Source organism: Pygocentrus nattereri, chromosome 13, assembly GCF_015220715.1.
Source record: "Pygocentrus nattereri isolate fPygNat1 chromosome 13, fPygNat1.pri, whole genome shotgun sequence".
Taxonomy (NCBI): domain Eukaryota; kingdom Metazoa; phylum Chordata; class Actinopteri; order Characiformes; family Serrasalmidae; genus Pygocentrus; species Pygocentrus nattereri.
The window spans coordinates 17,615,826-17,687,914 of NC_051223.1; the positions used below are offsets into that span (position 1 = coordinate 17,615,826).

The 72,089-nt window shown below is 38.4% G+C and overlaps 2 protein-coding genes across 2 annotated transcripts; one reads left to right on the forward strand and one right to left on the reverse strand.

Annotated features, from left to right (window-relative positions):
- Nucleotides 1-6,587: 6,587 nt before the first annotated feature.
- On the forward strand, nucleotides 6,588-26,553 carry LOC108424863 (germ cell-specific gene 1-like protein). The gene is made up of 5 exons (XM_017693129.2): nucleotides 6,588-6,894; nucleotides 8,068-8,115; nucleotides 9,415-9,567; nucleotides 24,323-24,434; nucleotides 24,531-26,553. Exons 1-5 carry the CDS (start codon nucleotides 6,588-6,590, stop codon nucleotides 24,829-24,831), a joined length of 921 nt encoding a protein of 306 aa, XP_017548618.1. The 3' UTR covers nucleotides 24,832-26,553.
- A 319-nt stretch (nucleotides 26,554-26,872) lies between these two features.
- Nucleotides 26,873-40,972, reverse strand: hs3st3l (heparan sulfate (glucosamine) 3-O-sulfotransferase 3-like). The gene is made up of 2 exons (XM_017693127.2): nucleotides 40,178-40,972; nucleotides 26,873-28,913 (listed from the first exon to the last, which is right to left on the reverse strand). The coding sequence occupies exons 1-2, from the start codon at nucleotides 40,570-40,572 to the stop codon at nucleotides 28,295-28,297; spliced, it is 1,014 nt and encodes a 337-aa protein (XP_017548616.1). The 5' UTR covers nucleotides 40,573-40,972; the 3' UTR covers nucleotides 26,873-28,294.
- Between the last annotated feature and the right edge of the window lie 31,117 nt (nucleotides 40,973-72,089).

Consider the following 72,089-nt stretch of genomic DNA (forward strand, 5'->3'; position numbering starts at 1 on the left):
TACCTTATAAGGTAACCTGGCTGCAAGGTTGCATATAAAAGTCAAGGTAAGTTCACAAAGGTTTATGCACTGCTGCCTTCCCTGCAATTGACTTTCCAATTTTTTCTCACCTTGATATCCACACAGGCAGAAAAAAGAAAACCATTACAAGAGATCTTGGGATGTCATGAAAGGTTTGGTTTTATTCAGAGTAGAACTGGCTAATAGATATTCAAAGGAGTAAAAAGAAGCTCCCATGCATTCATTACCGACATTAACAACTGAGTCAGATGAAAACATGTGTCCTTGTGTCTAATGAAAGTGTGTGTGCATGTGCGTGTGTGTGTGCGTGTGTGTGTGTGTACACACACTGAATGTGCCTGCACATGTGTATGTGTCTCTACGTGCGTTCGCATGTGAATTACTCTGTTGCTATTAGGAACCCATCAATATCCTTACAAGTTTTCTACCCCTGGGGGTCGTCTGTTACCGATCTGCACAAGCAGACCCAGCAGATGCACTGCTGACATCAGTCTCGAGGGACCTTCAGGAGGCAGAGGCTATTTGAAATTCCTCAACACTCAGGCTCATTGATATTGGCAAACTTGACCCACATGCAAGAGGGAGAAATAAATTAGTGAGCTGAGGTGTCCAATACAACCTCTAAGGCTTAGAGACCTTATAGATGATTTACAGTTTCAGAACATCTTCACTGATTTGGTGCTATGTTGGTCCTGCTTGGAAGTAGGCTATAAGACCAGCAAAGACTCACCAGAATCAACCAAAAAGATTCTAAGAGTACAACTTTCCAGCAGCCTAGCTGCCATTAATCTTGATCAGTTTATATATATTTATTTATTTATTTATTTTGGCCGTGTGCTGCTGTAAACCCACAAAATATGTCTGTACATTCTTTAAGCACAAACAGAAGAAGGTAGTAAACAGTTGAATTTATGGAAAAATGGGACACAACCTAAACATTTCTGCTACAAATGGAAATGTGGACTTCTTTGCCGGCACCCTTAACCACATAAGTCAGGTTGCATGGTTGTCCTATTGTCCTTATTATGGTCAAATATTTTTAACTCCATTTTGGAAGCTGTTTGGAAGCAGTTATTATCATTTTTATTTTGACTTTACCCTGAAATATCTCCTCAAAAAATAACTTGCATTTAGTGGCCGTTTTAAGTGGAAATTAAAGAAATGAAAAGTGGTCTTTGACATTTACACTGTGCTGTATATGGATCAAATCAAACAAATGTTTAGTGAAAGGGGCTGCGTCAGCAAATATCAGCGTGATAAAATTGTTTCATTTACATCTAGAACATGGTACATGTTTGATAAATCTATATATCAAATGCAAATTTGTTTTGAACATATATAAGGTGCATACAGACATTTCTTGTTGTTTACTTTGGGATTCTAACTTGTAACAATCTGCCATGTTGAGGCTTTGCTTTAGCCCAGTTGGCTCTGTGACTAGTTTACAAGCTTCAAAATGCTTCAAGTGCTACGTTATGATCAAAAAAGCTACTTATATGGCACAAAAACACTGGTTGTATCTTGACAAATATCTGTCCACTTGCTGTCAGTGTTTGTGACAATGCTATGAGAATATGACTGAAAATGACCAAAAGCATTTTCTACTTGAACATGTTTAACTGTGTGAAATATAATTGGAACATTTTACCTTTTAAGTTGTGCCCTGCTCTACACAACCTAAGTACAATTCTAATGGTTTTAGGGTGGTTTTAGGCCAATCTAGCCACCTCTGTTAGATAGACACAAAGAAGTAGTATGACATTTGGTCCCAAAAATGGCTTATTAGACTACTACAATGTTCTTGTACACATTGGATGCAGAGCAGTGGTGCTGGTATGTGATTTATGCTGCGCTACTCAGCCCATATTCCTGCAAACTCACGTCCTGGTCCTCACGAAACATCAGGTGATCTAGCAGAAGTAATTCTCCTCTTGGTGGTTCACCATTAATTACTGAAAAGTCATTGCTGTCAACAGGAACAATAATACTTCCTGCATCATACTGAAGATACTGAAGTTAATTGAGTAAATAAGTAGCATACCTTGATGGCCTCCTGGTCCATATGCGAGATTTTATGGGAGGCCTGCAGAACACTAAGAATGCCCTTTATCTGTTATCTGCAAAAAAGGCTATAGCCTTTTCTTCAGCCCAAGAAGTGCATCTTAATACACCAAGACAAGCTATGCAGGTAGTGCTGATGGTGAGGCAAATGGTGCTGCACTCAAGGATTGGACTGTAACCCCGTGACATCGCTGAGATGTGAAGCTGCCCTTTGTGATGGGTCTTTACACCTGTGGACGCCCGTGTGAGGCAGCAGTCATGCACATGATTCCAATCTAAGTACCACCACTGTTCAGATATTGGCAGAGGAAATGTTCTGCTGGTTTTGTGCTCCCACAGAATTACACAGTGAGAAGGGTAAGAAATTTTGGGGTTTTGCTGAGATCTGTCAGGGTTTGGGAAGCAAGAAGGCCCCTGAAACCATAGAGTGACGGCCAGGTTGAGTGATTTAATCAGACCCTTGCTACCCAGCTTGCTATTCTTGCCAACTTACACCAGCATGTGTGATTGGGTGTAGTGCCTGCTCCTGTATAGCGTTCCAAAAGTCTACAGTATTCTCCTCATGTTCTAATATTTGGTTCACCTTAGATTAAATGCTAAGTTAAAAGACACATTCATAAATGTTTTTTAAATGTGTTTAACAAAGCCTGTCTAACAGAAGGTGGAATTAAGTACCACAGTTCAGAAGCATAATACCTGAAAGATGCCTCTCCACATTTCCCATATTTTATGTAAGGTGTTTGCAGAGAGCCAGTATCTGAAGATCTAAGATCACATGTTTAAAAAAAATAAACATGAAGTGTTATGCAAAGTACAATGATTTTAAAAAAAAGTTTGATTCCACATGTTGAGGGGAAATTAAATGAACTACTCTGAAAGCTACCCAAGAAGTATAATTCTTTCAAAAGCACAATGCGCAAACTTGAAAAAAAAAACCCAAAAACATTCCAAGCTGATCTACTAAGGAGGAAGACTGCATCTTCCAAATGAGCAGAATAGCACATGTTGCATATTTAGTATGTTTACCTATGTTTACCTGAAAATGTAATTTAGGGTGGGGAATTTCAATTTGTGAGTGAAATGCAATTTTTTGTGCAGTTAATTCAGGTGACAGTGAAAAATTCAAGCATGATGACATAACTGATGACATCTTGCATAAGACATGATTTTTCAGGGGCAAAAATGCATCATTATTTTATTTATCCTCTATTCCTTTTTTCATTGGTGGCAAAAGCTCATTGACCATACAGTGTCATCTCTTCTCTTGGCATGACAACAACCAAGCTAGCAGAGCAGCTGAGTTTCAGAAAATAGAACTTTTTGTTGGACTTTGGTGTTACTAGGGGCAGCTGACACCTTGGCAGGTGGCCATGTAGTATCCCCAGCACACAGACTTGGTGCAGTTCTGTGTGGTCATACTTGGCAGCACAGGACAGTCAAGCATGATTCCATGATTGGGCTGCCACTTGTGTCCCACTACAATTACATGTATAAACATGTATGTAAAGTAAAACATTAATACAGCCTATGTACAGCACCTAGAAAACAGCATTTTTGCTGTAAAATACCTCAAAAATCTTATTTTTTCAGTAATATGCAGTTTTACTTAAACTCTCACACTTGAAATCCTTCTTCATCAGTCACCTGTTATAGGTTATGAAAAACAACCATTACCACATTTTAGTTGTGACTCTTTATTACATGGAGGGCACAGCAGACAATGCGTAATGTTTTTATGAACCCTCAAACATTATGAGCTCCAAATGGCTACTTACTCCATGCATAGTGCACTATTGGCAATATATACCGTAGATAAAGCGTAGGTACCAAGAAGCTGCATACTGTGCCACACCCTATGCCTTAGCCTGTAGTCACTTCACCAGGAATGTAACCATATGTCATGACAATGCAGAAGACAACATGTGATTGGTCCACCTGGCAACATTGCATTTCCTCTTACGCACTGTCAGCTTCTCCTTCTTGCAAACATGGATCAATTTGAGGAGACATTAACCAATAATAATTGTATATCTTATTATATGCTCTGCTGTCACAAGTACAGATGCTAAACATTAAACAAGAGCAAAGTCAACTGGTTGGTGTTAGAGTTACAGAAAGCCAGAATCAAAATTTCTTCTGTAGTGTTTTAAGTTGTAGCCTGCTAGGCTGACGCAGTGCCTCCCACCATAGTACAGACTCAGTTGCGGGTTAGCTTATGATTAAAAAAAACCTGTTTAGAGGATAAAGACTCATGCCTGAGAGGATAAATGTAAATGTCTAGTGTTGAAGTGACAGAAAGATGGAAAATAGAGTACAGACACACCAACACACAGATATAAATGCTAGCAACAGCCTATAGACTACTTGTGTCTATAGACTCCACGTTTACTCAACACAGAAGCATAAATTGGCCTTTAGTGATAATGTCATGAAAGGACGTTTGGGGTGGTCCACCTGAAGAGATTGGCTGTGTGACCCATCCACTAATCAGTAATGATTTACACCTGTATTTACACCTGTAGATGGCTTAACAGCAACCAGCACCAAGATACACTGAAAGAACCAAACATACAAAGTTTCTCAGTTGAAAATCGAATTTTATAATCTAATAATAGATCCGAATAAGGAGGGAGACGAAAGTGTGACTGCAGTTCCTAAACAGAGGCACAGGGAGCTGAAACTGCGGGGGTGAAGTCAGAGCCGGTTTATGAGGAGCCTAGGCTCCTTTGTCAAAAACAGGACTGCAAAACAACAAAGGGCACTGGAGAGCAAGTCCTAAATGAATGGAGGTGAATGGAGCTAAACGGCTAAAATTGAAAAGTTAAAATAGTTTCTAATCACTTGCCAGAACTATCCTTTAATTTTAGAAAGCAGAAGAACATATTTCAGCAAAGAAACCTAACCTGAACGTTTCCTTTTTTTCTACAGCAAACAGGGCAGCAGGACGCTAGCACTACTGCTACTGAGTGCTGACAGGTTGGCAAGCGGAGCAGCTCATTGGCTGTTGGATTTAAACTCTGTTTAATACTGTTCTATGTTCATGAAATGAATGTATTCTCTTACATTACTTTGTTTAAGCATTTATAAACTATGACTTTAATCAAATGCTCCATCTTAACCCATTCATTTTGAACTCGCTCGAGTTTAAGCAACCAGTAAGACATTACAGAGCAGTTCTTCAGTGGTCAGGACCCCCATGGACCCTCACAGAGCAGGTACTATCATTCTCAGCACTGCAGTAACACTGATGTGGTGGTGTGTTTGTGTGTGTTGTGCTGGAATGAGTGGATCAGACACAGCAGCGCTTCTATTAGGTGCACCTGCGTTGTCGATTCCCCCTGTACATGCAAAGCCAGAGACGACATCTCTTGCTGTACAGTACAAGATGATCATCCTCTAGTCTAGTGGTCACAGGACATTGTTGGCTGCATATTTTTGGTTGGTGGACTATTCTCAGTCCAGCAGTGACACTAAGATGTTTAAAAACTCAAGCAGCACTGCTGTGTCTGATCCACTCAGACCAGCGCAACACACACTAACACACCACCACCACGTCAGTGTCACCGCAGTGCTGAGAACGATCCACCACCCAAATAGTACCTGCTCTCCATGGGGCTCCAGATCACTAAAGAACAGGGTAAAAGGGGGCTATCAAAGCATCAGAGAAACAGATGGACTACAGTCTGTAACTGTAGGACTACAAAGTGCACCTATACAGTAAGTGGAGCTGATAAAATGGACTATGAGCGTAGAAACAAGGACATAATGTTATGCCTGATCGGTGTATCTTGCTGAAATGTTTAAATTTGAGAAGTTTTATTTCAACAGTTGCACAAAATTGTTTTGTATTCAGTTATGTTTGTTCATTTTTGTTAGGAAAAACCTGGAATGATCGACTTTCCATTCAGTCTTAATTTTTGTTGGATATCACGCCTTTGGGTGTGTAAGTTTGATTGCTGGTTACACGTTTTGGGGATCTTTTTGTACATTTGCAGCTTTTCAGTGGTGTGTTTCTTTCAGGCTCATCATCAAACGCAGGGTCTTGTTCACACTGTCAGTTGGTCCTGTTTGGTGTGTCAGGCGGAGATTCACAAACATTCTGACAGTCGCGCTTTGAAAGCAGCTAAAAAGTAGCCACAACTTCTTCTGGAAAAGGAGCCAAATTGTAAAATTTTGGGGAACTTATTTTTCATCCCAACCCAGGCCATAAACTGCCGGACACCGGCCTCCCTCAGAGCAGCAAGCCGTGTCTCTTCATCAGCCAATCAAACTTGCGCATTCTGAGGGCGCGCAGAGTGAAATGGGCGGGGAGCAGTAAAGCGCGAGGAACCTCTCTCTCTCTCTCTCTCTCTCTCTCTCTCTCTCTCTCTCTCTCTCACTCTCTCTCTCTCTCTGTCAGGACCTTGAAGCCATTTCGCCGAGTTACAACCTGAAGGAAAACCATCCGAGTCCGACTCACATAAACACTCCTCGTGTCTGGATAGGGGTTGCCCGTCTCTCGCGCTATGACGGGTCTGGACCGGCGGCGCCGCGCGTCTCTGGCTCTCGCGCTGAACCTGGCTGCGATGCTGCTGGCCGTTTCCGCGCTCGCCACGAGCCACTGGTGCGAGGGCACGCGCAAGGTGGCTAAGCCTTTCTGCACGGGGCACGTCCCGTTCAGACAGACGCACTGCATCCGCTACAACAGCACGACCGGCAGCAACGACAGCCGCCTGGTGCAGTACGTGTGGGCGACCGGCGAGGACAAGTTCGTCCTGAGGAGATTTCACAGCGGTATATGGGTCTCCTGCGAGCAGAACATCGACCTGATAGGTGAAAACCTTCTCACTTTTAACCGCGTATTTTTGTCCCTTCCTCTTCAGCCACTCCGAATGAAGACCGGTCCGCGTTTTAGCAGCTCTGTTAAAACTCCTGAAAGAAACAGAGCAGTAAAGAGTGACTCAGCCTGAGGCAAATGTTCTGGAAATGATCTTCAAAGTTAGAGAGTAAAGTCGTTTTCAAGACAGACTGAACAGCCGCTCCATCTGAGTCCTTCATCTTTGTGAACATTAATCTGTGCTAATTAGATATGAGGATTTAGACTGGCTGATAAGCTAATGCTATCAGACAGTGCAGTGCTAAAAAGATGGTTCTTCAAGGGTTCTTTAGTAAAGGGGAGTTCTCTTAAGGACTGTGAGCTCTATATAGAGCCTTATTCATGCTTAAGTGCTTCTTTGCATGATGAAATGGTTCTTCAGGTTGATGGAGAGTGTGGAGAGGGTTCCTCTGTTATTGCAAGCTTGACATTGTAACAGTAGCAGAGCCCTTTGTGGTGCTGTGTAGTACCCTTTTCAAAAAGGTTCTTTACAGGGTAAAAATGTGCATACACAACACACTGTCCATCAATTTGAAAAAATCAACAAACAGCAAAGAACTGTTTAAGCATGATAAAGGTTCTGTATAGAACCTTTGACTATAAGTAGAGTCATTGCTTTTACGAAAGAACCCTTGAAGAGTCATCTTTCAGTGTGAGCTTAACGCACCAGATGCCCCTTCAAACCCACTGACCGACATAATGCTTTAATGAGTCGAGCACGTATGACTAGTCACGCTGCTATTGTGAAATATTAAAAATATAGGACTTTTCCTGTGAAATACGGCCTTTTCTTTCCCCACATTTTCCCACACTGACATTTTAAAGGTGAAATTGTAATTTTGTGGACTGGAATGTAGGACAGTGTATGGGTGTCAGAACTGAGTAAAGGATCAGGATTTACTGAGCTGTAAACATGCTTTCACTCTTTATTATATAGGCCTGTGTTTTGCTTTTGACATTGGACTGTACCTCATAGCTCACAGCCACTTTATATTAGTCCTCATTTATATTAAATCAGCGTGTTCTTTCTCCATCACAGTTAAACCACCAGTTTAACACACAGTTCTGGATGTAGGCTGCAGTGTTTTTATGTTGGAGCATTCATTTTACTGTTCCGTCTCTGTCACCAGGCGAGAAATGTAGAAGTTTTATAAACGTCGCACCACCTCATGAGAGAGGTAAGTTCATTTCTTTTCTCTGGTTTCTGCGGGAGGGGGGGGGGGTCGGCGGGGGAGGGATCATAATCAGTTGTCTTATGTGACTGCAAGCAATGGCTTCGATGACTTCGCTGTCGTTATCTTACTCTCATCATGACTTTTGAGGGACGTGAATTCGATCACATTTGAGGCTCAATGTGAGTCAGTCACCTGCTGTCTGCTTACTCTGTATTGATCATCGGGCATTTTTTTGCTTAATGACTAACATAACCCTCTTGGGAGTCATTTTCACTCTGTTAGAGTAATTGGTTCAAGTATCCTTCAGTCAGCAACACGTACCTCTTGTGACAGCCGTTTTATGAAGGTGAGGAGATTGCAATGCTCTAGACTAATTCATTCACTTTTCTTTATGTTCTGTGTTCAAAAAAAGACTGTGCTCTCTTCATATGATCACGTCTCAAATGTAGTCGACGTGAAATAAACTTATTAGACATTATAACCTCTATAATGTTGTCATCTTTGCTGATATATGGGATGTTAAATAATGATTAATAAATGGTGAATCTTAATATATTTTTAAATACCCCCCCCCAAAAAGTCGTTCAATTTCAGCTGTTTTGAATTGTTGAAAAAATCTTATCTGATTTCTTCTGAATGATGCTCTTAGAAGATATATACAAAAATGATTAGACATCCTCTGGGAGTCCATCAAACATGTAAGTGCACACATGCTTTAAACGCTTTCAACACTGAAACTCTCCCTGAAATCGCAGCGTTCAGTGACCTTCATGTGTGAATGCTTGAAAGGCTGGTGATGAATGGTGTGGTGGGAGTGTGAGGCTGAACTGACCGCTGTAGTTTCAGGGTTTTCTTCAGTGTCAGTGTGTCTATCAGGACTCATTGCAGGCCAAGCTAATCAGTGATGAGATCAGTTTTGCTGCTGCCTCTGAGTTCATCTTGATAAAAACCTCCGACCTCTGATACCTGTCTGCTCCCATGGATTTCTCTGAGGTCTATCTGCACGACCTCTCTCTCTCTCTCTGACACACTCTCTCTCTCTCTCTTGCTCTCATTCACTTTCTGTATCTCTCTTGTTTTCTCTCTCTTACTCTTTCACTCTCTTTTTGGTTTTCGGTTTTCTCACACTTTCATATCTCTCGGCCCTTTCTTACTCTCTTTTGTCTTCTGTCTTTTCTCTCATTCTCTTTCTCTTCCTCTTTCTTTCTGTGTCTCTACTGCTCTTTCCCTCTCTCTCTTTCTCTGTTTTCTGTTCGCTCTCTCTGCCCTTCCCTCTCTGTCTTTTCCCTCTCTTTTCTTCAGGGGTCTTGTGGCTGTGTATTGTGGCTGAGTGTCTGTATATTCTTCTTCTGTCCACTGGGGGAATCCTCATGTCCATCGAGGTCTGCCATTTTGGGAATGTCATTGACGGCCTCAAACTGAACGCCTTTGCTGCCATATTTACCGTCTTGTCAGGTAACTGCTTCATTTGTTGAACCGAGTTAACACACTCACCCCTAACTGAAAGCTTGGCCTCCGATTTTATGGCCAGATTTGGAACTGCAAATTGGAAAACATGGAGCTCATCATGATTCAGTCCCATGAAATGTCATATTTTGCATATCTCTTTGATCACCCAGCAGTCTATAGTGATAATGAAGGATTGGGGCATAAACAGAGTTGAGCTGCAGTGGCAGAGCACAGTTCAGATATTCTTCAGGAGGACTGGCCTGGCTGCCTGGCTAAAACTGTCACTGGCACTGTTCTCAAAGGATGGCGGTGTTTGTAGTGTCAGGAGAGTGACAGTGTTAGATGTTTGTGATGCTGCAGTCTGGCTTTTCCTGAGAGCTAGCTGCCCCAGCCACGCCACTGCGGAAAGCAGCCGGCGCTGTACACACAGAATTGAGGCTTCGTGGTCCAGATCCTGTGTAAGCCTCATGGTATCAAATCCTCTGGAATTTCATCCGGGCTATTTTTGACCTCTTGATTTATTTAAGGGCTTTGGGCAACACATGGACAGAAAATTAATACTACCTTAAGCCAACATGTGTGTAGGGTATTTGACGTAACCCGGGCCACTGAGATCCATATGTAGAAAAAGACTTGTGAGGGAGGGGGTTTTGTTAAAATCCTTCAACATAGGAAGGGATTAATTCAGTTCCATTGGAGCGCCAACTACTTGAACTGTGAAGCTTCACAGTTGCTGTAGTTTACTCTGTTGTATGCTCTGTGTTAGGTTTTACATTATCATGTAGGGCTGTTACTATTGATTATTTTAGTAATCCAGTAATCTAGCTGTTATTTGGACCATGTAAGGTGCAATTAGAAAAAAATGTCATAATAAAAATAGACTCAAGTGAACAGTAGCAAACTATAAATAGTGTTTTAAAGATTCCAATAATCTTTATGAAATAAAATAAAAAAGAGGATCATTTAAAGGTCTCATATCAAATACAACAGTCAAAAACAGTTCCAGTGTGTATATATAGTGTGTGAACTTTGATGAAATTCCCAAAAATAATGCCATTGACTCCCTGATCTATTTTGTGCATATTTGGAAACTAAGCTGCAAAAACAAACTGTTTTAAAAATATTTTTGTGTTGTCATGAAAACCAACACATTTTTATTTACATATACACACACCCATTCAGCAGTTTAGCCCCGTCCATTTATATCATAGTATATAAGTTCAGAAACATTTTAATCTGGACTGCTTTTTCAGCCAGGCATGAAATAGCCGGCCAAAAGAGTTAATTTACATCCAGTGCAGTGCAATAAACAGAGACCACCCCTTATTTATTTTATTTCCCACCAAACAGTCATTAAAGGCACAGTATATGATTTTAGTCCAATACACTTTTTGTCAAATTTAACAAATATCTCTTCATGGGCCAGTTCTGTGTGCACGCTGGAAAAAGGTGTCTCAGACTGAACCACAGCCAGCCATTCAGCAACAGGGGGCATATGTGCCCACACACAGGACAGGGGAAAAAGAGGTAGTAGAATGAAACTGCTGCACCATTTAAGATGGAACAGAGAATTCGAACAAGAAGCTTCTTGTCTTTAAGAGTTCAGCGTCTGAGCTTTTCAGTGTCTTTAAGAGTTGAAAGACATTGAAAGGGATTAGAAGGTTGTTCTTTTCCTGCTTAACAGGTGGATAACATCAACTGAATTTTGCTGTTTCAGAGAACCTGTAAGTCAGTACTGTTTTGTCTTGTTTGCTAATGTTTGTGGTAGCTAATCCCAACTGGTTAGCTTTGCAGTAGCAATTGTTGCAACAGTTTGCTAACCATAGTTACTGTACGTGTGTCATTGATCAGTCAACGTTATAATATGGCATTTGTCTGTACAATGTTTGCGATGATCTAAATAAACAAACTTGCTAGTCAAGTGTTGTTCGCTTTGGCAATGTGCTTGGTGGTAGCAGAGCTTCTGAAGGAGCACTATAGAGATGGATGTGTTTGTTTTGCTTTTTGTTTTTGAGTTCAATGTCAAAAGTCATGAACTGAGCATTTAAATAAGAGTGATTATTTTTTCAGGAGATGTGTCTGAGAAGATTCAATGTAAGAAATCTGCTTGCATCACAAAGAAAAATAACTGAAGAACAGGACTTTACAAAACTAAAAAAATGATACACTTATATAGAGAAAATTGGACTCCTAACAGCCATGCAAGACCAGGTAGACCAACAAAACTGTCAGGAACAGTAATTAAAGATTTCATCCTTGAGAAATGTTAGAAAATGAAGCTCCAGTCTAGTGTCAGGTCTGAAAAAAGTCTACAGGTGTTTCTGTCTATCCTTCCACTGTGAGAAGATAACGCAATGTGATGAGTTTGAAAAGATTTGTAGCTATTAAGAAGCCATTCTGAGAAAAGAAAAAAGGAAAAAAAGAAGAAATTTTGCCAATCAAACAAGGAAGCTGCTCTTTGGAGGTGTGGAAAATTATCCCTGCAGATTTCTCTGAAAAACATGTTGCTTTGAAAAAGGATGGCCACATGAAAAAATGTTAATATTATATTTAGTGTTTAAGACTACTAATTTTTCTGTTAAATATATCTCTTCTGCTGTTTTTTTCTGATGCTGTAAAATGAATGAATTGTGCTTAATAGATGTTTTGACAGATTTTTTCCCCTTTTCTTGATTTTAGTATTTTATACTTATTGAAACCTTATTTTCTGTTCATTTTGCTCTTGTGTTCTTGTTCTGCTGTCTGGTGTCGATCAGTGGAGGATGGGTTCCCCTTTTGAGTCTTGGTTCTTCTCAAGGTTTCTTCCTCTTAGGGAGTTTTCCCTTGGCACTGTTGCTATTGACGAAGCACATAGGGCTTTGAACCCTAATTTTTCTGTATAGCTGCTTTGTGGCAACGGTTGTAAAAAGCACTATATCAATAAACTGTGGCTTGACTTGATAAAATAAACAAATAAAGGGCGGTCTCTGACTTTTGCACAGAGGCATAGTTAGAAAAAACAGCCTGTTTAAAATGTTTTATCAAGAAAGTACATTTTGTATCAATTCATTTTTATTCATAACAGCTATTACTGTATTTGAGAATTATTGCTGCAATGTTTCTTATTTGCTGCTTTATTCACTGTTGAATATTGCTAAAGAAGACAATTAGTTTTTAGTACCAGCTGCACATATTTTTTATGACACGTTTATAATATAATAATAAATGGCCATCATAGGATGGGCTTAATCTGTTCTGTTTTTAAAGTGACTTGCATGCACTTTGACCATAGTCTGTATTGTTTTTCTGTTGTTCAGTAACAGTGCAAAGTACACACTGTAGTACACATTAAGGAAGACCTTTGAAAAACACTGTTATGTCTGCCATCCCTTTTTTGATTATTGCAGCACTACTACTTATTTGGACTGAATGAAGCTTAGGGAAAGCAGAATTTAACTGAATGTGGTCTGTTTTTGTGTGGTTCAAGGATTTTGCTGGCATCCAAAGTAATCGGATTGGTGGGAGCCTTTTTGTTCTTCTTTTTTTATTTATTTATCTTTTTGTGATGAAGTCCACACAGAGATTTTACACCATGGTGGGATGACAGATATGTATGTTATTCAGTGAGCCTTTCTGAGCTGAAAAATAGGAGAGAGGGAGAGAGCAAGAAAGAGCATGGCACAGACAAAATAAAAGAGGGAGATAATACCCTATATGCTATAGTGGACAGAATAGTAACACGTGGATTAGTACTTTCTTATAGGTGTACTTCTATAGTTGTATTATTTCCCAAAAAACGTATTCCACGTAATGCTTTTTAGGTTATAGTGCTTATTTATAAACACATTGCACCACATCCATTGCTTTGCTAACACACAAGTCATTTAGAGAATGAACACCAATTGATCTAATATGAAGGACTTTGCATGTACCAGATAATCTCCTGTCACACTTTCAACTTGGCTATTTCTGGCGCTGCGTGACTCTGATTGTCCTGACTCAAGGTCTGAGTAGCTGGCATTGTTGATTAAGTCTGCAGTACCATCTGGACTCAAAATTTGCCTTCTCTAAAACTTTCACGCACTGACCCCATTAAGCAATGCCCCTGAACTGCACCAATGTGCTACCTACGCTAGCCAAAGCTGACAATCTTCATTAATTACAATCTTCCATCAGCTCCCAAGTGCTCTGCCACTGGGGTTCTCACTGAATAATGAAGGAACAGATTGGTGACATTGAGATGGACTGTTAAGTATTAACAGTACTCAGATGTTTAGTCAGAGTAAGTGGACATTTAGAGTAGTTAAGTGTGCAGTTGGATAGATGAAAAAGAGCTGTCTTGTTAAAAGACTGTTCTGGAGGAAGTGGGGTATTTAATGCATTCTACTGACGGAAAATTCAGTATGTACGATGTCCTCTGCTGAAAGACTAGTGTGCCCCTCTTTTCCTGTTATGGTGTAACATTGCCCCCTCATGGCAATACACAGTAATGTCAGCTTGGAATCACAAGAGTGCAGTAGTGCAGTGCTACAGCACATCTTAGCTGCCAGATATCTTATCTTATATTACATCAGTATTGCATCAAATTATGTATTACATTACATCAGGCCTGTCACATTTATTGCATATGGCACATATGTTTGAAGTTATTTGGGCTAATCACAAATTATTTAATCTGACCATAATTACTTTCCACTGTTAGCTTTCTCTATATATTTATGGTGCAACAAAAATAATTTGAATTGGGTGCGCTTCATACACTGGTTTAGGGCAAATACATATGAATAAAAGAAAGCAGAAAATATATTTACTGAGACATGTCCCAGGTCTTAACAACAACAACAAAAAAAATCTAACTGCTGATTTGGTGCTATGGAATATATAGAGAGTGGTGGTAAGTAAGATTTGTTTATGAGGCGTTTGTTAAGAGCACCATTAGAAGGCATCTTTGAGCAATGTCTGTTTATTAAATATTTGTTAAGAACACCTGTAGAAGGCAGCAGTGAGTAATGTTTGTTTATAGGATGTTTCTAAAGAACACCTTTAGAAGGCAGCAGTGAGTAATGTTTGTTTATAGGATGTTTCTAAAGAACACCTTTAGAAGGCAGCAGTGAGTAATGTTTGTTTATTAGATGTTTCTAAAGAAAGCCTTAGAAGGCAGTAGTTAGAAATGTTTGTTTGTTAGATGTTTCTAAAGAACACCTTTAGAAGGCAGTAGTGAGTAATGTTTGTTTATTAGATGTTTCTAAAGAAAGCCTGTAGAAGGCAGCAGTGAGTAATGTTTGTTTATTAGATGTTTCTAAAGAAAGCCTGTAGAAGGCAGTAGTGAGTAATGTTTGTTTATTAGATATTTCTAAAGAAAGCCTGTAGAAGGCAGTAGTGAGTAATGATTGTTTATTGGATGTTTCTAAAGAACACATTTAGAAGGCAGTAGTGAGTAATGTTTGTTTATTAGATGTTTTTAAAGAACATCTGTAAAAGGCAGCAGTGAGTATTGTTTGTTTATTAGATGTTTCTAAAGAAAGCCTGTAAAAGGCAGCAGTGAGTAATGATTGTTTATTAGATGTTTCTAAAGAAAGCCTGTAGAAGGCAGCAATGAGTAATGTTTGTTTATTAGATGTCTCTACAGAACACCTGTAGAAGGCAGCAGTGAGTAATGTTTGTTTATTAGATGTTTCTAAAGAAAGCCTGTAGAAGGCAGCAATGAGTAATGTTTGTTTATTAGATGTTTCTAAAGAAAGCCTGTAGAAGGCAGCAGTGAGTAATGTTTGTTTATTAGATGTTTCTAAAGAACACCTGTAGAAGGCAGCAGTGAGTAATGTTTGTTTATTAGATGTTTCTAATGAACCCCTGTAGAAGGCAGCAGTGAGTAATGTTTGTTTATTAGATGTTTCTAAAGAAAGCCTGTAGAAGGCAGCAATGAGTAATGTTTGTTTATTAGATGTTTCTAAAGAAAGCCTGTAGAAGGCAGCAGTGAGTAATGTTTGTTTATTAGATGTTTCTAAAGAACACCTGTAGAAGGCAGCAGTGAGTAATGTTTGTTTATTGGATGTTTCTTAAGAACACATTTAGAAGGCGGCAGTGAGTAATGATTGTTTATTAGATGTTTCTAAAGAACACCTTTAGAAGGCAGTAGTGAGTAATGTTTGTTTATTGGATGTTTCTAAAGAACACATTTAGAAGGCAGTAGTGAGTAATGTTTGTTTATTAGATGTTTTTAAAGAACACATGTAAAAGGCAGCAGTGAGTAATGTTTGTTTATTAGATGTTTCTAAAGAAAGCCTATAAAAGGCAGCAGTGAGTAATGTTTGGTTATTAGATGTTTCTAAAGAAAGCCTGTAAAAGGCAGCAGTGAGTAATGTTTGTTTATTAGATGTTTCTAAAGAAAGCCTGTAAAAGGCAGCAGTGAGTAATGTTTGTTTATTAGATGTTTCTAAAGAAAGCCTGTAGAAGGCAGTAGTGAGTAATGATTCTTTATTGGATGTTTCTAAAGAACACATTTAGAAGGCAGTAGTGAGTAATGTTTGTTTATTAGATGTTTTTAAAGAACACCTGTAAAAGGCAGCAGTGAGTAATGTTTGTTTATTAGATGTTTCTAAAGAAAGCCTGTAAAAGGCAGCAGTGAGTAATGTTTGTTTATTAGATGTTTCTAAAGAAAGCCTGTAAAAGGCAGCAGTGAGTAATGTTTGTTTATTAGATGTTTCTAAAGAAAGCCTGTAGAAGGCAGCAATGAGTAATGTTTGTTTATTAGATGTCTCTACAGAACACGTGTAGAAGGCAGCAGTGAGTAATGATTGTTTAGTAGATGTTTCTAAAGAACACATTTAGAAGGCAGCAGTGAGTAATGTTTATTTATTGGATGTTTCTAAAGAAAGCCTGTAGAAGGCAGCACTGAGTAATGTTTGTTTATTAGATGTTTCTAAAGAAAGCCTTAGAAGGCAGTAGTGAGTAATGTTTGTTTATTAGATGTTTTTAAAGAACACCTGTAAAAGGCAGCAGTGAGTAATGTTTGTTTATTAGATGTTTCTAAAGAAAGCCTGTAAAAGGCAGCAGTGAGTAATGTTTGTTTATTAGATGTTTCTAAAGAAAGCCTGTAAAAGGCAGCAGTGAGTAATGTTTGTTTATTAGATGTTTCTAAAGAAAGCCTGTAGAAGGCAGCAATGAGTAATGTTTGTTTATTAGATGTCTCTACAGAACACGTGTAGAAGGCAGCAGTGAGTAATGATTGTTTAGTAGATGTTTCTAAAGAAAGCCTGTAGAAGGCAGCAATGAGTAATGTTTGTTTATTAGATGTTTCTAAAGAAAGCCTGTAGAAGGCAGCAATGAGTAATGTTTGTTTATTAGATGTTTCTAAAGAAAGCCTGTAGAAGGCAGCAGTGAGTAATGTTTGTTTATTAGATGTTTCTAAAGAACACCTGTAGAAGGCAGCAGTGAGTAATGTTTGTTTATTGGATGTTTCTTAAGAACACATTTAGAAGGCAGTAGTGAGTAATGTTTGTTTATTAGATGTTTTTAAAGAACACATGTAAAAGGCAGCAGTGAGTAATGTTTGTTTATTAGATGTTTCTAAAGAAAGCCTATAAAAGGCAGCAGTGAGTAATGTTTGGTTATTAGATGTTTCTAAAGAAAGCCTGTAAAAGGCAGCAGTGAGTAATGTTTGTTTATTAGATGTTTCTAAAGAAAGCCTGTAAAAGGCAGCAGTGAGTAATGTTTGTTTATTAGATGTTTCTAAAGAAAGCCTGTAGAAGGCAGTAGTGAGTAATGATTCTTTATTGGATGTTTCTAAAGAACACATTTAGAAGGCAGTAGTGAGTAATGTTTGTTTATTAGATGTTTTTAAAGAACACCTGTAAAAGGCAGCAGTGAGTAATGTTTGTTTATTAGATGTTTCTAAAGAAAGCCTGTAAAAGGCAGCAGTGAGTAATGTTTGTTTATTAGATGTTTCTAAAGAAAGCCTGTAAAAGGCAGCAGTGAGTAATGTTTGTTTATTAGATGTTTCTAAAGAAAGCCTGTAGAAGGCAGCAATGAGTAATGTTTGTTTATTAGATGTCTCTACAGAACACGTGTAGAAGGCAGCAGTGAGTAATGATTGTTTAGTAGATGTTTCTAAAGAACACATTTAGAAGGCAGCAGTGAGTAATGTTTATTTATTGGATGTTTCTAAAGAAAGCCTGTAGAAGGCAGCAATGAGTAATGTTTGTTTATTAGATGTTTCTAAAGAAAGCCTTAGAAGGCAGTAGTGAGTAATGTTTGTTTATTAGATGTTTTTAAAGAACACCTGTAAAAGGCAGCAGTGAGTAATGTTTGTTTATTAGATGTTTCTAAAGAAAGCCTGTAAAAGGCAGCAGTGAGTAATGTTTGTTTATTAGATGTTTCTAAAGAAAGCCTGTAAAAGGCAGCAGTGAGTAATGTTTGTTTATTAGATGTTTCTAAAGAAAGCCTGTAGAAGGCAGCAATGAGTAATGTTTGTTTATTAGATGTCTCTACAGAACACGTGTAGAAGGCAGCAGTGAGTAATGATTGTTTAGTAGATGTTTCTAAAGAAAGCCTGTAGAAGGCAGCAGTGAGTAATGTTTGTTTATTAGATGTTTCTAAAGAAAGCCTGTAGAAGGCAGCAATGAGTAATGTTTGTTTATTAGATGTTTCTAAAGAAAGCCTGTAGAAGGCAGCAGTGAGTAATGTTTGTTTATTAGATGTTTCTAAAGAACACCTGTAGAAGGCAGCAGTGAGTAATGTTTGTTTATTGGATGTTTCTTAAGAACACATTTAGAAGGCGGCAGTGAGTAATGATTGTTTATTAGATGTTTCTAAAGAACACCTTTAGAAGGCAGTAGTGAGTAATGTTTGTTTATTGGATGTTTCTAAAGAACACATTTAGAAGGCAGTAGTGAGTAATGTTTGTTTATTAGATGTTTTTAAAGAACACATGTAAAAGGCAGCAGTGAGTAATGTTTGTTTATTAGATGTTTCTAAAGAAAGCCTATAAAAGGCAGCAGTGAGTAATGTTTGTTTATTAGATGTTTCTAAAGAAAGCCTGTAAAAGGCAGCAGTGAGTAATGTTTGTTTATTAGATGTTTCTAAAGAAAGCCTGTAAAAGGCAGCAGTGAGTAATGTTTGTTTATTAGATGTTTCTAAAGAAAGCCTGTAGAAGGCAGTAGTGAGTAATGATTCTTTATTGGATGTTTCTAAAGAACACATTTAGAAGGCAGTAGTGAGTAATGTTTGTTTATTAGATGTTTTTAAAGAACACCTGTAAAAGGCAGCAGTGAGTAATGTTTGTTTATTAGATGTTTCTAAAGAAAGCCTGTAAAAGGCAGCAGTGAGTAATGTTTGTTTATTAGATGTTTCTAAAGAAAGCCTGTAAAAGGCAGCAGTGAGTAATGTTTGTTTATTAGATGTTTCTAAAGAAAGCCTGTAGAAGGCAGCAGTGAGTAATGTTTGTTTATTAGATGTCTCTACAGAACACGTGTAGAAGGCAGCAGTGAGTAATGATTGTTTAGTAGATGTTTCTAAAGAACACATTTAGAAGGCAGCAGTGAGTAATGTTTATTTATTGGATGTTTCTAAAGAAAGCCTGTAGAAGGCAGCAATGAGTAATGTTTGTTTATTAGATGTTTCTAAAGAAAGCCTTAGAAGGCAGTAGTGAGTAATGTTTGTTTATTAGATGTTTTTAAAGAACACCTGTAAAAGGCAGCAGTGAGTAATGTTTGTTTATTAGATGTTTCTAAAGAAAGCCTGTAAAAGGCAGCAGTGAGTAATGTTTGTTTATTAGATGTTTCTAAAGAAAGCCTGTAAAAGGCAGCAGTGAGTAATGTTTGTTTATTAGATGTTTCTAAAGAAAGCCTGTAGAAGGCAGCAATGAGTAATGTTTGTTTATTAGATGTCTCTACAGAACACGTGTAGAAGGCAGCAGTGAGTAATGATTGTTTAGTAGATGTTTCTAAAGAACACATTTAGAAGGCAGCAGTGAGTAATGTTTATTTATTGGATGTTTCTAAAGAAAGCCTGTAGAAGGCAGCAATGAGTAATGTTTGTTTATTAGATGTTTCTAAAGAAAGCCTTAGAAGGCAGTAGTGAGTAATGTTTGTTTATTAGATGTTTCTAAAGAACACCTGTAGAAGGCAGTAGTGAGTAATGTTTGTTTATTGGATGTTTCTAAAGAAAGCCTGTTAAAGGCAGCAGTGAGTAATTTTTGTTTATTAGATGTTTCTAAAGAAAGCCTGTAAAAGGCAGCAGTGAGTAATGTTTGTTTATTAGATGTTTCTAAAGAAAGCCTGTAGAAGGCAGCAATGAGTAATGTTTGTTTATTAGATGTCTCTACAGAACACCTGTAGAAGGCAGCAGTGAGTAATGATTGTTTATTAGATGTTTCTAAAGAACACATTTAGAAGGCAGTAGTGAGTAATGTTTGTTTATTAGATGTTTCTAAAGAAAGCCTGTAAAAGGCAGCAGTGAGTAATGTTTGTTTATTAGATGTTTCTAAAGAAAGCCTGTAGAAGGCAGCAATGAGTAATGTTTGTTTATTAGATGTTTCTAAAGAAAGCCTGTAGAAGGCAGCAGTGAGTAATATTTATTAGATGTCTCTACAGAACACCTGTAGAAGGCAGCAGTGAGTAATGATTGTTTATTAGATGTTTCTAAATAACACATTTAGAAGGCAGCAGTGAGTAATGTTTGTTTATTGGATGTTTCTAAAGAAAGCCTGTAGAAGGCAGCAGTGAGTAATGTTTGTTTATTAGATGTTTCTCAAGAAAGCCTGTAGAAGGCAGTAGTGAGTAATGTTTGTTTATTAGATGTTTCTAAAGAACACCTGTAGAAGGCAGCAGTGAGTAATGATTGTTTATTAGATGTTTCTAAAGAAAGTCTGTAGAAGGCAGCAATGAGTAATGTTTGTTTATTAGATGTTTCTAAAGAAAGCCTGTAGAAGGCAGCAGTGAGTAATGTTTATTAGATGTCTCTACAGAACACCTGTAGAAGGCAGCAGTGAGTAATGATTGTTTATTAGATGTTTCTAAATAACACATTTAGAAGGCAGCAGTGAGTAATGTTTGTTTATTGGATGTTTCTAAAGAAAGCCTGTAGAAGGCAGCAGTGAGTAATGTTTGTTTATTAGATGTCTCTACAGAACACCTGTAGAAGGCAGCAGTGAGTAATGTTTGTTTATTAGATGTTTCTGAAGAAAGCCTGTAAAAGGCAGTAGTGAGTAATGTTTGTTTATTAGATGTTTCTGAAGAAAGCCTGTAGAAGGCAGTAGTGAATAATGTTTGTTTATTAGACGTTTCTGAAGAACACATTTAGAAGGCAGCAGTGAGTAATGATTGTTTATTAGATGTTTCAGCAGAACACCTGTAGAAGGCAGCAGTGAGTAATGTTTGTTTATTAAATGTTTCTGAAGAAAGCCTGTAAAAGGCAGTAGTGAGTAATGATTGTTTATTAGATGTTTTTGAAGAAAGCCTGTAGAAGGCAGTAGTGAGTAATGTTTGTTTATTAGATGTTTCTGAAGAAAGCCTGTAGAAGGCAGTAGTGAGTAATGATTGTTTATTAGATGTTTCTGAAGAAAGCCTGTAAAAGGCAGTAGTGAGTAATGATTGTTTATTAGATGTTTCTGAAGAAAGCCTGTAAAAGGCAGTAGTGAGTAATGATTGTTTATTAGATGTGTCTGAAGAAAGCCTGTAAAAGGCAGTAGTGAGTAATGATTGTTTATTAGATGTTTCTGAAGAAAGCCTGTAAAAGGCAGTAGTGAGTAATGATTGTTTATTAGATGTTTCTGAAGAAAGCCTGTGGAAGGCAGCAGTGAGTAATGTTTGTTTATTAGATGTTTCTGAAGAAAGCCTGTAGAAGGCAGTAGTGAGTAATGTTTGTTTATTAGATGTTTCTGAAGAAAGCCTGTAGAAGGCAGTAGTGAGTAATGTTTGTTTATTAGATGTTTCTGAAGAAAGCCTGTAGAAGGCAGCAGTGAGTAATGTTTGTTTATTAGATGTTTCTGAAGAAAGCCTGTAGAAGGCAGTAGTGAGTATTGATTGTTTATTAGATGTTTCTGAAGAAAGCCTGTAGAAGGCAGTAGTGAGTAATGTTTGTTTATTAGATGTTTCTGAAGAAAGCCTGTAGAAGGCAGTAGTGAGTAATGTTTGTTTATTAGATGTTTCTGAAGAAAGCCTGTAGAAGGCAGCAGTGAGTAATGTTTGTTTATTAGATGTTTCTGAAGAAAGCCTGTAGAAGGCAGTAGTGAGTAATGATTGTTTATTAGATGTTTCTGAAGAAAGCCTGTAAAAGGCAGTAGTGAGTAATGATTGTTTATTAGGTGTTTCTGAAGAAAGCCTGTAGAAGGCAGCAGTGAGTAATGTTTGTTTATTAGATGTTTCTCAAGAAAGCCTGTAGAAGGCAGTAGTGAGTAATGATTGTTTATTAGGTGTTTCTGAAGAAAGCCTGTAAAAGGCAGTAGTGAGTAATGATTGTTTATTAGGTGTTTCTGAAGAAAGCCTGTAAAAGGCAGTAGTGAGTAATGATTGTTTATTAGATGTTTCTGAAGAACACCTGTAGAAGGCAGTAGTGAGTAATGATTGTTTATTAGGTGTTTCTGAAGAAAGCCTGTAAAAGGCAGTAGTGAGTAATGATTGTTTATTAGATGTTTCTGAAAAAAGCCTGTAAAAGGCAGTAGTGAGTAATGATTGTTTATTAGATGTTTCTGAAGAACACCTGTAGAAGGCAGTAGTGAGTAATGATTGTTTATTAGATGTTTCTGAAGAAAGCCTGTAAAAGGCAGTAGTGAGTAATGATTGTTTATTAGGTGTTTCTGAAGAAAGCCTGTAAAAGGCAGTAGTGAGTAATGATTGTTTATTAGATGTTTCTGAAGAAAGCCTGTAAAAGGCAGTAGTGAGTAATGATTGTTTATTAGGTGTTTCTGAAGAAAGCCTGTAAAAGGCAGTAGTGAGTAATGATTGTTTATTAGATGTTTCTGAAGAAAGCCTGTAAAAGGCAGCAGTGAGTAATGTTTGTTTATTAGATGTTTCTGAAGAAAGCCTGTAGAAGGCAGTAGTGAGTAATGATTGTTTATTAGATGTTTCTGAAGAAAGCCTGTAAAAGGCAGTAGTGAGTAATGATTGTTTATTAGGTGTTTCTGAAGAAAGCCTGTAGAAGGCAGCAGTGAGTAATGTTTGTTTATTAGATGTTTCTCTAGAAAGCCTGTAGAAGGCAGTAGTGAGTAATGATTGTTTATTAGGTGTTTCTGAAGAAAGCCTGTAAAAGGCAGTAGTGAGTAATGATTGTTTATTAGGTGTTTCTGAAGAAAGCCTGTAAAAGGCAGTAGTGAGTAATGATTGTTTATTAGATGTTTCTGAAGAACACCTGTAGAAGGCAGTAGTGAGTAATGATTGTTTATTAGGTGTTTCTGAAGAAAGCCTGTAAAAGGCAGTAGTGAGTAATGATTGTTTATTAGATGTTTCTGAAAAAAGCCTGTAAAAGGCAGTAGTGAGTAATGATTGTTTATTAGATGTTTCTGAAGAACACCTGTAGAAGGCAGTAGTGAGTAATGATTGTTTATTAGATGTTTCTGAAGAAAGCCTGTAAAAGGCAGTAGTGAGTAATGATTGTTTATTAGGTGTTTCTGAAGAAAGCCTGTAAAAGGCAGTAGTGAGTAATGATTGTTTATTAGATGTTTCTGAAGAAAGCCTGTAAAAGGCAGTAGTGAGTAATGATTGTTTATTAGGTGTTTCTGAAGAAAGCCTGTAAAAGGCAGTAGTGAGTAATGATTGTTTATTAGATGTTTCTGAAGAAAGCCTGTAAAAGGCAGTAGTGAGTAATGATTGTTTATTAGATGTGTCTGAAGAAAGCCTGTAAAAGGCAGTAGTGAGTAATGATTGTTTATTAGGTGTTTCTGAAGAAAGCCTGTAAAAGGCAGTAGTGAGTAATGATTGTTTATTAGATGTTTCTGAAGAAAGCCTGTAAAAGGCAGTAGTGAGTAATGATTGTTTATTAGGTGTTTCTGAAGAAAGCCTGTAGAAGGCGGCAGTGAGTAATGATTTTTAATTAGATGTTTCTAAAGAACACCTTAGTAGTAGTAATGGTAGTAAAGTTTGTTTATTACGTGTTTATTACATCTGGCTACTTTAGTCGTGCACTTCAGTAGCTGCATGAAATTATATTTTAAATTGTTTATAAATTAATGGGCAGCTAAAATCACGTTATGTATTATTGCGTATTGTAGGGCATTATCTTGCATTGTATACATGTGATTAAAGCCATGATTTATCTGAAAATCCAATTTATGTTATTTACAACCATTTATCTCAATTTACGTCAATCAGCCAAGACGTGTTCCCACAAATCATTTTGAGTTGTAAACTTGATAGAATTGTTTTTGACACTATGTGGCGTACTCTTATCAATAAAAATGGACAGAGGGGGTTTGCATAGTTAAAATTGCTAGTTGAAGTCATCCATAAGCCTGAATAGTGTCTGTGCCTTTAATTATTTTTCATAGATTATAATATGTCAGATAGTGTCAGAAATCATATAAACAAGTCTATTTTAAATAAATAAACAACTCAATGTGGTTTGAGCCAGGTTTGAGTGTTGGTTTAAGCATGCAGTTTGCATGACATTAATGGGCGGTAATGAGCTTCCATTACTTGTTTGTGCCAGTGTGAAACTAAAGAAGCAAGAAAACTTTGCACTTTGCAACATTTAGGCTAATCATTTGAACAGTTTCCATACAACTATACCTGCATTTACATTTATGTCTGACATTTGGCCACCAAAATAATTTTTTTTTGTACTATTGCAGGCCTTCTTGGGATGGTGGCGCACATGATGTATACAACAGCATTCCAACTTACTGTAAGCATGGGCCCTGAGGACTGGAAACCCCAGAGCTGGGACTACAGCTGGTCTTACATGTAAGCTTCTCATGCCCTTCTTTTAACTCAGCAATGTCTACTTAACTCTTCATAAACAATCAGTGGCAGTCAATTTGCTGGCCTTTTTCCCTGCAGCTTGGCCTGGGGTTCTTTCACTGCCTGCATGGCATCCTCAGTGACCACTATCAACAGGTACACCAAGACCATCCTGGAGTTCAAGCACAAGCGGAGGAACATCGAGAAGAATCTGAAGATTAAGCAGAAGCTGCTGGACCTGGACTCCCCAGACCAAGTGTGGGACATGTACATCAGCTCAGTCCCCAGCACGGCTGAGGAGTTGTTGGACCTGTCTGGCTCGGCCCGCAAACTCTCCAACAACTCAGTTTTCCTGGACCTCAACGACATGCCTGAGCAGCAGGGAGAGGAGTACTGTTGAATGTTACCTTCTGCAGCACTAAAACTGCCCCCGGAATACAACACAACCCACTGCCGCTTGGCACTGCCACATGCTCTTAATGAACTGAACCTGGCCTCATCTTATACTGAGGACTGTGACTCAGGAGAGCCTTTTATCTGGCTTCTCCACAGAGATTAACAGACTGAATACTTTAAACTGTTTTTTATTTACTGTGATGTAATGTTTGCTGAAGGTGACACTGTGGCTATTTATGGATTTTATTTTTATGTATAGGTATTATATGTTTGAGTATGAACCTCATTTTGGCACAGACATTGGAATATTCTTCAGAATTCTTGTTTAAAGTTGGTAAAATTGAAGAAGAAAGGCACTAAAACTTTTAGGAACTTTTTCCATTTAATTTAAAATCTTGTCACCTTTGTAACTAAACCACAAAGCTCTAAAATGCTCACTATAGATGACAGAAAAAATGTTTTTAACTTTAAAGTGCGTTAATTTTATTCCTAGTCATTTTGGATGCCTTCTGTTAGAGAACAAATATATCACAGCGACAATGCGCTAATGCAAAGACACTTTCCCAGATGTTTCTCAAGATTTAATTAGTTCTGAATTTTCTTTCTTTTAGAGTGATTTGAAATAACACAGGCCTGTTTTTCTGTTGTCTACATACAAATGAACATTGAGTGCCTTTGCATGTGCTACTGATGTTGGTTCTGTTTAACCTGAGCATGCTGATAACTGAGTCGACATTTATTTGACAGCAATCTACCAGTATTTTAATTATACATGTAATTCATAACACCAACACCAACCAAGTTTATCCACTAATACAGGCACTGGACCAGTCTTGTACCTATTTCGTTCCTACTTGAAGGGACGATATTAGTTTGCTTTCATATACAGCAAAATATGTATATTTGGAGCATCCATCTAAAATGTATAGTGGAAATTAGTGGGGATACACTTCTAAAAGTAATGCATTCAACAGAGTGCACTAATTTTATTGTAATGTTTTATTATGTGACTGTGAAAAGCTGTTATATTTCTACATGACTACCATATATATATATATATATATATTAATCATATTGGTAATCAAATTAAGTCACTGAATTCATGAATTTATTATATTTAATATTATTAATCGTGCACAGGCTTGGACTTATAGGAGCTTAACTAAACTATAAAAGGGGTAAATAGGACAGGATGACATTCTTATCCAGTTCATCTGTACTTGAATTTTTCCATTGTGCTATATCTGTTGTCATGTTTATCTGACCTTGTGAGGTAATACTGTATAATGACTTTCTAGCTGATCAGCTTGTTTGGGTGTCTGTGCTACCAAAACAACTGTTTACATTATTATGTGCCACATCTGTGAAGTTCATCATCAAAATACATTTTCTGTCTAAATTGAACTATGAACTGTTAGCTATTTGTGTTCGCTCATAGCTGACTATTCATTTCTTTTTGCCATGTCTTTACCATGGCTATCTTTTTTATCACATTTAACAATCATGAACAACCTGTTAGCTGTTTGTGTTCAGCTTGTATCAGACTGTTCATTTCTTCTTTTTTTACGAGTCTCTAACATGGCTTTATTTTGTACTTACACGTTTGGCTAAGTGCTGTCATTGCTTAGTTAATTTGGTGATGTTTGTTTGCACTGGAAAGTTGTAAAATGAAGTTATTGCATACAGGATGAATGAAATGTAACAATAAAATACTTCCGATCTTGAATTTTTGAAGCCTGAGGGAGAGAAATGTTTGAATGGCCACAAGGAGGCACTGCAGTCGCAGTTTTGACATGATCTACCGCTCCCATCATTCAGTGACAATACTGACGGCAGATGAATTGCACATTTATTATTTACCATTTTTGTTTTTACTTATAGCTCACGACAGAATCTCTGAGATCTGATGTGTCTTTTTACCAGAGGGATATTAAACGCTATGAAACAAACGTGCTTTGCAAATCGTGCGAGTCCATTTGACAATGACTTTTGCAACATCCCCTTCCCCACTATATATTTCCAAATGCATTCACATTTAGACAGTCTTTACAAAAAGGGTTTTTATTTTTTCCATGTGTTTGTGTTTCCAACATTGGTAGCAAATACTCAAGATAAATCTTCAAATTAATTTAACAGCTTCCTTGGCCATGTTAGTGCAAAATCATGCAAGCAATAGTCAGGTCTGGAGTATTGTCAACCACAAGAAGATATAAACAATACTTTCTACGAATTCAGGGTGTAAATGTGACTGTACAGTTTACCTTATGGATAAACACACCAATATCTTATTCCAACCTAGCTACATCTCAAATGCCTCCCTTCTCCTTATGTAGTGCACATCAGACTTTCACTCCAAAATAGCACACTATACGTCTAACAAGCACTTCACCCCACTGGGACATAAAATGCACTATTTGTGTATAGAAGCCATTATTTCATGACCTATGTGCACTACACAGGAAGTATGGAGCCATTTGAGATTTAATCCCAGCAATCTTCTGAAATGAATTAGTGTCATTTGTTTATAGCATCACTTATGGGTTGCAATTCATATTGAATACTGAAAAGCCATTAAACTAGCAAAGGGCTTAAAAGGCCTGATAAAACAGAGTGTCAAGAGCATGTCGCGCTCTTACTGATGTTCCTTATCACAATTAAAGTATGAAATGTAATAGCAATATAAAAATGGCTATTTGGCCAACTATTTTCACATGGCTTAGACCTTTACCATCTGTGGGGTCTCAGCTGTCCCACAGTCAAGCACATGGAGTGGACCAGTTCTTGGCCACTTCCATGGAAAGCAGTAGCATTTACACTGGCTAGGCCCCAAATCAATCATGACTTACATTGCATCACATCAAAACGGTTTCATAGCACCTCGTTTTGTATGTCACAGTCCTGTAGTACGACATAGTTTACAGTATTTTACATAATTTAACAACATAAATCATACTGTAACAATTTTCTCACTAATTTCTTCTAGGTGAGCTCCTACAAACGATGCCCAATTTCATGACATCTCATTTAAATCTCACTCCTCTCTTCAAACGTATTCACACTCCACTGTTATATGCTGCAGTCATAAAGCCTGACTGATGGATATGGTGCCTTTATTTGAACATCAACAAATGCTAATTGGATTACCTCATCTTTCACTCTAGATCACAGTGCATCATATTTAGTCCTCCCTATAAATCACTCAGTGATGGTCAATGGCACTCTTTTCCTAAATGCTAATGGTCTTTTCATTGTTCGAATCACGTCTATCTCCAGACCCTTGCCGAGACAGTGGGCTTTAAAAGCACTAAAGAAAACTAACTGCATCAAATATTTACTCAGCAGAGCAGGTACACCAGCGCCCATTAAGAGTTAGTGCCATCTGCAGCTGAGTATGGCATGACAGAGTGATTTTTGAGTTCCTTGTTTTTTCACATGGGTTCACCAAAATAAACAGAAAAAAACATTCTTTATTGCCATCCAAAGTCCATGCCAGCCATTTGGTAGAACTTCAGATTGTGGGGGTGGTAGAACTCCCTCAGTTTCTGTATGACCTCAGGGTGGACACGGACATGCGTCCGGCCTTTAGTCTTGCCCAGGCAATGGGGCTTGCTGCTGCCCTCAGGCTTTTTGAGGCAGGGGAAGCCCTTGGTCTTGTTGAAGTAGAAGTGCTTGTCTGTGATGATACGCTGCAGGCCCAGGAAGTCCTGCACACGGCCCAACTCTCCGGCCGGGTCGCTGATGAGTCGCTCGCCGTGGACAAAGTGAATCTGCGAGAGCGGGAAATAGGCCAGCCAGCGCTCCAGGTGCCTGGCATAGAGGCCGATGTACAGCGGGCTCCACAGAAAGTCTATCTGGCCAGTCGTCTGGTTCTTAAAGGTCAGGCTCTCAAAGCTCGGCACGCCGGGTGTCTTGGAGACTATCTGGGTGTAGTCTGAGATGGCCCTGGTGATGGGATCCCGAACTACCACAATCAGCTTCACATCCCGAGACATGGCGTGGATACGTGCTGGTGTCTCGGGTGTCACGAAGTACCTCGGCGTCTTCTCCATCACTATCTGTCCATCCAGGGCCTTGGGCATCATGCTCCTAAAGCACAAACAAAACAGTTTTAACCACCTCCTCTTATAATTTGCTTCATTATTTCTGACTCACAGCTCATTAAAGCAAGCAAAATAATTCTGTGAACTTGCAATCAATAACACATTTGTGTCTGTAAGTAGAAGAGGAGTTTTTTAATGAACACTTTATGAAAAGTTATTTTTGTGCATACAGGCTTGTTTTTCAGGGAGAAAAAGGGTAGAGCAGGGCTGTAACCTAACGGGTAAAATGTAAAATGTAGTGATGTGTCACAAACGAGTAGGTTATTTGAGCCAGCTCAGGTGAACATTTGGAACTGAACTGTATTAAAGAAGCTTTGTGTAAATTAAGAAACTGCATATGAGTAAACCTTATGAAGCTGTAATTAAATATCAAACGACCCCTCTTCTGCATTTCTGCCTCTGCCCCTAGCCACATTTCCTAGTGTGCCTTGTTAGTTCTCCTCATTTTTGAGTTTTACTTGATTTTATTCGTTGATGACTAGTCAATGGATTTGCCTGCATTTTGCCTGTCTGCCTATCTTCTGATCCTTTCCTCTTGAAATGCATCCTGTCAAACTACTTATCAACATCTACCTTGTTTATAAAAAAAATATTTGTAAAAATAACAATTAAATTTTGTTAATTAGATATTTAGAAGGTAAACTAAGGTTTTATTGAAATTTAAATTATAGAGTATATCACAAAGTTGATTCACTTTGGAAACCAAAAACTGACAGTGCTACTGAGTGGGAGCTGAAAGAGTCAGCTTTTACTGGTGAGCTAAGCCAATTGATCTGACTCACTGAAAAAAAAACGGAATGCCTGTCACCAGAAACATGGATATTTAATAGTTGAATGTTTTGGTCACCTTCTCATGTTCCCATAGCAACATCACCAGTGAATTTTACCAGAAACCTGACAGATATTCATTGTGAACAATTAACCCAGCCTATGGTGTAAGTCTGAAACATTAAGCGACAAGTAACATTTGCACTTCTGCCACTTTTCAGCATAATAGAGATGTGTAGCTTTCTTGTATAAACAATATTCATTTTGCTCAAATACTGTTAAAATTATTAAGCAAAAACACCATCTGGTTTTGCCTCAATTTCCCCTACAGAAAGTAGTTTACAGTTAATATAGAATGTAAATCAAATGTAAGTGTAGGTCGTTATCTAACTTACTATTTAATTCATTATGTACTCATCTTTGAATAGTGTAGCAAAACAACAGTAAAAACTCTGAACCTTTAAAGGTTAAAAATCAGGACAGAAACTAGTCCTAGACTTACTTTTTCTTCACTCCTCATCAATCATGTTTCCCCTCCAGGCCCTAAGATCTGTATCCCTTAAGAACAAAGTTACTTTTGCCAACGCACTATTGATCCGCTAAATCACATCACGCCTCCAGCATATGCATTAGAAGTGGAGATCAGGGCGGCAGAAACAGAGCTAATGAGGTGACAAGGCTTTTGTCCTCCAGCAGATCAGTGGAGGGCTTTGGGGCTGGCCGTGTCACTTATTGGCTGCAAATGAGAAGCCAGGCGGCACTGCTTCTCTCTTAGCTCTTCTCTGTAAGTGCATCAGCGATGCTGCTAGTTGTGCAGATGTGCAGGCCGCATCAATCAAGGGAGGGTTACTGCCATACAAGGCAAAACAAATGGAATGCACGCGCTTGTGTCTTACTCTCCACTCTTGTTCTGTCCAGCAGATGGGACTCATTTAGTTTAAGTGGCTGGAAGGCTCACAGGACTTAATGGACCTCCTGCATCCCACCTGCTTCTGAGAACGACCACACCTAACTTGCGCTTTTTCCACTGAACAGCTCATGTTTTTCTAACTCTGGATGGACAATGTAAGAAATGCAAAAACTGTTTAGAAGAATAGCCTAAAACATTAATGTGATCTGATGTTGTTTCCCTGTAATGTAACCAGGGAAATGGTAACTGATGAGAATGACTCGGCATGAACACAGAATATTAGGGGTGGGCATTAAAATACATTATACATTAGCGTGATCAATTACAATGACAATCTCACACTGAATATATCATAAGAGTACGATTAGAACATTGAACAACTGCATGTATCATAAATATAGATTTAGACCAATTATAGAGAGCCTCCAAACAACAACAACCAGTATATAGAAACTGCACAGTAGTTGAATGGTTGTACAATATCATCACCTAGTTTTATTCATTTTTATTTTACAAAATTTTTTATTTTTCCTTGCTGTTTCTTTGTATAGACATTTTTGCAACAATTCAATTGCCATTTTTTTAAATGGCACATTTTGTCAAACTAAATATTGTGTAAATGTATTCAAGTATTGTATTATATTATGCCATGGGGGCCATATCTTGCATTTTTCTAGCATTTTATTTTCTTATATTTTACTCTGCTGAGATCCATTTGTTTATGTACCAAGAACAGTCAATTTTCATTTTGCATTGACTTCTACCCTTAGAATTAAACAGGTTGTTATTGTTACTGGGCCTTTAAAACTGATATACAGTCTGACTGATATACCCCTGGTCAAATGACATGTGACATGATGGTTTACGACATGAAAAGACTTAAACTTGACATCTGCATGAAACAAGCCCTTCAGCTATCCACTAGTGTTATTTTTTTGTTAGGTCTCAGAGCTTATTTGACGCATTGGACCTTAATGCAACTCAGGTGTAGACAATTCCAGAGCATAATAAATTATGTGATCCTTCAAGCCTCTGAGGTTGTTGTGCTTACACTCCATGGCCATGGACTCATGTAAGCATAGAATCTAAATCTAAAGATACTCTCTTACAAAGCAAGAGAAGACTATAAAATATGTCTAAAAACTAAATGATTGTTCAAATGTCATTACAAAATGTAAATTGCTGAAGCTGCCAAAGGAAAATATCTGCTTGAAGACTGGTCATGTTTTCAAAGCAACAAGCCCACATCACTGCCAAGGACCTACAGAAGATTTGGCTGGCACAAGAACAGTGTTGCGCTGGCCTACTGAATAAAGAATAGGAATAAGTCTGCTACTAAGCACTGGCTGGTGCCCAAACTATACACATGCCACATTTTATGTTTTATATTTTTCCAATGTGTTAAATTTAGCAAATAAATAATAACTGTGCATAAAAATTCTGTGCAAAAACATTTGTCCTGTGCAGAGGTGGTGTTAAATCTTTTCACTTAGAAAATAACCCAAAAAATGTACTTTGACCAGGGGTGCCTAAACTTTTTGACACAACAATGACCTCTGTTTTTACTGTCTTGTATTGTACCTCAAAAAACAGACCAGGCTGAAATATTCTTAATAAGGCAGAATAGGCAGATCAATGTAAATGTATTGGTTTTTCATGACATTACAAGAACAATGAACTCAAAACAGGCTGTTTTGCAGCTTAGTTTCTATATAAGGACTGTACAGACTTGACTTCACACTCTTTCTGATTTTGCATGATGTGTGCCCATTAACATGTACTATATAGGAGCTTATTCAAAGCTATACAAATACATACAGTATGACAGGCAGCAACTCTAGGAAAAGCTATAAGTCCACATCTAGGCCTATGTGAATGGGTCACTGAGGACAGGCCATCTGATGCTTCCAGTGTCCTCTGGCAGGATGTAGTCTCCCTTCTCTGTGCCACAGTCCCTGCAGCATGAGCTCCTATCAATACAGCAGCCCAGAGTTCCGTCAATTCCTTGGCCACACTGCATTATCAATGACTTCATCTGGGAAAGCACTTAACCTAAAGACTTCCCTGTTTACCTACGTCTATAATGGGACCAGCAAGTCTATTAGAGATGCCCATTAATTATTCACTCGCTTCTATTGAGGTGACCTATTCGTACTTTCAGCTGACCCCTCCTCCTCCCCCAACTAAAGCAAGCTCCTTTTATATATGCAATCCTGGGCACTGGCAAAAATACAAAGAACACATTGCTGTCATAACAAAAGATCTCCAGAATGGTAACTATGAACGAGAAGGAAAAAAGTTTTAGTGTATATCAACGTAAAAAAATTGCTCCAAATGTTGGACTTTTTCAATTGGTCCATTCATCATGAAAGGTCCATACGATGTAAAGGGCAGCTAGGATTTTTAAATGGAAAAAAGAAAAAAGATTTTTTTGGTATGACAGTGACGATACGTAAAGGAAAATGTAAAGGCAAAGACATGTGTGTGCAGAACACGGCAAGTTTACAAGTACACTGTGATCTGCTTACACTGAATCGGGAAAATCTGAGCGAACAAGAGAAGAGATGCCAATCAAAAGGTGAAGTCCATTAGCAGTCTGTCTTACATTAGCCTGGGAGACAAAAGTCACTGATGCAGAATAGACTGCCAAGCTCTGGCCATTTGCTAGCATGACAGAGCTCATATAAAAGCCTAAAAGATGTTCTAAAAAAAGAAAGCACAGAGTGCTCTGAGGTCTAAATGCTGTTGGATGAAATGTTGTGTATGCCATTTAGACATGCCAGACTTCTCCTCTCATGCCCTTTTCCCATGTAGCACAATCTGTACTCTGTTGTATGATGCATCATGGTAAATATATGCTAAAGACTTTTCTGGTGAATGTTCAGGAAAGGGTAATTATATTTCTGGTTACAAATTCCCTCAAATTGGCTCCAGCACTCCTGATCTCTGGGGATTAGTAATGCTTTGTTGGTTAAATATTGGTAGAATGTTAACAGTTTTCGAGATCACTCTAAGCAATATGTATTCTCCCCACCAGCTCTGAAGATTCTCCATTGTTCACCGAGTTGCATTGTGCTCTGCAATATCCCAGCAGCCCAGAGGAGGCGGCGTATAGGTTTTTCCTAATTGAGGCTGCATTTTGGCTCAGTCTCTCAGAGGTATACTGAATAAACCAAATGGTGCCCTGGGTATTGATCATGATGGGGGTATGGTAATTTGGGCCTCAGCTGGTACGAGGGTGGCAGGTGGAGTGTGTAGATGGGCCACTCCATGGCCTCATCAGCAGCTTGCTGCGCACAAACAGATGTGAGGCAATTACCCTGTCTTCTGTTCAGGCATCACCTACTGCTAGAGATGTGATAAGAATTTAGCCTGTTTTTTATGAACCTTAAAGGGGAATTCCAATGATTTTTTTAAGCATCATTCAGTCATTGAGATGTATTCAGAGTATTCAGAGTGGTTTGATGTAAAATGCTCCATTCTGGAGAAACTTACTGACGGAATCTAAACCACAAACATAGGTATTTAATTTACTATCCAAAATGAACAGTGAATCTACATGCATCTCTTGAAATTGTATATTGAATGTCATTAATAGAAATATAGTAGTAATAGTAATAGTAATATAATAGTAATATAAGTTATTTCCTCACCCTGTATGTATATTAAAAAACATTGCAGGCTAAAAGCTTACTGCAAAACTAATGTATAATAGCATTTCATATAGCAAGTTAAGTATTCATATATATTTAACGTAATATCTTTCTATGAGAGTTTAAAGGCATTAAACTCTTTGGACATCTGGGTTTTATCATCACTGCTGTGATGAATTCTCACCTTTAAATGATACACTTCACTCCAACATGCTCTGATTTAGTTATTTAATCAATTTAATTATGCAGAAACATGGAAAAATTAGTGGAATTTCCTTTTAAATCATTCATTCCAATGAACACATGCGAAGATTCCAAATGTAATCCTTAACAATATGCAGTCACATCTAATGCACTGCACAATGGTTGCAGCAATAAAGCATCTTATTCTATTTAGTTTATCCTACCTTTTTAGCCTAAGTACATAAATCTGGCTGTTATCTTTTGCTATTCTGATGTATTTTTCTAGCAGCATTGCCTACAATGTGGTCAGCGTAAAACTGACCAGAGCCACTTCAAATATGTATTCCAAGTCTTACCGTAGTCCTCATTAAGTCAATTAATGAAATAAACAGACAATCTGACGGTGAAGACCGTTATATTCAAATGTGAAACAAAGTATTCTACGGTGGATTAGCTGCCTGGCATTCATTTGCTGTAAAATCCTGCAGTCATTAGAATAGAGTAAGCATATGCATGCAGTCAGACAATAGAGCAGCAGTCACATGACAGAAGTGTATGTCCATGTGTGGTGTGTGTGCGTGTGTGTGTTTGTATGTGTGGGTTTGGACTCAGCCATCCATTTCTTTGCATGGTGGCCATTAAAGGCCTAGTCAATTGTAACTGTGCCCTGTCCACTTCCCGTAGACATCCATCATAGAGGGGGCCGGGACGGCCCCCCAACCCCCCCAACACTCACCCCCACATTCCCCTGAGGCATCTAATGAGAGCTGAATTACAAACCAAGTGTCTAGGCCTTATGGTGATTTCATAAACTACAGTATATTCCTGCTACCAGACACACCTGACCCCACATCCACTGAGACACACGGCCAAAAGTTCTTGCCAGACTGTATCATGGTATATTCGTATCTCATATCATTTATTAATACTGTATGTCACACTACAGCCAAGCACATCTTAAACGTGTTAGTTTATAGATCTTAATTGTGTGACTTTTATAAATAGCATTAATTTTAAATCATTTTTTGTTGTATAATTAGTATGGATGCCTATTCCCGCCAGGTAGAGAAGAAAAAAATCACCTTCTAAGTCTTTCAAAATAGACTTCAAATCTCAACGTATTCACATAATCTCTAACTTATTCACATAATCTCTGACTTATTTTCTTTAAATATTGATTTAATATCTCAAAATAATGACTTATTTTCTCAAAGTACTGGCTTTGTGTCTTGAAATAATAACTAATTTTCTCAACATTTTAAGAGTCTATGTCAAAAATCATGAGTTATTAAATTTCAAGAAACAAAGTAATTATCAAGTAACTAAGTTATTATTAAAATAAGTCATTATTATGACATGAAAGTCATTATTTTGATGTATTAAGTCAATATTTGAGAGAATAAGTCATTATTTCAACATAGTAAGTCATTATTACAAGATATTAAGCCACTATATATTGACAGTGTTTTTAGTTAATATTCATTATTTTTGAGATACTAAGTTAACATACTGCTTGTAGAAAGAAACAAACAAACAAACAAACAAACAAAAGAAAGAAAGAAAGAAAGAAAGAAAGAAAGAAAGAAAGAAAGGAAGAAAGAAAGAAAGAAAGAAAAATAATCATAGGTGAGTTTTTTTCTGCTCTACTTAGCAGGAATGGGCTTCCATAAATCAGTTTGCATGAAATGTTGAATTTAGTTATAAACAAAAAAGAAACAATTCAAATTGAAGCTCCATTTTGATTCAATTTCATATTTACTTTTCTAATTTGATGCTTAAAATGCATTTGATAAATCAAACATCAAACATTGGCTTGAATTAATTGCAGCAATTTGGATGTATATATTCAGGAAGCCCCCATAAAGTAGTTGTAATGGCATATATTGACAGAAAACATCAATAATTCATAAAACCTCAAACAACTTGCCTCACTTCCAGCACAGAGCTATCAAATAGTCATGAAGGTAATACAAAGCTGGATTCAGGTAATACTGTGAGATAAATCTTCCCTCCTCTGTGGCTAAAGATCACACGCTCAGTCCTCATGATTTGCATTGCAATTATTTTTCTGTGTTGAAAGATGTGTTTATACACACCCCATAAATAACATCCTGAAGACTGGCTCTAAGTCCATGCTATGAATTTAGATTTCCATGTTAATGGCCGCTCTATGAATTGCAAATGAATTCTCACAACGTGACGACATCAGATGCAACACACTGGAGAACTACTTTGCAGCTCTATCCAATATGTGACTGTGCATTATCCGTCATGGTGAGAAAGCATTTTAGCATGAAAAAAATATGCCAGCTCATCTTCAAGGGTTGCCTGGAGGAAACCCAATCCTACAGGTTAAACTACCTCTGCTATTTCAGAATCAATATTATTGATGCTACAGAGACTAAAAATGTACACCTAAGGATGTTTCATAGGTCTCTTTCTTGTTTGGAAGAGCATTTCGCTCCTATCTGAGAAACGAAAAAATAACAAGTGCACCAAAGGTTCACACCACGCGCTTAAATGCCCACATAGCAGAAAGTCCATTTCCCTGCAGGTTTGCAGGGGCGGTACCAATGTCATGCACTGCTGAGGGTGACTTTATGGCAAATAGCTTCCTTATGAGAAAGTGACAGTGTTGGCGTCTGAAACATGACCTCGTTGCTTGCGTGCAGATTATGCCTCTGCAGGATCTAGCCTCTTGCTAATTGTAACTGAATCTGCGCTGACCAAAGCTAACTGGCATAATGTTTGCATCAACTCAAGGTCAAGCGCCGGGGCCAATCGATCGGAAACACACCATCAGTGCAGAACTTCATCTATCTCCTCCGGCCTTGTACGAGATCTTATCCGAGATCCAGCGTTTCGCCTTTGTCAAAATATACGCATCTGAATCACAGCCGTCTGCCTTTCTAACCCCCTCCCACACCTATAGATTTCAATCTACTCTTGATAACATGATTAATGGCCAGGTCCACTCTATACGACCAACACTGAGGGCTGAGGACAGACGCAAGATTTTGTGCTTGGCTGCTTGTCCATAAGCTCCTCTGACCTTATGAAGTGCCTGGCACACATAATTATCTGGGGTGGAAAAAGTGACTCGGGTTAAAGATCAATTGACAGGTCTCACAATAATGTCAAGTGCTTTGCCATGCTGTGAGGTCCATCTGCTCCTGAAGGGATGACAATCTGCCTCATAGATCTCCAGCGTATGACACCGGGGGCGTCAATGTCCACATCAAACATCCACATCAAACATTATAAGCATAATGTATATTTAACAAGAAAATATCAAACACTGCCCTTTACATATTGATTTGCTCAATGCAATATTATCAGTGCTGTTCAAGTATGAAGTAAGTGGCACACTGCTCCATTTAACTTGGTGTATTTGGAGGTGGAGGTCAGTAACGACCACAACGGAATTATAATCAACTGCAAATTGACCTAACAATTAATCAAGGTAAATAATTTAGTTTTGCCAACTCTCTGAACAACTTGAGGTTTATGGTGGTAAACAGACCATAAAAGCATTTGGCATGATGACATTAGCAATACTGACAGAATATTCAATGACCTTTTATTTTTTAATGAACCTTTTCATTAAATAAAGGGAAATTTAGCTCTTTACTCTTAAAATGTTTGGTTACACAATAGCAGAATTCACAAACGGCACAACTTAAACAGTCCAGAGTCCTTAAATCAGAGAACATCCTAGATGATGCAGTTTGGCTGACCATCGACATTATCGAATATCACAGTAATGTAAATATTACACAAATTATTGTTCTTTCAAGTGCCATGTTTTTATTGCTTCATCCTTATTTAACCACTCCATTTGTACAATCATTAAAATTTGAAGACATGTGTCATATTTAGGTTTGTTTCATGCAGAGGTGTTAACATTTTCTCATAGAAAATTAACAAAATGTGTCTTTTTTTTGTTTTATTTTCTTCCCAATATGTCAAATTCAGCAAATAAAAAGTAACATTAAGATGTTCTCTGTAGAGAATGTGTACTTATTTTCACTTTCACAAAGTGAAAACTAACAAACGTGTAATTTGACCTAAGGCTCCCAAACTTTTGCCTATGACTGTACAGATAAAGTTGCACTTGACAGCTACTTAACTACACAAATATACTTTCAACACCACTTGGGAAGATTTTAATGCAGATTTTCATTCTGGCAATAAACTCTAAAGAGCGTGCAAATAAAATAAAGAAACTCTAGTACATTAGATCTCCTCTCTGCTAGAGGGTAAAGTGAAGAACCTTGTCCAAATGAACGAGAATTATCCACAGCATGTTAACATGTGTCACTTGCCATATGTATAGAATATAGTAACAAATATAAATGAGTAATAGAGTAATATTAGAACCCCGCTCTATTCATACTTATATGGCATATATTACATTGTCATCAGGGTAAATCTAAGCCACAGGTCAAGGTTCTGAAATGTTCACATGTGGTGCATCGTTTATCACAATCATTCTGCAGACGATAGTCATTTGTCTAATTTACAATAATACAAGGCCTGATAAAGGTGAATAAAAAACATCTTACTGCTACCAGAGTTTCCCTGAATCTCTACACTTGCACTATGTGGGGCAGGAGTGTATGAAGCTCTGTCTGTTCAAAGTAACATCTGTTACAAAGATGATTAACGCTGAGAACTTATCCAGAGCCTCTTTAGCGGATTGAGGCGGGGCAGATGGCATTATATCTCCCATTCACTCCAACATCCATGAATATGATGCTATAGTGTTATTAATTATTTTACTCTGGTTCTGTCTGGTGGACAAAAGATCCCTATATTGCAAGCTGATGAATATGGAAACATTACTGAAGACTCAAGTCCTGGACCCCCCACCCCACCACCACCACCCCCGCCTCGCACTGTTTTCCTCCTTGTAACTCGTCTGAGTCAGCTCATCAGCTCATTATCATAGCTCTTAATGAGGCCCAGTGTTAGAGCAGGGAAATCACTAAATGTGCAGATTCCCAGGACCAGCGTTAGGAGCCACTCTAGTGGTCTCTAGACTGCCGTGTGGTTTCCATATTGACTAAAAGAAGGTCAGCTCTCCCTTTAGGCCTGCTGTGAGTCCATGGATGAACTTCTCTCACTCTGTCTATATCTCTATCTCGCTCTCTCTTTTCCTGCACTAGTATTAAAAATAGTATACACTATAATAAAGCATTATGTTATTCTGATTGGTGGAGGAAAGTAGAAACTACCAAACCAAAATCTTTTATTCAGTCCAGTATTGTCTCAGCACCTGTCTAATAAATGATGTCTCTCTGTACCTCTGTCTCTGTCCTTTTGGAAAGCATGTTGCGTAAATCAAAATATAATCATGGAGGAAACTTTGACTGTCAAGATTTCTTGTTAGATCGATAGATAGATAGATAGATAGATAGATAGATAGATAGATAGATAGATAGATAGATAGATAGATAGATAGATAGATAGATAGATAGATAGATAGATAGATAAGCTCTTTGGTAAAGATCGTGCATGAACACTAAAAGAGCCATGTAAGTGCACAGGGGGTTCTTTGTAAAACAGTTCTTATCCAATGTGGAAAACTTTTATTAAAATATCTCTAAAAAGCACCAAAAACGCCAAAAACGGCTCTGCTACTGTTAGAAGTAACAAAAATAATCTTTTTGCTACTATACAGAGCTTTTCCTCACAACCTTTCCCCTGTCTCTCCCCCTCTCTCTCTCTCTTTACCTGTACCAGTTGAGTCCTCGGCCGTAATGTCTGTCGAAGAAGTGCGGCTCCGAGCCCAGCGCTCTGATGTCCGGGTGCAGTCTGAGGAACTCCAGCAGCGCTCGGGTTCCTCCCTTCTTCACCCCCACGATGAGGGCGTGTGGGAGTCTGCGGCTGGCCGTCCACTCTCTGCCCGAGCTGATGATCTCAGCCTCCGCTCTCTGCTCCGCCGTGCTGTTCCTCTCCTGGACAGCCGTCTTCAGCAGCAGTACCGGCGCCTTTTCTCCCACGGCAGCCTCGTAGCGTCCCGCTACGAAGTAGAGCAGGCAGGCGCAGGCCACGCCGAGAGACAGCATCACCACAACTTTCTGAGCGAGTCTCCTCAGGTCCAGCGCGGGGCTGTGAGCGCTCGCCATCCCGCCGAGGAGAGCCGCGAAGAGGCCATGCTAATAACGCCGGCTAACTTCAGCTGTGAACCCCTCACACACAGCCACCACACTCAGCTCACTCCAGCTCGCACTCCACATCGTCCCGTCTGCCGTCCTTCTCTCTCAGTCAGCGAAGATAAACACGAACAAACACAAACCGGACCGGCTCTTCTCGCGCATTCCAACGGCCCCGGAAACCGTTAACAACCGACTCAAACTCAGTTTTTAAATCTCCGCGCGCAGACGACGCCTGTGTCATTAAACTCTGAGGCTGAGCCGCCCTGTCCGGGGGAACAGTGCAGGACTTCTCCTCACGGAGAACAATTTCAGCGCTGAATGAAACCTACAATTATAATAAAACGTGTACCGAGTTTAAACGTCCTCGCGCTGTCTGTCTATAAACTCTCCGTCAGATTCACCGTCCTCTCCTCTCATTCATCAAAGCGCGTGCGGCTCACGGCTCCTCTCTAATTGGACGGTGGTCGCCGAGGGGCGGGGCTAATCCGTCTTTTCTTAACTGAGCGAGGGTTTAGTGATCATTGTGTAAACAGCAGTGATGAGGTTCACGCCGCCTCACGCAGGAGCGCTGTGCTGGTCTTTATCTTACATTTACAGCATTTAGCAGACGTTCTCACCAGTGAGGAAGTCTTATACTGCCTGGCTTTGCACAGTTGGGCCATTTTGAGATTAAAAAAAAATAATAATAAAAAAATAGTTACAGTGCTGTGCAAAAGTCAGAGACCACCATTCACTTCTTACATTTCAACTTATTCATTTTTCAGAATCAGAGGGGGGAAAAAGCAGATAACATAAACTGTGAGTGAATGAAAAAGAAAATCACGCAGAAGCCTCGACAACTAAATATCAGTTTTCTGTATTTAAGTAGTTCAGGCTTTGCTTTTCTTACAGCTCCCTTTCGTTTCAAGAGGTTTGCTGTCAGTTTTCCAAAGAAATCTGCAAGGATATTTTTTCAGAGGTTCAGTCTTAGAAGTGTTCGGCTTCTCGCAATCCAAGTAGATTTACAGCATTTAGCAGACGCTCTTATCCAGAGCGACTTACAAGAAGTGCTTTAGCTAGAGAATATCTTTGCTAGTTACCAATAGATTAGAGAAAAAGGCAGTCCTAAGCTCAGGTACTGCTAGAAACAAAAGTCAGTGTAGATACCCAAGTAATCCCAAACATGTTCAGTGATGTTGAGGGCTGGACTCTGGGGTGGTCAGCCCATTGTTCTGGAAACAGCAGCAACTTCTTTCTTTTCTTTGATTGGCAAACTTACCTCTTTGTTGTCTATTTCTTTTCTCAGTAACTGCTTCTTGAGAGCTACACATCCTTTCAGACTTAAACTAGTGACATTCAATCCAATTGTTCAGAGTTCTAATTTAAGGAAGTTCCTGTAATGTAACAATGTGGAATTCTACATAATGACTTTATTTCTTTACATTTTGAAAGATTATTATTCAAGTTTTGTAAGAAGTGTTGGAAGAAGTTATGTTGTAGCAGCTACAACAATAGTTGACACAGTTGGACTTAAGTTTGGTATTAAGTTTGAAGACTTGTGAATGAGTCTGATATGTTTGTCAATCAGAATGATTCAGGTGGATTTGGTAATCAGTTTGACTCAGATTCATGAATCAGTTCAATTTAATTAGACTAGTGAATCATGTTGATTCAGTTGGACTTGATAATCAGTTTGATTCCATTGGACTTGATAATCAGTTTGATTCCATTGGACTTGATAATCAGTTTGATTCCATTGGACTTGATAATCAGTTTGATTCTGTTGGACTTGATAATCAGTTTGATTCCATTGGACTTGATAATCAGTTTGATTCCGTTGGACTTGGTAATCAGTTTTATTCTGTTGGACTTGGTTATCAATTTGATTCCGTTGGACTTGATAATCAGTTTGATTCGGTTGGACTTGATAATCAGTTTGATTCCATTGGACTTGATAATTAGTTTGATTCCGTTGGACTTGATAATCAGTTTGATTCAGTTGGACTTGACAATCAGTTTGATTCAGTTGGACTTGATAATCAGTTTGATTCCATTGGACTTGGTAATCAGTTTGATTCTGTTGGACTTGGTAAACAGTTTGATTCTGTTGGACTTGATAATCAGTTTGATTCCGTTGGACTTGGTAATCAGTTTTATTCCGTTGGACTTGGTTAACAGTTTGATTCCCTTGGACTTGGTAATCAGTTCAACTTAGACGATTGAATCTGTTTGATTCAATTGGACTTGGTAACCAGTTTGAAAACAACTGGTACAAAAAAACATTTATTAATGAGCAAAATTAGTTGGTGTGTATATGAGTGTTAAGTTCCACCCAAGCATTTGTTTTATTTCTGGCCTTTCTAATGATTATTAGCGAAGTAAGATCAAAAGACTGGTTAGAGAAGTTTGAGATATCAGACACAAGTTGCAGAGACTTCAGAGACGGGTCCATATGGGCTGCCTCCATGTTGTGAGATTTAAGGCACAGACTGCTTTAGTCTATCACCTAATGGATTTGCCACTTAGAAGCTCAACACCCACTACAACAGCATGGTGATCTGCTTCACATTTGTACTGGTTTAGAATATTTAAATGAGTAAATGTTACTAGTTATTTCACACCTCTGCTCACTGATTTTTTTATTTGACTTTTGGAGGAAGGAATTGATCACTGCTCATTTGTGTATTGGTCTGTTTCAACTGCTGCAAGCTATGCAGGGATTCTTATGAGTTTCACAATGGTGGAATATATTCTGTGTTTCCGATTCATGCACTTCTTATCAGCATTCATCTCTGTGGACTCTATGGCTGTATCTTACTCTTTTGACAACTAGAAGAAATGAGCAATGCTCAGCACTGGATCAATAAAATGAGCAATGAAGAAGTGAAAAATGTTCACCAGAAAGACTCAGGCTATGAACAGACCTCATGGGCCTAAATAATGATGCCTGTAAAATAAATATCAGATACCATCTCAGGTGTGGACTATATATTGATGTGATATAATTTCACATCTGATGTAATTATTATATCATGGCTGCATCAGAAAAAATACATTACATGGTCATTTGGTGTGATTTCATCTGCTTTATGTTGTGATTTATTTTAGCCCCTTTTCTCCAGCAGCAGATGTGACCAGGGTCAAAAGGTCAAATGTGTGTGCTCCTTAATAGTGATGTTATGAGCTATACAGACCTACTATATAGACCTACTCGCACACATAGCACTTTATTGTTTTTTCAATATTTAGTTTTATTTCTTTTTTTTATTATTCTGCACTGTATTTATTTAATATGAGAACTTTCAGGAATTAAGCAAGCTCTGTCTCATTTATAATAAAAGGCTTCAAGGTTAAATGTTTTCTTTAATAAAATACTCATCGATTGAATGATGTTGTGACTGACATCCATCCTCATGGCATAAAATACAAAAATATACACCTAGTGATACTATAGAAGGATCATCTGACATCATTTACTGCAGAATTATCTTCACAAAATGTGGATGTGTTACATGATGATCAGGTGGGGCTCTTGCAATAATGCTAATGTTGCCTGAATGATTTCCTATTATAGCCAGGTAAACATATATACTTTGACAAATGCTAATAGGGTTTGCATTGGTGAAGGTGGTTGCAACACTTCACTACAATTACTGTAGTCTGCCTCCGATGAGCTAAACTTTAGCTCTGTAATACTGCACCTCTCACAGATTCATCGTTTGTGTGGGATTGGGTGGAAAAGACGAGCATAAATCTGCAAAACGTGACAGATTCTTTCAACATAATTTCACTCGACCCATATCCTTTAGAGCAAACACAAAAAACACAAACACAAAAAAACTCTCAATTAAAAAGACAAACACTGTTATTTGACAGTTAATAGTAAATTCATTAAGGACCCTACAGCTAAAACATTAACTAGTTAAAGTTAACAGCCCATTTAAAGCAGCACTATGTAGGATTTGGGGATTTGGAGATCTCTCTTTAAGTGATACTTTTTTTTTTTACATCCCACAACCGGGGAAATTCCACCTCCGCATTTAACCCATCTGTGAAGTGAAACACCACATACACACTAGTGAACACACACACTAGGGGGCAGTGAGCACACTTGCCCGGAGCGGTGGGCAGCCCTATCCATGGTGCCCGGGGAGCAATATTGATGAAATATGTAATTGCACAAAACGTGAGGAAGAACACTATGTAACATAGGCTGTGCTTTGGACCCCCACAAGCAGATAAATCTGACTTTTGCGAGAGCATTGAAAGGGTATTCCAAGAGAGCTCATTCAAAGCTTGGTGAATGTCTCCTCAGGATGTAGTATCATCTACTATTGTCGTCACATTGAACATTGAGCTGGACCTTCTTTTTGACCCTGTGCATGTGACACTAATACATTAAGACATTTGCCGTGGTCTAAAAAACTCCTGGCAAATTTGATTCAGTACAACTGACTTTTAAATACATATTTACCGCTTTACAGGGTGTAATACTCAGTAATGCCTCTTCATTCAGTTTTAACTAAAAATATTTCATAGCGCTGCACGAAGGTGGTATAATTAGATACCTAGACACTTTTGTATTTAAAGACGAGATAAGCATCTACAAAGATCTACGTTGGACAATCCAAATAAAGTGTTACCAATTATTCATACTATATTCATATTAGTCATACTCCTTATGTCAAATGCCTCAAAACTCTGAGAAAAACACCTACCATCTACTCTCCACATCTAATAGTCTAATGCGCTGATCCAGATCTTAGCTCTGCCCTAACCTTGCATTACACTTAAAGGAACCTCCAGCCTTACAATATAGCTGGTATTCAAACGACATAGCAACATGGCTAACCTCTGCACTGGTAGCTGTGCCTTTTCTCCACATGTATTTTTCTATTTATTTTATCAATGAAAGTACTTTCCAAGGATCATGAAACAAGGTCATCCAAGTCAGTCCAAGCAATTGCATGTCTTTTGTGTGCAGTGTGAGAACAGATTGTTGGATGATGAAGTGTCCATCTATAAAAACATGACCCTGAGGTCAGGGCTAGTGAGCAGTGTGGGTGATTTATTTCCTGCTGCAGCCAAAACAATGTTTTCATGAAACCCAAATGAGCACTAAGGCTTTATTAACTGCACTACATCATACTCTTGCGTGCTGCCATACTCTGCATCTTAAAACTAGCAATAGTTGTTGTCCTTTTTTGTTGATGGTTTCATTGTGCAGAAGCTACATATCACAAATCTTAACATTTGTTTTCCCAGCGTGTGTTTCATCACTGTGTTGGTCTACGCACCAATGGGCGGTGAGATTATGGTGCTGTTGCAGCCAGTTAATCTTTTGAAAGATGGGAGTGTCTGCTAGAGCAATATAAGCAGCAGACAGTACTAAATTTCAATTGGAAATTCCTTTTCGGGTGCTCAGCCCACACAAGCAGTCTTCTGATTTTAGAAGAACAGTGTGCTGGTTGATGTTATCCAGGCTTCAGGAAGACTCCTGTATACTCTTATATGGGTTATAAAGGTTTCTAAATGCTTTGTGGCTTGGATAGTTCTTGGAAAAACCTTTAATTGGGATAAAACATGTAGCTATGCTATGCTCAGCTCACTTACTTCCAAGCAGTACTAGAGTAACTGCATGTCTAGGAATGAACAGCAATCTAATCCTCATGAACACTTATTACTAAGCTCTCGAAGAGGTGGCTAAAGCAAAATATATGCCATTAACCCAAACAAATGGAAGTGTTTTTATTTTACACATTAACATTATTTGTTCTAAGGTAAGACACCCATGTAGCTGCATTCCTCAAAGTATTACCTGAAGAATCTCTGAAGAATAAATCAACAATGCATGAGGAAAATCCTTGAGGAACGCATGAGAACAGACTCTCATATTGAGCAACGTGTAATATGGAGATGTCGTTAGCAATGAGCAGACAGCTACAGAGAACATATCCTCAGTGAAGACAAGCATCTTCTTGCTCTTTCTCATGCATGTTTAAGACAGAGTCTTAGTGCTCATACATAACTAAGCGTCTTGTGTCTCGTCTGTGTTGTCTGATCTCTGTTAGAGCTAGAAGTACTTGACCAAACCCAATGGGACCTGACCACACAGGTTCAGTCAGCTTAGGTCAGATATGGACTTTAATTTTCAAATATTTGCATGATCCACTTTAACTTCATACACAGGGTTCAAATACACTCCTTAAGAAGTCATTCTCACTCTTATGAGAAGGTTTTTTCATTAAGCAAAAGACAAATAGATACACATTGCACCTGACAAAGTTCAACAACAGTGGTGGACATCGAACGCGACAAGCAAGAAGATATTGATATAACCCACTGAAAACAAGAGAAAGGAGGTTTAGAAAAAGGACAAAACAGTACAGCAAAAAATGCAGAGAGCACAGGGGAGCAAAGTAAGAGAAGTTAAAAAAAGCAAGGACCGAGATACAGATGTATACAATTTTTCAACCTTTCTATTAAGTTTTCCCATATTTTGCAGTGACTTAAAATAGTTGGCAAAACAATGTAAGAATGCAGTGAAGGAGGGAGTACAGCTATTCCACTTACAAATATAATCCATCCATCCATCCATCCATCCATCCATCCATCCATTTTCCAAGCTGCTTCTCCGTCAGGGTCGCGGGGGGTGCTGGAGCCTATTACAAGTATAATATTTAACCAAAATACTCACAAGATTCACAGTATCTGAAACGTTAGTATCCAAGTTCTCCTTAAAGTAGATTATATCATTGCAAATAAATTGAGGAATCCATTTTTAATGACAACCAAGTATGAATGTTGGACCAAAACAAGGAGATAGATTCTACATGGTCAGTAGTTTCACTGTCCACTTCCATTTTAAATGTTTAATGTAAAAACACTAGGTTAAGAACAGACCATTAATAGGGTATATATTGCTGCTTAGTATTTTAAAATGGATTTCTTTAACTTGGAGAGCAATACGACTGTCACGATTGGCCCCTCCCAGTCCTGTCCATGTGTTTGTGTTTTGGTTCAGCCCATGTGCGTTTGTTTTGGTTTAGCCCCCTCATTTCATGACTCCGACCCTGATTGTCTCCACGTGTTTTCCACCTGTTCCTCATTTACCCTGTGTATTTAAGCCCAGTGTTTGCCCCTTGTGTTTTGTGGTCTTTGTTATCTGCTGTGTTGTGTGTTGGATGTTCTGGTGGATTCTGGTGGATTCTGGTGGATTCTGGTGGATTCTGGTGGATTCTGGTGGATGTAAGCCCCCCCCGATCTCTCCGTATTGGCTACTTGAACCTGGACTGTTACGACTATGACCCTGGATTTGCCCTTAATAAATCTATCTTATCTCAGCACATGCAACTGCCTCCTCGCTCCCCGTTACAATGACATGTTATATAAGAGAGAAATGTCTTCTTAAAGGAACTGCCATATTATCCCTTACAAAGCATGAATTAAAGTTCCCCAAGACCTCTTTGAAAACCAGACACACATGTTTAAAAATGTTCTTCACATTGAAACGTCTCGTTTATAAAAATGGCTCATTAAAGAACCGACAAATGTGGTTCCCTCTCTGGTCTTCCATCTTTTAACACTTAACTGTTAGATTAGTGCATAGAGGTCATTTTGAATTTTAAGTGAGAGTCTGAGTCCAAGTCACTAACTCAAGTCCTCATCTCTGTTGGTTGACATTAGTTTTCACTCCCACTGGCGCACCATGAATCATAAGATTTTAAGAGGTTAATTAATGATCCAGTTGTTATTGTCACTTAGAAACTTTGTTGCTAATGTAATTTGGCAGAGACTATAATTAAGTATTTTACATATTCCTTGGTTGGCATTGATCAAGTTTGATCTGGGTTGGACAGAATTTTGGTCAGACTACAGGTAAACTTGTGCTGTGGGTCAGGCCAGGCTCAGACCAAAATTTCAGGCCAGATTAAAGCTGTAATCTCTGTGAGCAGCCAGGCTGCATGGACAGCTAGCCAGAAGAGCCTGGTGTGAGCTGGAAAGAGAGGTGTGAGGAAGATTACTGAAGACACAGAGAAGGATAAGCTGTGCTTACAGGAGCAACAAGGAGGGGGTATGGCAGTGGCAATAAATAAGATTGTTCACAATAAACACCTCTGACTGTTTAATAAAACTCTTAATAACACTTAGGTAGTCTTTCCAGGCCGCTGACATGCCTGGACAGGCTGCACTGGAACCAGGGGATGCAGAGCTGTGTTGTAATTGCAAGTTTTCATCTAGTAAATGAAATAACCCCAGAGTGAACCCTGGGATTCATTGTCTGCTTTATTTCTGTGCGGCTGGTGGAACAGTGAGTTTAAATGAGATCCCATTGTCTTTAGATAAAACTGTCAATGCACATCTCTGCAATCACTGGGACTGGGAAGTGAAGAGGGAGATACCAAACTGTAAAATAAACAAGGGTGGGAAAAGTGTGGGTAAATAAATATTTGTAGGTGGGGTTGGGTTGGACAATTTCATTTGTAATGTGATTGGTTGTTTTAATAACATACAAAAAAATAAAATGTGCAGCAGCTCGAATGGTGAGAGAAAAATAGAGAGATTGGCCTTAAAGGGCCCGTGTTATTCTTTTGAGTCAGTGAGTTCTTTTAAGGTCAAACACTATTCCCTTAAAAAAACAGTTAATAAACGGTTCTTTATTTGGATGTAGCCCTGTGATGGACTGGCAACCTGTCCAGGGTGTATCCTGCCTTTCGCCCAATGACCGCTGGGATAGGCTCCAGCACCCCCATGACCCAGAAGGATAAGTGGTTTAGATGATGTGCATGTGTGTGTGTTTGGAAATATGGTTGTAGGAAAAAAAAGGAATCAGCTACATTGCATTGCATTAATAGTTATAGAATAATTATAGCATATTGGAAAATAGCGCTGCCCTCCACATAACAGCCTGGGGAACAATCCCTGAGGAAGCATGCCACCCTATACCAGTGGTGGAATATAACATATTACATTTACTCTCATTACACTACTTGAGTACATTCAGTACATTATATATTTTTGAGTAGAATTAAATCAAAGAACTTTTACTTGAGTTTATTTGTATTCAAGTAATTTTACTTTGCTACTTAAACTTTTTTAAATTACATAACAAAGATGTTTTCAGCTCATAAACCAATTAGAAGAAAGCCTGGTTTAATGTGGTCATCATGTCATAGGCCCCTATGCATGATCGTTTGAAGAAATCTTACCTTGCGTTGTCAATTGTCTTGAATTTTTTATTTGCATTTTATTTGTTTATGAAAGCATTGCAGGTTACAAAACTGCTATTGTTTTTTGGAAGAATGTTTTTTGTCCTGACAAAGCTGCAAAACTATAATCAGGTTGTCTGTGGTCCTACAAACAACCCCCTTAAATGAAATCTTTGTTATAATATTAAATAAGATCACTTTTCATTGATTCAGAAGGAACTGTGTTGGCCCTCCCTGGTTGCGTGAAGAAAACAATAAGATCGCACACACTTTACCAAGAAACACAGGATAACATATCCCCAATAACCAATGTAGCACATACTTTAAAGCATCAAATAAGGTCAGACAGCCATAAACCAATCTATAACAAATATACAAGAAATATATAATAAATGGTAACAAAAACGAAGAAAATAATACCAGCAAATCTATAAAATGAAACCATAAAGTGACCTAAGCTAAAGCACACAGTCACTGCAGGCATGGAAAATGTTTTTTTTTTTCTGTCTTTCCTTCACCAGTATGTCTTATACATCTCTAAACTGATCTCTTGCTCTTGCTGTGTTATTAAAACCACAGGTTTTGATGATAAGAACCCACAGATTTGCTCTTTCAGCGCTTATACTGAAAATGAGATGATCGTTTCTGCTATGAATGTATCATAAAATGGTTTGCTGGAAACGGATCTAATTTTTCAATCCTTCTGATGATATACTGCATCGTCACATGGTCGACATTTTGATGTAATAAACGATGTTTAGTAAACCAGAAGTGAATGCCACGAAATAAGTGTGCCAGTACGGTGAACTATCCATCCATCCATCCATTTTCTAAGCCGCTTCTCCGTCAGGGTTGCGGGGGGGTGCTGGAGCCTATCCCAGCAGTCTTCGGGTGGAAGGCAGGATACACCCTGGACAGGTCGCCAATCCATCGCAGGGCAGACAGACAGACACAGACAGTCACTCACACCTAGGGTTAATTTAGCATGTCCAATTGGCCTGACTGCATGTCTTTGGACTGTGGGAGGAAACCGGAGAACCTGGAGGAAACCCACGCAGACACGGGGAGAACATGCAAACTCCACACAGAGAGGACCCTGATCACCCGGCCGGGGAACCGAACCCAGGCCCTCCTTGCTGTGAGGCGACAGCACTACCCACCATGCCACCGTGCCGCCCTACGGTGAACTAGATATGGTTAAAGTTGCCATCTCTGGAGTGTATAAAAGGCATTTTCTCCTCAAAGCATTTTTATGTCCATTCAAGGCACCATAATGTTTATGAAATCGAATGTTTTTCCCAGGTGTTTTTGATTATTCAGATGTGTTTAATTGCATCATTAGTGCAGGGATAAGAGAGCTTTTAAACTTTTGTCTGCTTTTGCTGTTTAAGGACCAGAGTTGTGCCGATATGAGTCAAGGAAACCATTATAAAGCTGAGAAACAAGAATAAAACAGGAAGACACATTAGTCAAACCCTAGGCTTAGGAAAAGCAACTTTTTGGAACATTATTAAGAAGAAAGAGAGACTTGGTGAATTTAGTAAGCATAAAGGGACTAGTAGGTCAAGGAAGACCTCTACAGCTGATGACAGAAGAATTCTCACCATAATGAAGAAAAATCTCCATACACCTGTCTGACAGATCAGAAACACACTTCAGGAGGCAGATATGAATTTGTCAGTGACTGTTGTCCACAGATGAACTCATGAGCAGAAGTACAGAAAGGCAAACCACTACACTACCACGCCAGAGAAAAACAGATTACAGGTTACTGTTTGCTAAAATAAAAAAGTACTAAATGAGTGTCTAAAACAGCCTGTAGAGTTCGGGAAAAAGGTCTTAACTTGATGGAAAGAGCGATGGAGGCAAAAAGGAACTGTCCAAGACCCAAAGCATAACAGCTCATCTGTAAAACATGGTGGTAGGAGTATTAATGCCTGGGCCTGTATGTCTGCCATACAGGCATACAAGCAGGAGCTAAAGAGGCTGCAGTATAAGCCTGAGCAAGAGTCCTAATGCTGCACTTGTCTACCTCTGTAAAATGATTAGACTGTAAGTCACTCTAGATACGAGCTAAAGTGTGTAGTTTTACTTTTAAAAGGTTCTTCACACTGACACATCTCATTTACCAAAATACTTCTTTAAAGAATAATCCAATAAAAGATTCTCTAGTGAACCAAAAGAACCCCTTTTGGCACCTTGTTTTCGAGAGTGTATACTGTTTTTGCTCTGACCCACTTCTTTCTGTTGAACCCTTAGCAGGGAGTCCTGCTAGTCTGCTGGACAGACTGTGGGCTAATTGTTTAGGCTGATTTTAATCAGCCCTGATGCTGCTGTGCCACAAGCGTATCACGGCATCATCTCTGTTCTCCAGAGAGATGTAATCACCTTACTTATCCCCACTTCTGTGAAGCACAAAAACTCCTTAAGATAAAAAGCCAGATTAGCCGAGAGCAAAGATGCACGAGCGCACAAGGCTTTCACCTTGACGAACAGCCTGAAAAAGAAGTAGAATTCAGTCCTGCTATTGCTATTGGCAAATTTTACAGGTCTTATCTGACGGCCTGGGAAACCAAAGTTGTCTCAGAGGTGGTTGTTTTTAATGAGAACTGAGGCATCGCATTGTTTTGCAGGGACATGGACTGATACGCGAGTACCACAAATGAACCTGATCCCTTTGTGTCAATGCATTATAGTGTGTTTTTTTCACCCCCATCAACACAGTTCCAAGAGTTTGGGGCAGAAAAACAAGTTCATGTGGTCTGCCCGGAGAGTGCGAGACAAGAGATTACTACCTGCTGAATGGCTGACCTGATTCTTGTTGAGCCAGAATGCATCTGGTATCATTGTTTAATGAGACTGTTGTAAATAGTGAGGATTAGAGATCACTTTAGAGTTGGGGGGGGGGTGAAACATGATGACAACATGTGGGTTATCCCAGACAAATCTGCCTACATTTGTTCCTGAAAACTCAGAGGGATTAATGAGTATTGAGATATGGGCTGGTAATCTGCTTCACCTTTCATGCAGCATCCGACGGCTCTTAATATTCTGCTGTAGAATGTTTCCTGTGCCGTCCTGGATGGTGTGGATTAAGATTTTAAGTGTCTCATTTCCGTTTAAAAAACCTCTTTTTAAAAGTGTTTTATAACTGCTTTTCTGTGTCCCTTTCATTGCACTTACTGTAACCTCTGTGATTGGGCCATGAAACATTAAAGCCTTTGAATCATGATGATGCTTATTAAGCAATATGTGGATTTCCTTATGTTCCTTACAGAAGTGTCAGTATAATTACATCTGATATTAGATCTGATTGAATGATCTCTTTTTCTCCCAATTTAATAGGCAAACTCAAAAGCTATTAATTGCAGCATAACCTTATGTGCCACTGAGTCATGCTTTATTGAATTACAGTTGTATTTAACCACTAATATAGTTGGTTGGGATCTATCTAATGCTATGTAAGTAAAAACAGGGATTAAGTCTTCCTCCTGCTCATACCTTGGATTACCACACCTTCTGGCCTGTGATTATGCAGCTTATAGTACTCATCCTGCACTCACACTATCTTTTAGTGGGGCAAGGGAGACGTGCACTGGTGTATAAAAAAACCAGATCTGGTTAACCGCAACGCATATACAGCCATATTTGCATAAATTACATGTTTTTTGTTTTTCTAAGTGAAAATAAGTACATACTGTATTAAATAAGCAATAACACATCCAGTACAAGGAACAAACTTACATGTTACATTTTTCTGCAAATAAAAGTGGGTTTTAAGAAGAAATTTCTTCTCAAGAATGGTTGGTGAATAAGGCCCAGTGATACTATATGGAAGCATAAACACTCTTAAATGGTTCTTTGCAGGGTGAAATGTTTCTACAGACTGATGGAGAATGTGCTGTACATGGTTCTATATGGAACCTTTTTGAAAATGGCTCTATATAGCGCAAAAAACTGTCATTCTGTCAAGCTTGTCACAATAGCCGAACCCTTTTAGTGCTATATAGAACCATTTTCAAAAAGGTTCTACATTGAACCATATACAACATATTCTCTATCTGTCTGAAGAACCATTTCACCAGGCAAAGAGTGCCCATCTAAACTACTTTAAGCTAAACCCATTGCTGATACAGATGTTTAATTGCATACAAATGGCTTGAATAATTTCCATAGGAAAGCATTGCCAGTAAAATGGGACACTGTGGAGCAGCCACACATGAGATCACCATGCTCAATGCCAAGCATCATAGAAGTACAAAGTGCATCTATATAGATATTGAAACTTATAAAATATATAAGGTAGGTAAACATAATAAAGTGGCCAGTGAAAGTATATACACTTATCCAAAATGCACCACTCAGTCAGTTCCCATTGCTGCCATAGAGTACACTTTAACTATGCATTTACAACACCCTAAAGCTGACCGCAAATTGGGAGATGATGCCATTACATTGGAGGGCCGGGATATTGGCAGCCATGCAATAACACACCCAAATCCCTTGATGTCCCACCTGGGAATTGAACCAGCAACCCTTTTATCACTAATGTGAGCCCCTCCTCTACAGAGATAGCCAAGAACACATTACAAACCAATGTTACAGCGAATGACGTATGATAGCCAGAATGCGCCATGGTTCAGTGCAACGCAACAAACTGGCTCATTGCCAAACTACAATTTTTCAACATTTTTCAAGAGATAATATATTGAAAGGATCATGTGTAACAATGGCAGTGTAGTACAGTTCATAAGTTTAGGCCCATTCCAATCTGGGTCTCAACTAGGCCAGTCATAAAGTTTAATTGGTGCTACCCTTCCACTGCCCCAGCCAACAGCTAGTAGCTGAAGACTGACGACCCTTTTCATTTGGTCCGTCCCCTGGGCCCTCTGGTCATTGTTCTTAATAGAACATGATCAACACCCAGGTCACTCAGCTGGAGGTAAACACATCTCATTTTATTTAGTTTTCTGCTAATGATGGGTGCAAAGCCAAAGCATGCTGGATCAGCTCTGTTTTCCTTATTACAGGAAGCCTTTTCTGATGAAACATGAGTTTAGATTATGCTATGATATATGACGAACTGAAATGAAATGCTGAAGTGTACACTTTACTTACAATCTTCTACTCAGACTCTGCCCCCACACTCTTCACACTGATGAAAGTTTAGCTGATGATTACTTGTCATATATATATATATATATATATAAGGAATACATGTGTGTGTGTGTGTGTGTGTGTGTATATATATATATATATATATATATATATTAGATGGTAAAAGTGCCCAAATTAGAGCTGATGAGCTATCTTGCTTTCTAGCTGTCGATATTTAGTAGCTCCCCAACTGCCAAACAGCTCCAGCTCAAATAAACAAACATTATCACTGCATCACTGCTGTCCTTCATAGCATCAGTCAGACATTACACTACAATGGTGACTTTTGTTGTTTTCATAAAACCTATGACAGGTTGCTTTTATTTACATGCATTTGCCTGAGCCCAATGGATGAAAACGCACCCAAATAAACATTCCCTTTGCTGTGTTACATAAACATATGATTATAGGACCCAACAACTATGGAAATGAATTGCAATCAGCTCAAAAAATCATGATCAGGCGATTATGTAATGAATAATTGTGACAGGTCTAGTCAGAACAGAGGTCATTTACACAAATCAGCCGTAAAGTCTGTCTGTTTTGGTCTAAAGGTTAAAGAGAGCTTGGAAAATGGTCATGTAAAAAACAATTATCAATTGATACATAAAATCACACACATAACTGAACCATGAGGTAAAAAAGTCAAATTTAAGAAAATGCAGGATATGGTATAGAACCCTTACATTCTGTGGAGGTTGTTTGATCAGGCTCTTCATACTTTAACATCTCATTCAAAAAAAATGTTCTTTAAACCATCAATTGACAAAGACTGGTCTGTTTCAGGTTGTCCCAGGTTGACCACTCTGTCCTACTAGTACATGCATTATAAATCTTTTTATAAAACTAACCATTAAACTCATCCCCACCCCTATCCCCCCTAAACTGGCCCTGCATAACCATGCGAGTCTCTGTGGAGGGCGGATGCGGACGCTATATCCCCTCTGAGACTAAAGTACCATCTGACTGTGCTCTGGCATATGCTTTTTGACCCTAATGGACGTCAGACTTCTGCCCATTATCCAAGTATTATTGACAAAAGACCGAGTGGCCATTTGATCTGCCCACACTGTGATATGTTTTATATCACTTTGATAAATGGCATTGTCTGATGGAATCAAAGCCAAGTCACACATAACCCACACATTGGGGCCCAGTAACCTGATTGTACACTGTCCATCTAAAGTCTGGGGACACCTTGCTTTGCAAAATGGTTTTTAATACAAAATGGCATGTTCTTTTGCCAGATAGTTATAACGTAACAAGTTAAAGATTTAGCCGTTTTTATATGAGGGAATATCATGCTTGTAAATATCTGTGATAGTACCACTTAGGGAATAATGTCAAACCCCACTCATTTCATCCCTGCATTGCGTTATCAGCACTCAAACTTTCAGCTGCTTAAACCACGTATGGACCAAAAGGGAATTCCACCAATTCCTTACAAAAAAGTCATGTGAATCTCACATGTGACCAAAACATATGGTTTTTTGCACATTTCACAAGTTAACATGGCTAGTTAGCTCAGTTGGTTAGAGTGTGGTGCTAATAATGCCAAAGGGTTTGGGTTTGATCTCCATTTCTTTTGTCAATTTCCCTGCTGTGGGTCTAATAAAGGATTATCTTATCTTAAAACTGTGTTGGCACACTTGAAAAAATTTGATCACGTGTGAAATCATGAAAAATATGTGACTTTTCTGTAAGGGATTCTTATTTAAATCATTGCTTAAATCTTAAAGTAATTCAGAGTGGTCTGATGTGAAATGTGCCAAAAAGTTGTTTGTTTTTGATTTGAATTGATTTACCATAATTAACATTTCATACAAACTCAGAAGACACCTGTAGATTCACTGGTCATTTTGGATAGTAAACAAAATGGTTATATCTGTGTTGTGGACACCAGGAGGCGTTTTACCTCTCACCACCACTGTGAAAAGCATCTACAATTTTCATCAATTCACTCTGTAATACTGAAACCTTGTGTACAGAAACAAACTACGACCTGAACAACGGACGCTCTGTACAGCCATGTTTGAGCCACCAGAGCGAGAAGCCAGTTCAGAGCCAGAGACCACTGACCTACCCAAGAATCAACCTCGTTTCTCAGTCTGCAACACAGTGGTCATTTTTTTCTCCCATGTAAGTTAGCAGTAGGTATTGCTGACTAGCATAGCCTAGCCAAATAAAGTTAGACTAGCTAGCAAACTGTAGGCTGTAATGTAGTAAATCATGATCGCACAGGAAAACCACTGAGGCTAATGTGCTGTAGTTTTCATACCATTACCTCAGTATGGCTTATAAATGAGACATGCATTTAGGAAGAGCCTTTTAAAGTTTGAGAACATTAAGATTTCAGAAGAAAGTGACTATTCAGAGCTGTGGAAATCTGCCCAGGCAAAAATAAATAAGCAATTATTTAATTCAACTGAAGACCTAAAAATGTAGTGATGCAACAGTGTACTATGTCTTCACCTCAAACGGCCCCCTCTCTCTGCAGGAACCTCTTTTCAGCCCCTGAGTGCGGCGCACTGTCTTAAACCATTTCAGCAGAGCTGGTGCGCAGTGACAGCTTGTGTGCTCAGGCCTTTGGGGGCCACTTCGGCTGAATCAGGCTGAGCTTTTTGTTCTCCCACACTGAGGCCCAATCGCGCTTTTCATGCGCCAGCCCATAACAGGTCTCGGATCAGCGATCCTGAAAAGAGGGCGAGAGCGAGTGCCATGTTTATGCTGTCAGAGAACGCTTTCTGATACGCCATCTCCGCATACAAGATTTATTTTTATCATTTGAATGAATGCTTTGTTCTCTCATCTGAAGGAAAGCTGCGGCCCAAGTGAGGTACAGATTTCTTATTGCGGGTTTCAGAAGCATTCATTAACAGAAAAATCTGAATTTTTTATATTTTTGTAAATCATTTGCAGGATTGTGATGAAATTGCATAAAATATTTCATACATTTAAAAAATAATATTGTGTATGTTTTCAGAGTACAGAGATGAAGTATCTGTATTCAGTTCAGATTACATTTTGAAAAGATAGTATACAGAGTATAGTTACCTTTTACATTTTTTTAGGAAATTACTTCAATTTAAATAATCTATAATTGTTAAAATCATTTTTAAAATCAACACAGGCATGTAGCAAGCATGCTCATTAGATGTACTGTACTCTGAAGAAGAAAACAACATATGGCTTCTTTACACGCACTTAATTTCACGCTAAAGCCTGAGTAGACTGATAAACCAGAGTGATGAGCTGGTTATTATCTTGGCGTTACTGAGCTCTTGTGAGGGATGACTAAACCGAATCTCCTAGTTGGTCTCTGAGCAGACAAGTTCAGGACTGATTAGTGTTGTCTGACAGACTTCTGCCTACTTGAAAAACTCTGGTGCTTTTACTGTAAAACCTTGCCAAGAACTTTCCACCTGCCCATAAAGATGGCTTTTGACAGACATGCAAAACAACCAGTCACAGCCCACTGTTTTGGCATAGCACATAAGGGGAAGTAATGGTTAAAAGTCCCACAGACGTAAGGATCATTCTACCATGTTGTAAAATTTCAAAACATATTTTGGTCTTTTAACAGACTTTGACTTTAAACTAAAATCCTCTCACTTTGTGTGACTCTACTGCTTTATAATGTTTACTTTATTAAAACAAATCGATTGAACTTTCGATTTTGTCATTACCAAAAACAACCTTAACTCTATTAAAACGTTACCAAATGTTTCAGTAGAGACTGTTTCGGTACTGACCATTTTAGCTCATTTTGAGCAGAACTCAAAAATGCTTTCCACAACCTGACCAGCAGATACCGTTTTAAACAGTTGGACATATATAAAGTCTGATTTTTTTTTTTATTATTAAAACATAGCAAAGTTTACTTACTTGCAGAAAATTTGTGTTTTGGTAGTGACAATTCTTAATATTACACTGATTTACAGATTTTAAAACACCCCTTAAAACAATGGTATCTAACTGCTCACCATGTGATAATGAGGGAAAGGGATCCAGTCTCAGTTCCTGCTCTAAAATGCAGGGGTATGGCTGAAATAGGGCCCCTGTTTGTGTTTTGTTAGTGACATGAAAATGTGGGACAGCATTTTCAGTATATATCCATAAAGACATATACATATACATGCGTCTTGAATCTGGTATGGAGGAGATCCAGTGGTCTGCACAGAGCCCTGACCTTAACCCCATTCAATGCCTTTGGGATGAACTGAAACATTGTGAGCAAAGAAGGATCTATTGAGACTGTGTGGAGGAATGGTCTGCGGAGGAGCTAAGTTGAGCACAGACTCTGAGCCACAGTATAAAGTTCACAGTAAAAAACATAGAAAGATGTCCTAAAAGAAAGGTTTAATGGAGGACCTTTGGAACAACAAACCAGACCTTCCAGGAACAGAAGAAGATGCATTTGCAGCCACTTTCACACTTCACTGTCAATCCTGGAGACAGTGATACAAAATGTTCAGAGTTTTAAAGCAAGCTGAAGCAAAACTATCTAATGTCAGTAACACATATAAACATAAACAGCTTCAAGATGTTTACCTAGAATAATTACATTAGGTGATTGCTGTACATTTCCTTGCTTCCAAAGGGTGTGGCGGATGGTTTGAGAGTGGAGGATGGTTCTCTAGCGAAGTCAATAAACCTACAGGTTTGAGTCTATTCCACCAACAAGGATTATACTGGAGATAAGAGGGTCATCATAGGGTCAGCAAGACAATCACTCTTCATGAAGTCAATAGCAGCATCCAGCACGCACAGTTTATCCCCGAGGGCTCTAAAACCATGTGCTAAAAATGAGTTTTTCTTCGAGTTCGTAAATCATACCCAGAATCCTGCTTTGCTTTTCAATTCAAGTGTTGCTAAAAATGTGTTAAGAAATATAGTTATCACAGTGCGGTCTGGGGGTCTTAAGGTACATTCCAGTGTTTTTCAACCTGATCTCTATCTGCTGCTCCACCAAGCTTATCAAGGTGCTCCTTGCTTTTGTTACAAAAGAGCTTCTAATGTAAAGGACAACCTGATTCAAGCTCATTTGGGTGAAAAACTGTCACGTTTTCCTTTAGAAAGTCATTTTAAATGTTACAGTTGTGTTGTATGTAATTATATGATGACATAGAATAATTACACACGCCCTCAAAAAAAAAAGGGGTTCAGGGCAGGTTTACCTAGTAGTTTGTCCATTTGTTCTACATGCAACAAACAAGAAACTGTGAATGTAAATGTGCATTCAGGAATAAAGATTAGAGATCTCCAGCAGCCAGACACTTCAGTAAAGTTGGCCAGGATGCCAATTCATTGGCTTGGAAATGGTGAATTGGTTGCCAAGGGGAGGAGATCAGGAGAGATTCCAGAGGCTTGGTACATTTTCAGTTGAATTAAGATTTTTATTATCACTGTGAATAACAAAGGTGTTTTTTATAACATATTTGAGCATATCATGTAGATTATGATGATCATTTTTAGTATTATTATTTGAGTAAAAATGTGTTATTGTGGTTTAATTTAATGCTTCTCATTTTGCCTTTTTTGTTTGGATGGTCAGTGATGGGTCTTGGTACATTTGACTTGCCTCAGTGACATCATAAGTGGATGGTTCATGTATTTAGTAGCATTGTTTAAGAGGTCCCCGCGACCCTGACGGAGAAGCGGCTTAGAAAATGGATGGATGGATGGATGGATGGATGGATGGATGGATGGATGGATGGATGGGTGGATGGATGGATGTTTAAGAGGTTGATTGAGGAAGGCCATGTGGCAAAACTCGTCTGTGCTTAATCTATGAGTTTTATAAATATTTGAAGTGCTGCCTGAACTTTTTCAATTCTTTAACTCTCTTTTTTGGATTTTGTGTCAAGCATGGTAGCTTGTGTCTAGTAAAACAGCCTCAAAAAAAGGCAACATTTATAATGTGAGCCAATGGGTAGTTGCTTCAATGAGCAGAGTGTACCTCTAACAGAAAAAAACATGAATATAAAATAACATCTACTTTCCAGCTTAAGACACTATGCAAGATGAAAAGCACTTTCAGACTGATAAACATTTTAGTGAGGTCTTCCAGAGCCTTGATAATGCAAGAGAGCCTCTCTGACTCACTCTGTGTCCCAGGCCGTGGCCAAGCCCCTTCTGTTTCATTAGCTACTCCTCCCTTTTCACATTAAAACCCCAATTTAATTTCAGCGAGGGGAGAATGAGCTGCTAGCACTCCAGCATTCCAGCAGCAAAATCCTTTTTATGGCCTTAAACAGCGGCAGACCTAACGACCCCTCTCTAATTACACAGAGTCAATATTGTTGCATTCTAATCCCATCTCAATCGCAACATACTGAGAAACGGCTGCTCAGCCGCGGCTTCTTGTCAGTGGACACTGAAGGAAGGAAGGTCATTTTGTTTTGAGCCAGTGCCAAGAAGGCGTTGACCTGCTTTGTTTCTGTGCTCTGTGTACATTTCCATTTTGTGTTGGGTGTTGAAAATTGTATCAACATCTCATGATTTTTGATTTCATTTCAAATGAAAACTATCAGGGCCTTCTAGGCCTTCAGAGAAGGCCTAATAATCACAGTGAAATAAAACTTGTCTGTCATTTTAAGGTTTGTTTTTATTTACTTTCTTGCTTGTTGTTTTTAAACTCTGCACATAATGTAGTAATTAGGTTATTTTATTTGTACGTTTTAAGTTGAAAATAATGTGGTTAAATTCCTGAAATGGTGAATGGAAAGCAAAATATCCAAACCGGATGTTTTCACTGTGGTATTTAGGGGGCAAGCTCTCCCACTGGTTAGGACCTCAGGAGCTAGTTTGAAGGCCTGATGCATCTGTTTAACTCATTGGAATTTTGGGCCCCCTGGAAACGGACCCCTCACCTCACCTCATTATCCATTTTACTTCCCTATTACAACATAAAATGCGCCCAAACTATCATAACTTGTTTTTATTTTTTTCCATGATTTGAAAATGCTAGCTCCTATTCACACTGTGTCAAAATTTTATGACGAATGGACCAATACAAATCCATAATTACTAAGAATACAATAATGTTACAGTAGCTTCCATTTTTTATGTATTTAACTGGATAAAATTCTAAATTGTTCTTAGCATTTTAGCTATCAAAGTACAACTGTTTAAAATTTTTGACTAGAAAAAGACAAATACATCATTCAAAAGTATACAAAATTGATACAGATACACTCTTTTTTATAGATCTTGAAATTCAGTCATAGAATAGATTTTAATTTGTACTTTATGAAGGGCTATAGAGTGCCCTCACCATATGTAGTAGACACCAGACCACTATTTATTTCACCTTCAACATGGCCTCTTAAAAAAAAAAAGAAAAAAAGATTATCTTGTACTATCAAGTTATGTGTGAAAAACTCTACACTGAGTACACTGCACTGTAAATTTGCAGTTGGAAAAATGTGTAAGTAGTTGTAATTTTAAATTTGCAGTTGACATTTTGTTTTGACAGCTGTTCTACTATTGTTATGGCATCAAGCAATAGCAGAACCCTTTTTGTTGCTGTATAGAAACCTTTTCAAAAAGATTCTTTATAGAGCCATATACAACACATTGTCCATCAACCTGAAAAAACTATTTTACCATGCAAAGAACACTTAAATTAAATACTTGAATATTTTTTATGCAAACACTTAGAACCACTAAAAATCCAGAATAGAACTACTGTCTCCGCTAAAGAACCCTTAACAAACCATTTTTAAGAGCGCAGGTACATCACTGACTGTGAGTACAAGCAATAGTCATGCCAGGTTTCAGTCAGTTATTAGAACTGAATAAGAGCAGATGCAGTTCTATGCCAGTCACTGTGACATTTCTACAATATCTTTCTAAAATATATGTTAATATATTTGTTACAAGCTTCAAATAAAACATTGTTGCTTAGCGCTAACATACTACCCATAGAGGTGCTACCAAAATTAGAATTATTGTAGATGTGTTTTTTTCTCATTTTTGACATTCATGGCTGAAACCGAATGCCCAGCTCTAACAGACACAGTTACCAGTTCGCCACTGTGTACTTCTCAAGTTTGTTCTGATTGTTTTCAATCTTGGGGAAATCAGTGATTGAAGACATCAGTGATGGTTTTGAATCTGAAACCCTTTCTATGTTTTTCATGCATTATTTCTGTCAGACTCTGGCTGTTTTGACCTCAGACGTGCTCTGGGCTGAATGACATTGAGCAGTGTGCTCTCATCCAATGCAATGATTGATAATGAGGCCTAATCAATAAGAGGAGAAGACTCAAACTTTATTAACGTCTCCAATTAGACACGCCGATCAATATTCCGTGTGACATTTCGACAAGGAGTAGGATCAGCTGATGCAATGACAAGTAGCGGCAAACGGTCATCCAGACGCCAAAGAAACAGGCCCATCAGTTCAACCACTTCACCAGACAAAGACTGACATAAAGCACGTGTGCTGTGGTTCATGGCATGCTTGTGCTAAACATGTATCTTTGAAGCTAAAGTATGGAGCTTCTCTTACGAACCACAATAGAAACGTCTTAAAACACATATCCCTCCGATTCAGCTCCCCCCGTGACCTGACACAACCACAATCGGATTCACTGCTGTGTTGGATTAATGGAGTGAACACAAAAGCAAATCCCCTTTATCGCACTATCATCGGATTTGCAAAGGATCTCCTGAAGTAAATGCCGAGGCACAGAAATTTATACGCCTCACTGCTGCAAAGCTTATTTTTCCTTCTGTGGGAATTGCTAACGTTGAAAGTGAATGCAACAATGTGTAATTCACTCGAAAAATTATCCCACTCCTGTGGGAAAAACCGCTATGTATGGTGCACATGTAGTGCATTTTTCAAAATGACTTTGGCCGCCAAGTAAGACATTAACATTCATAAGTCTCACTTCCTACACACATTTAGGGAGAACTAGACATTTCACAAAAGTCCTATAATGAAACTGCATACAATGTTTCAGAGGCAGCGAAATATTATGATTGAATGACAGTAATTATCTTCAGGTTCCATTAAAAAGAGGCCATAAATATTCTAAAGCTGGTGAAAGGGAGCAACTGTTCACACATCATTAAGCACCAGTTTTTTCCTTTCACCAACAGCTGCAACCAACCCCTGTATAGTTTAGGCTTTCAAATATGACTGTCTTCCTACAACAAGAACAGTAACATATATTTACATATGTATATATAAACAAGAAAAACAAGTATCTCCAATATGTCAACTGTACAAGAGAAGGAAAAACCTTCTGAACTTTTAATGTAAGGTAATGTAATATATATTTTTATGTATAACAGAAATTTCAATGTAAATCCCATCACTGTTTATTAACACGTTAAGGTTGATCGTTGTGCAAATGTGCAATGAGGAAGCCTTATCTGACAGTCCTTATCTGAAGTCCAGTGTTATTTGTTGTATATACTGACAGTAAGTTGTGTGTTGCAGTGCAGATCCATGGGAAAAATGTCAAACTTTGTTTACAAAAAAGGGAAATTTGGATGGTGGGGTGGAGTGGTGGTTGAGGGGGTCACAAAAAGTTGATTTGGATCCCAGAGGATTACACAAACAACTCTGCTATTTCATTAAAGTTAAGATGAACTATCAGCTATGTCATATACAAATATGTCATTAAACCTTATTACACACACTGTAATGTACATAACCACTGTATATACCATGCAATAATCCTTCTGAATAGGAACCTTTTCCAATTTCTTCTACTGTAGTCAGAGGACATATGCTTATTTTACAAACATGCTTACACTGGCATTTCTGTTTGTATTTGCTGCTAAATTGTCTTATCTGTACATGCTGTATATGTGTATCTCAGTACTCCAGTACTTGGTTGTATTCGTAGTTACACTGTACAAACACACACACACACAAACACACACACACACACACACACACATATATATATGGTGTGTGTGTGTGTGTGTGTGTGTGTTTACAGTATCTCACTAGAGGTGAGTACACCTCTTACATTTCGGCAAAAATTTTATTATATCATTTCATTGGACAACACTATAGAAATTATATAACTTAGAGTAGTCAGTGTACAGCTTGTATAGCAGTATAGATTTACTGTCCTCTGAAAATAACTCAACACACAGCCATTAATGTCTAAATAGCTGGCAATACAAGTGAGTACACCTCACAGTGAAAAGGTCCAAATTGTGCTCAAAGTGTCAATATTTTGAGTGACCACTATTATTATCTAGCACTGCTTTAACCTTCTTGGGCATGGAATTCACCAGAGCTGCACAGGTTGCTACTGGAATCCTCTTCCACTCCTCCACGATGAGATCACCGAGCTGGTGGATGTTAGACACCTTGCACTCCTCCTCCTTCTGCTTAAGGATGCCCCACAGGTGCTCAATTGGGTTTAGGTCTGGATACATACTTGGCCAGCCCATCACCTTTACCTTCAGCAAGGCAGTTGTCATCTTGGAGGTGTGTTCGGGGTCGTTTCCGCGCAGTTTCCGAAGGGAGGGGATCGTGCTCTGCTTCAGAATGTCACAGTACATGTTGGAATTCATGTTTCCCTCAATGAACCACAGCTACCCAGTGCCGGCAGCACTCATGCAGCTCCAGACCATGATGCTACCACCACCATGCTTGACTGTAGGCAAGAGACAGTTGTTTTGATACTCCTCAGCAGGGCACCGCCACAAATGTTGGACACCTTCTGATTCAAACAAGTTTATTTTGGTCTAGTCAGCCCACAGGACATGGTTCCAGTAATCCATATTCTTGGACTGCTTGTCTTCAGCAAACTGTTTCCGGGCTTTTTTGTGCATCAGCTTCAGAAGAGGCTTCCTTCTGGGATGATGGCCGTGCAGGCCAAGTTGGTGCACTGTGAGGCATATGGTCTCAGTACTGACAGGCTAACCTCCCACTTCTTCAACCTCTGCAGCAATGCTGGCAGCACTCATACATCTATTTTTTGAAGCCAACCTCTGGATATGATGCTGAACCCATGGACTTAACTTCTTTGGTTGACTCTGGTGAGGTCTGTTCCGAGTGGAACCTGTCCTGGAAAACTGCTGTATGATTTCGGCAACTGTGCTATAGTTCTGTTTCAGGATTTCTTTATTTCCATAATTTAATTGTTAAGTTGTAAAGTCATTCAGAGTGGTGTGATGTGAAATGCTCCACTCTAGAGAAACTTAGCGAGTTGTTCACAGTGGTGGTGATAGGAACCAGACATTTGAAGCATTTAATGCTACTAAAAGCTCCCTCACAAAAAGTTGAAATTATTATTAATACGACACCCGATGCCACAGACATCATTCTGTGATAGTGTCAGTTATCTTTTTATCCTAAAACGTATTTTTTAAATCCAATCAAAGTACATGCATGTTGTTTTAAGGCAAATATTTCCCAAAGAACATTTTTTTTTTTTCTTCAGCTTTGCCATTATTTTATGATTATCAACACTCAGAAAACATCACTGGTCATTACCAGACAGCAACTAAATGGCTATGTTTTTGTTGTAGATATTGTGACCCCTGGTTCTGATCATCACCATGTTTCTCTACAATTAACCATTTTGCATCAAACCACCCTGAATACTTTTGGTTACATCCCAAGGACTGAATTTAGCAGAAATTGTGAAAATTTGGTGGAATTCCCCTTTATTTGTATTATTTAGTTTGATGTAGCATTGCAACTGTTTTCAAATTTTTTAACTATTCAAAAGATTTAAAAGGAGAAATATGAGTGCCAAAGAAGATCAGAAACATACAGGACCCCAACCTTTTCCCACCATCCCCTCATAAGGCTCAGAGAAACTTAAAGCAAACCCAGATACAGACTGTCTGTCCCATATGACAAAAGGAAAAGAGCTGAGAATGAAGCCAAATGTGCAGAAAGGCGTGTCCCTTTGTGAGAGACAGCAGGAGGCAAGCATGGTGGACCATCTCCGTCCAAATGGAGTGATTTAGCTGCCTGTCATTTCTGTCATAATGTCTGCTCATTAGGGTAATTAATCTCACTAATTAGCACACCATCATTAATACAAGTCTAATGACAAGTGCAAGAACAACAGACACTTGAATTGCAGCATCTGCTGTCATAATCTAAATGAATTCTTCAAGAGCCTGTTGTGTTTTACATGCTAGATAAGCAAACATGCACTGCCGAGAGTGGATGGAATGTTCCATGTTAGAGCTAAGATAATTAAAAATGCAGGGAGGTTTTTGCTGATTTTAAATAACCAGCATGCTGAGCCTATAATTCCTTGTGCAAAGACTTTCTCCATTTAAAAGAGGACAGAAGACCGTACGGCTTATAATCCAACTAAATATTCCTTAACATAAGACTCGACTCTGAGTGGGCTTTAATAAAAGATTCATTCTAACTTTATCCTCCAGATTAAGTTCTTATCTGGGGAAGTCAGTTTGAAACAGGATGATGACTCTATCGTTCTTTTATGGCTACTGTTGCTGTGATAGACAAGCTTTACAGAAGGTTGGCAAAAGTCCCGTTCAACCTAATGAGAAACTGAAGGGACCTTTGGAGTTGTTGAGTTTCCAGTTTGAAATGCGGCAGTACTAGTGTTGTGCATATTCAGAAGGCAGGTTGGGCATGAAAACTGCCACCATGCTAACATTAGCTTGAGAAGGGAACAGATTACAAAGTTTGTTTGCATTTCCACTTGAGTTAAATGTCCATGTTTAAGCAAGAGAAGGCGTCATGATTTCTGGACACTCAGCATGTGTTGTAGTAATATTATGTCATTTCTAAGTTTTGGCTGGAGACAATAGGGTTAAGATCTGCCCAATGGAAAATTATCCAATCAAGATTTTTTTCTCCATGGTATGTAGGGAGATTCAGGCAAGCAAGCACTTTTAATGGTTAGGACTTCAGGAGCTGGACAGAAGGCCTTATATTATATTGACTACCAACATAATTAGCGAGAGACAGTGGAATCAACCAATTACATTTACATTAGGTTGGACCAATAAACTCTTCTGGAAGTCCAAGATTTGTATAGCAGCAGAAGCTCCACAAGCTTTAAGAAAATTTGGACTGTCTTTTAGAAGCTTCAAATGTCCTTATTTAATCTAGAATTATTATACAGGTGGGTTTTCCTTTTTTTTTTTGACTGAGTTTTGATATTTATGGTCTGAAATGAAAGCTTATCTCTAACAGTGGCAATTTGCTGAGATACATTATAGTATTTTGATTTCTATTATGAGATGTGTTTAGGCTCAGACATGAAAAATAGAGCTATGTCTTGACGTCTTCACCCACACATGTCTCATTAAGAGAAAGTGACTGTATGTATGTTACACATGCAAGGGATTTGGCTTGGTGAGTGCACACATGACATGTAACCAGTATTGCAGTGTTGCATTGTTTGAAAAGGAACAATCACAGAAAACATCACATAAAAGGCCTGTTGTTATCCTTGCCTTTAACAAGACACAGCCTCATTCTGCCTCATTTAAATTATAAGCAGCTGATGCTGTTTGAAAACCGAGAGACTAGCCAGTCACCTCAAAATAAAAACTTTAGCAATAAAGCAACGGAAGGCTGTCTTTAACTTTAGTAAAATGCCTTGTAGTGCATCATAATAATGACATTAATAATTGAAACTTATCTCACACATTTTGATATCTCACAAATTTTGATCTTATATCTCATAGTGATGACTCAGTATCTCACAATTCTGATTAAAGATCTCATAATAATGAATTAGTATACGTAGTCTTACTATAAGTCGTTATTGTGAACTCTAAGTCAACTAAGTCATAATTATGAGATTGTTAGGTATAATTATGATATGGTAAGTCATAATTCTTAGTGGACTTTGAGATGGAATCTTATTATTATGAGATAACAAATCATAATTATGAGATTATTAGTCTTAATTCTGGCATAATATTAGATTTTTATGAGAGTCATAAAGTCATGAGTCATAAAGCCATGTCATTATGAGATATTAAATGGCTATATATTTTTTCTCAGTGAGGAAGTGGCTTACACAGCTTACAGAGCTGTTCCTGATTTAATATGGAGTCTATTTAGGTGCAGTTGGCTTTCTCTCATCTTCAGTAGGGGGATCCCTGTCCAACAGTTCCATATCAGAGTGATTAGATGCTTTGAGAGCTGGTTTGCCTTTCTGAAACATGTGTCCGGACTTGTAACAGTTGCTAGGAAAGAACACATTAGTAGGCAGAGCATGAATAGATCAATTATCAACAAGGAGCAGAAAAAAGAGAAAGAGAAAGGAATAGTGTCAGTGTTTCAATCTCAGAGGTGGTGAACAGGAGGCAGGTGTGTAATCCCACACTGAGCTTGATTTAGAGGGCTAGAAGTGGGACACTGCACCCGCCATCACCCCTGTAAATCACCGTGCTGTCAATAAATGTAGCCTTTAAATATTAATAAAAACTGCTCACATCCTCATATGAGGGCCCATCAGCGGTAAAATATATCCCACACTGGTGCTTCTTATATTCGTCATCCCTGCACCTCCAGCTATGTCACCCCACTCACAGACAATCATCTACTCAGCGTTTTTTTTAGTAGGCTATTTACCAATTCACCAGCAGACTGACATCTAATACAGAAAGCCCACAGGCCTGGCCTTCATATTGAATTCACTGAGTGTATTACAGCATCCTGTTCAGGGGTGCTTTTAAAAACATGCTGTAGTGGCCTCCAATTTGAAAAAACTGAAAAGATGTGGACAGATTACAGATCATGTAATATATATATATATATATATATATATATATATATATATATATATATATATATATATATGTATGTATGTATATATATATATTTCACTCAGATCAGTGCAACACACACTAACACACCACCACCACATCAGTGCTACTGCAGTGCTGAGAATGACCACCACCCAAACAGTACCTGCTCAGTCAGGGTCCATGGGGGTTCTGACCACTGAAGAACAGGGTAAAAGGTGGCTAACAAAGTATCAGAGAAACAGATGGACTGCAGTCGGTAACTGAAGACCTACAAAGTGCCCCTATATAGTAAGTGGAGCTGATAAAATGGAGAATGATTGTAGAAACAAGGAGGCGGTCATAATGTTATGCCTGATTGGTGTGTATATAAATGTGTATTTCTATAGTCCTACACTGTCAAGTCAGGCTTTATTATCATTTTAGCTATATACAAGTACACAGTGGTGCCAGACAGGAGCACAAGTGCAAGACAACACAACAAAAAACAGTGCATACAATACAGTAAAATAAATAAATATGAAAGACTTACAATAAATACAAAACAGAACATATTATGCACATGTGCTACACACACAGTCTATGACTATTGTACTTGTTTCTCTAGTTTATTCTGTATTTATTGTCTATTGTTTTTTGTACTTTGTATACATATATATTGTCTGCTATTTCAATAGTACACTCACTAGTGTGCACTTATATCAAAATATCTGTATAATTCCATGGTTGAGACAAAATAATTCAGATCCCTTTGATGTGGAATGGTTTTCTTTACAGTGGTAGTGATAGGAACCAGAGGCCCCAGTGGCTACAATGCAAATATTTATTTACTATCCAACAACACCAGTGAATCTACATGTGACTTCTGAGCTTTATGTAACATTGATGATGGTATAATAATGGTCAATCTGTAGTGTATTCACAGCCATTTCATGTAATACTTTCTGATAAGGAGCTTTTAGGGGCATTAAACTCTTTAGATGTCTGGTTCCTATCGCCACCACTGTGAACAATTCTGTTTCTCTAGAGCTAAGCATTTCATACCAAGCAGCCCTGATTTTAGCCATTTAACTGTGCATAAATTTGAAAATCGGTGGAGTTAAATTTGAAAGGTTCCACTTTAATGTTTATGCACATTAGTCTTATGACAAAGTTGAATTGTCTCTCTTTTGATTGGCTGCAGTGCAGTAAGCCTCGCTCAAAATGTAGTCTGGGCTGAAGCACTGCTTATAAAAGGGGTGTCAAACTCAACCACTAAGGGGCCATATTAAAAAACTCAACAAATCTGTGGGCTAGGAAAACAAAACGTTTAAATTTTGTGTTTAATTAATGGGGCGCTGTACCCTGAACCGGCCATTGTTTATTCAAAATATGCAGAAACATCAGCAGTAAAATACAGACACTTGTAGTAGACCTGAAAATATTACATGAATACACAAAATATTCAAAATTTAAACATCCCAATGAGCTCAGTCTTTTAAACCTACCTATTTCCTTGAACTAGACACCCGGGATCTCTTCTTTGCTGTAAATTCATTCATTCATTCTGACATTAGGTGATTATATTTGTTGAACTGAGCTGAAATGCAGCTAGTGTGTTTGGTGATATGAAAGATGTGGAATTGTGCAGAATTGTGTAGAACTGAGGTGTAACCACTGTCCTATTGATTGTTGTTGGGGTATGAGAGTCAGAGTACATATTACATTGCAGTGCATGCTGGGGACTATAGTGCAGTGCATTGTGAAACGGGCTAATATTAATTAAAACACTTTTGCAGAAGGGATTACGCCATGGGCCTGATCTGGCCTGCGGACCTTGTGTTTGACATACAGACCTTATAACATAAACAGCTAAACACAGCTAAAATGCTGCAGACTGAATAGGAGGATATATATATATATTAAATATGATTTAAAAAAGGCTGTTTTTGCAGCTTAGTTTCCATATATGGACTACATGAACTGGGGAATTAATCCATATGCTTTGAAACTTTAATTTACTTACTATATCAAACTCTCATTCCAAAACAGTGAGGAAAATGTTGTTTTCCAAAATATGGGCCCTTAGAGGGCACAGTAACAAAACCAGCCTGTTTAAGTCTGAGGGATGAAGAGAGGTTGAGAATGGCAGTGATGTAAAAGTGAATTATGACTGCTTTCAGTACAGAAGCCCACAGTGTGGTGATAAACTGATGTCAAGGAAAATAATAAAACACAACAAAAAGGAAGGATATGGACCCTTTAAAGTATAGCATAAATATAAATAAATGTAAGAATGTGCATGTTTTTATTTTTATGTATAGACACTTTTATGTGTATGCACTCATCATATCACTCAGGTCATAGATTTGCATCCTACAACACTGCAAACACTCCTTAAACCTGACAGACACTTTTTTGTTGTTTCTTCTG

Coding starts and splice junctions, on each gene's coding strand:
- LOC108424863 (XM_017693129.2), top strand. CDS start 6,588: ATGACGGGTCTGGACCGGCGGCGCCGCGCGTCTCTGGCTCTCGCGCTG. Junction 6,895..8,067: donor GCAGAACATCGACCTGATAG/GTGAAAACCTTC, acceptor CTCTGTCACCAG/GCGAGAAATGTAGAAGTTTT. Junction 8,116..9,414: donor CGCACCACCTCATGAGAGAG/GTAAGTTCATTT, acceptor TCTTTTCTTCAG/GGGTCTTGTGGCTGTGTATT.
- hs3st3l (XM_017693127.2), bottom strand. CDS start 40,572: ATGGCGAGCGCTCACAGCCCCGCGCTGGACCTGAGGAGACTCGCTCAG. Junction 28,914..40,177: donor CGAGGACTCAACTGGTACAG/GTAAAGAGAGAG, acceptor TTTGTGCTTTAG/GAGCATGATGCCCAAGGCCC.